This window comes from Diadema antillarum, unplaced genomic scaffold, assembly GCF_040938485.1.
Source record: "Diadema antillarum isolate AM-2024a unplaced genomic scaffold, OU_Dant_1.0 seq00000569_RagTag, whole genome shotgun sequence".
In the NCBI taxonomy this organism is placed as follows: domain Eukaryota; kingdom Metazoa; phylum Echinodermata; class Echinoidea; order Diadematoida; family Diadematidae; genus Diadema; species Diadema antillarum.
In genome coordinates, this window is record NW_027271507.1 from 1,687,550 (window position 1) to 1,759,638 (window position 72,089).

A 72,089-nucleotide genomic window follows, 5' to 3' on the forward strand; every position below is an offset into this window, starting at 1 on the left:
TGTGGCAAAGTGGGCATGAGTCTTGCATGTAGAGCCACTTTCGCAGACAAAGCGCATGAAACAAGTGGCCACACGGAGTAATGCATGCACTGTTCAACTCCTGATAGCAGATGGCACATACATCATTATGCTTCTCAAGCAGTGCTGGGGAGGCCTGCTCCAATAACTTGATCTTCTGGACTGCGAGCCGTCGATTGCGGAACTTTTTCCACCCATCCTTACCCAGCTGGAAGATGTTGAAGTATGCGTGGGTGCAGATCATGACAGCGCGGATCACTCCCCGCGACTCAAAGACGAAGATCCAGGCACCATTGATAAACAGGAAAATCCCGGACACAAACTCCAGGACACTTCCTGTAGCCTTCACGTAGTACACATAATCATCTAACCCTTCCCAGAAAGTCTCTCGATGGGTGTCAATGACAAAGAGGATGTACAAGATGAGACTGACAACAATCTTGATGATAAGCTCAAGGCAAAAGGCAGTCAGGGCAAGCATCCAGGTACCTACAGGGTTGGCGTACCATAGCTGAACAATGAACCAGGTAGAGAAAAGGATGAGAAAGCACGCCATGGTCAGGGCCCTGGCATGCTTCTTCCGGTTGATGACGTGCATGGTGGACAACTGCATCATGACGCCGTGGAGCATGGTGTGGACAAAGTGCAGGATGGCTGTACTCAGCAGACACATGTTCCGTCCGAGTCGCACCACTCTGTTTTCTGGACTCATATCGGGCAGTCCAGTCTGCAAGGCCAGGATGAAGAAGAGCACCGATGCCACTGTGCCAATGTTCTCCCCGCCTTCCCTCTCCACTCCCAGGAACAACCGCGCCAACTGTCCCACCACATTTGCCGCAGGCGATATGGTTGCACTTAACCCCATAACTGCAAGAAATGTGCTGCAACTTTCGACGGCTATCTCATACACAGCCAATGACAAAAACTTTCTGAATGATTGCTCAGTGTCACCATCATGTGCATAGGTGTATGCGAATACCAATCTACTTACCTGTATACCTAATCTTGTCAACCAAAACAACCTGAGAACCGTAGGAATTTTCAGTCGTACCCACTGATTTTCCACCAAAACGTGAAACCCAAATCTCTTATAAATGTTCAGATATGTCCTTGCAATGATTCTTATGTTTATCAAGTAGTGATATAAGAAGGACATAACTCTCCACAATATGTTGAGCATTAAAATAGGTATAATGGGGTAGAGAAAATAGCATGTTTTCACAGCATCACTCATCATTCTTGCAGGTAGCACGGTGACAGCTGAGAGAAACAGACGAAGGAATACAGGTGACACAAGGCACATCCAAACAGAAAAGATGGGGGCATCAGTGTTGCTCCATTGAGAGAGATTGAAGAGGGCTGGTGTCTTGGCAAACACAAAACTGTACATCATCTGAATGCAGATATAGAAGAGGAATTCATCGCTGCACACCACTTCAAGTGCGTTGAGCTGTCCCTCTGCACCAAAGCCTGTTGGCACCGCCGTGGAGTTGGACTGGGTGTCCGTCAGATTGGCCATGCCCAACCTCTGAAGGAAGATTGCGTTCCACCACTGGGATGTTCTGAGTGCTGCCATTGCAACCACAAGCCCGTAGCACAGGCACAAGGTCGAGGATGGAAGGAAGAAGAGTACTGCACATAGCAGCAAGACTGAAAATGCAAAAGAGACATAAAACAGTTTCAAACATTTAACACAATCAATATGTTAATCTTGACTTAATTGTATCTTACTCAGCAATGAAGCAGAATACTGAAGCCACAACTAGCACTTCCTATAAACCGATGCGGTAAAAATTATGGAGTGACCTAATACATAATGAAAATCATGTTGTGCAATCTTGACACATTTTGATGAAGCAAAAGTTGAGAAATATACTTGGATACAAAATTGCACTAGTGCCCAAACTTTCAGACCTAGAGCTGAGGATATTTGTCATAAGGAAAGCTACCATGATATAGCTTTACATCCCCTCTGCGCCGAAGGACAGGGTAATCTCGACTAAAGTGCTTGCCTGAGGGCACAACTGCTACTATTAGTACGACTACTAGCCAGATAAACTTGGAACCAAAATTTAAAGACTGAGACTGTGGTCTTGTCCACTGCACTGAGCCACACTGCACCAGCTCCTCTCCTACTGTATGTCCAAGAGCAGTAATTCATCTGACAGGGTGGATGAAGTTACAAAGAGCATGTATTATAGAATGGGTAGCAAAAATCCTGAAATCTCATTGGTCGAGAGCTATTTGTTGATTTTAAATGGCCGCATGCCGAGTCACTTGGTAAACATGCTATCGTGCACTTGTAGTGAGAGTACACGCACTGAGCATGCATTTGCACACTCGGTGCATCCAGTAGGTCTAATTACTGGATGCGTTATTTTGGGGGGGCTTTTGTCTATGTCAAGCCAAAAGGAATTGCATCCAGTAAATTTGCCAGCAGGTAGCATGATCGAAAAATGTTCCTATTAGATTTGATAACACAGATGACGCATGTCTTTTCGTGTGTCAGTTGGAATAGTGTGCACGCGGTAACTATGGAATTTAGCCTAAACCCGCTCGGCTTCACCTTGTGGGTTAGCATTCCATAGTTGCCTCATGCACACAATTCCAAATGACGCATTCAGACCTGTGCGTCATTTGGATAATACCTGCAAGACGGCCTTGACACAAAGCAATGGGTAAGTTTTAATGGGATTGGAAATATTAAAACTTGAGCAAGGACATTACTATGGTCGTAAAAGAAGTCAATAGTCACTGGACATACAGTATTATAGTCTCAGGCATGATATAGGGTGCAATTAACTTGCCAAAAGCTTTTGACCTCGCTGCCTAATTTGCATAAAGTAAACAGCATGTTAACGCAAAACCGCTGGGGAAGTGCTGCAGGACTATCGCAATATCTCGCCTCAGAAGCCATCAAATGATAAAATCTACACAGCAAATTGAAGGAGAAACTATTCTCTAACTGGCAACGTCAGTTATTTTGGGTTTTATTGAGGATAAACCTGAAAATAATGTTGAAACCTAGCGTCCAAAAAAGAAAATTTGGTCTCTCAGAAAATGTTTCACATGAAAATAATGTTGAAACCTAGCGTCCAAAAAAGAAAATTTGGTCTCTCAGAAAATGTTTCACATTTTTCTTTATTGCCCAAAAATGAAACTTCAGTATGACTTGTGGTAGTATGTCCATACTGTGTTCCAAATATCTTTTCTGTAATATTTGTCGCATGGTTATGTCGGGAAAAAACCAAGACAACTGTCATTAGCGACCCACGAAAAATCTATAGCGCAAGTGTTACACAGTCCAATGTATTGGTTTTCGAGCTGCATGAAACTGATGAAGCACATTGCAGGGTTCGTCTTTCACCCACTCACCACCCTGCGGACCGAAACCAAACCCTGTCGATGTGCGCCGAACCCGACACTGCTGATTGGCTATTAAAGCGTGTGCTGACCAGTAAAAGAATGCATGCGCAGGAGGATGATCTAGTTGTGCTTGTCCAGTATTTTCTCTAAAATTTGGTTGTCTATTTCCTCTGATTTTAACCTAACTACTGGTATTAATTGCGCAAACACAAAACTTCGCAGGTAGGGAGTCTGGGGATACAGACACGCAATTCGTTAATCAAGTAGAAATCTCTATGCATATTCATGCTGCAGCAGAGTTGTGTCGGGAAATAATCGTAACCCGGCCTTTCCCGCAATCGACTCAAACAGAAAAATACAAATATCTCGAAAGATACATCAGGATTTTCGCCCAAAATTCATATGAAGTCTACCCATATTAGATATATTTTTATATGAAGTTTCAAGGGATTTGGTGGTCAAATATTAAAAGGGAGATATAAAAAGGTGAACTTTCGAGATTTTTTGTCCTTCACTTTGCACAGCACTTCGCACAGCACTTCGATGACCGTTACAAATTCAAAAGCTTTCGCCTCTTATCACAGAGAAATTGCACCGAATCGCCTGGCATGAGTCTGTGAAGATCAGAGGGGCAAACAAGAGATAGAAAACCTTTCTTGGCATTGATAATTATCTTTTTTTATTCTACTAACATTAGTCTAACTCTAAGACAAGTCCTCCGGTAAAGAAATGTTTTTTTTCAGACTTTAGATATTCAATAGGGTCTACTACAATAGGCATCACAAATCTTCACATGGACTAGTATCTACATCAAATCAATTTTCTCACTTTAATGTAACAGACCCTTGTCACATGACAGTGATATTCTTACAGAAAAACACAGGGTCACAGCAAACTTGATGATAGCTCTTTTAAGCGTTAGAGGTGTCATCTGCGCTTGACCGAAAGATCGGCCTATGTCTGGTCATCGGGGATACGTTCTACGGAGACTGCGTCTGGCTTCACGGATGGAGGAGAGCAATAACGTCAAAAAAATAAAAGATTCCTCCGGCCAGACGGGTCTTTCTGTCTACATCTCCGTGAGCATGATGGTGAGTGAATGCCGAATGAAGCCAGTTAAGATGTTAGACGTAAGCCTACACTTGTGTTTTTTAACCCCGTACTTATTCTGACCCAGGACTTTCTCTGACCCAGGATCGTTAATACCGTACCAATTTTTTCAGCTTTTCACACTCGCCAATAAATCTCGTACCCAGTACTTAAAGCTCTTGTCCCGGGCTATTAAGAAGAGAAAACTGACCTTTTTACACTCGTATTTCCTAGTCCCGTACTTTCCAAACCACATGAATATTCATGTTTATGCTGTGCACTGTACTTGTACACGCACGCATTGAAAGCACTTGATTATCTCCTTTCTGATTGGTCAGTGGGGTTCGGGCCTCGTCTCCGTCTCTTTGGAATAACCCCGGACTATTTCTTCGTTCTGGTTACACTTGCTTGCTTGGCACCACAATTGCGGTGCTAACCCTGCTTTTGTGCAGGGCCAGATAGTACGGGATTATCGGTGGGGCTAGCCCCCTTTGGCAAAAACAAGTGAAGTGTAAACAGAAAGTGGGCTAAGGAAAATCCAGTACAAGGGGCTAAGCACCCCCCCCCCCCTTAACCCCACCGTTGCCCGTTGGTACGGGACTAGTTGCAAGTGTAAAAAGCACCTAGATTCTAAATGGACTTGGGTCTTTTTTTAAGTGATATTACCAGGGCCCGAGGGGCCAGGGCCAATACCAATACTCATAGGATCTCCCCATTATTAAAAGTACAGATGTAACTGGTTAGCTGTAGACTCAGTCTAGCTAGACGAGGGTCGATAGTTGATGAGTTAATTAATTTACCGTGGTAACGTTAAAATTTACTACTAAATTTACACTTCATCAGAGTGATCGGACCAAGGCAATGTCTTGGTGGATAGCATTGGATTCGCGAATGTGTCATTTTGTAATCATTAGATATTAGATTGATCATGTTGATTGGCATAACTCCTAACTTATTGTCTAACGTTATAGTTCTATATAGAGTCTAGTCTTACCTGCTAAGTACAGTAACGTCGACAAGACTGGAAACGCATCCGTATCGCCTAGTTCGAGTGCAATTCCGCCGGCGATTATGGCGTCCATTAGCAGAAGTGGTGGCACCCGAATAATGGGTCCATACTTTGCCTCAAGACCAACAAGATTTCGAGACATCGTGCTCTATCAAATCCGTCAAGGATCTTGAAAAAGAGAGCACCGACATTGCATCACATTCAAGGCCGGCATTTATGTTCTTTGGCGATACATAGCCCGGCTGTGTGTACTACTAGCTAGCTCATGATCATGAGCTGAACGTACAGTACTGTATACTGTACGTTTACGTACAATTGTACGTGCGGGACACTTCGCTTCAGCAACTGTCTGATCCGTTGAGCGGAGTATGAGGGAAATGATACCACCTCTCGCCAGTCGATCGTTGATTATCAACCTTATCAACGTAAAAAGATATAGCGCCATCTCTTGTCCATCGATGAGAGTTGTGAATACACCATAGAGCTGTATTATGCGATATGTAAATGCAGCTCTGTGGAATACACTCACTACTATACAAGTCTCTCTTTAAAATACCTAGTACTCAGGAAAAAAAAAATCAAGTTCATATATCTTGTAGATATTTGGCTAAAACTTAATGTATCAAATACCATATGAAAGGTAATTTAATTTGCTATCAACGTGATAGGTCAATTATAAGGAACACTTTACGCATAAGTGAACACCTTTACTTCTCTTCCAAGATAGGACTACAAAAGTAAAAATTGAAAAAAAAATGAACAAATTATTGTCATTCATGCGTAAGTGCTCCTCCATGTAACAATGATATAAGAACAAAAGACAATTTCAACACAATAGAAACCGTGAATTAAGTTGCAAAAAATAAACCTGTGATCTCTATAATATTTCTTGAAGCCTAAAAGCTCAATAAAGGCGAAAAATAATGGAGGAACATAAAGAATCTCTTGTCAAATGATGAAAATGATGGGAATTTGAATTGATTTATCAAATTAAAAAAAACTGTAAATAATAATTCGTTCAGTAATTTGATTCTTAAATTATTGAATTAAAATGAAATAAAGATATTCTGTTCATTTAGTTATCATTGTACCCTTACTCCCTTAGTGGCGTAGCCGGGGGGGGGGGGGGGGGGGCGATGGGGGTGGTGATAGGGGTGGTCGCCCCCCCCCCCCCCCCCCCACCCCCACCCCCAAGATTTGGACCGGAGATTTGGGAGGCGGAAAAAAATGCGTGTATACTGTGTGCATGCACATGAAGTGGGTCTCCTTTTCAACCTTCCATCAAATAAGATCATAATTTTTTGAATATTTCATTCAAAGTGTGCACCAGATCGTTGAATTTCAACTCAAAATATGCAAAATCTCTCCCCCTCTGTGCCTCTTTCCCTAGCCTTAGTACACTTTTTAGATTTACAAAAAAAAAATTATGAATAATTCTGAGTGCTTAAGACTTATCACTTATATTCCGAAAACTCAAACTTCCCTCATGTACAAGGGGAATTTCCCCTTTTAATCAACCCTTTCCTCCCTCAGTCCCCCCCCATCACTTTTTTTCAATGATTTCCCAAATATTCCACCAAATATGCGTATACGAGATATCTCAAATTCAACCTTAAAAAGGCAAAAGCTTAATCTGACGGGAAGGGTGGAGATAACACTTGCCCACGTCTTCTCCCTGCTCGCCCGCCCCTCACTGGACTTTGTACATACACACAGATGATGCACATTCGGAATAAGAGCTAAATTCCGTGATTTTAACACTTCAATGAAAAAGTATTGCACCAAAAATTTGCAACAGATCGCTGAATTAAAGGTCTGAAAATGTAAAATCACCTTTGTCTGGGAGGGGAAATGCCCCTACCTACACCCTCGTGTTCTGAAAATGTAAAATCACCTTCGTCTGGGAGGGGAAATGCCCCTACCTACACCCTCGTGTGCATGCTTTTTCTGTTTGATTGCTGAACAGACAGCGTTCATGATATTCAGTGTCAGAATTAATATAAGACGGTTATTTGAATAATACCCTTTTATAGCCACAATGTTCAAGTATGATAATCGACATGAAAATATATTGCTACCTTAAACAAGTGGGACTGTTTCAAGTCGATAAAACACGCAAAAACACGCAAAAACACGCAAAAACATGCATCAATTTGCACCATTTGCAACATCAAAATGCAAAAAGTTCTCTCCGTGGGAGGGGGGACACCCCCTCCCACACTCTCCCCTTCCCCCTCGCTCGCTCCGCTCGCTTGGGCTCAGTCGCGTTCATGATATTCAGAGTAAGAATTTTTTAAATGATACCATTTTATATGTATTATAGGCAAATTGTTGATAATAATCTACACTAGAATATACTGCAACCTTGAACAAGTCGGACTGTTTCAACACGTTAAAACACGCAAAAACATGCATCAAATTGCATTTGCAACATCAAAATGCAAAAAGATCTCAACGTGGGAGGGGGGACACCCCCCTCCCACACCCTCCCCTTCCCCCTCGCTCGCTCCACTTGCTCGGGTTCAGCCGCGTTTATGATGTTCAGTGAAAAGAATTAATACAAGAAGTGTATTTAAATCATACCATTTTATAGGCAAAGTGTTCAATAATAATCTACATCAAAATATACTGCTACCTTAAACAAATGGGACTGTTTCACGTCGATAAAACGCGCAAAAACATGCATCAAATTGCACCATTTACAACATCAAAATGCAAAAAGTTCTCACCGTGCATGGGAGGGGGGACAACCCCCCCCCCCCCCCCCCTCTATAAAAAGGCCCTATCAGAAGTGAGTTTTTTTAGATGATGGTATGGATCCTGACTAACCAAAAGTTTGACTATTTTAAAGAGCTATCGCGTGACCAGTCTTTGATGTAACTACAAAATAATGATTGAATGCACGTTACACCATCACGGCGTTAGTAATCCATCGCACCCAATCAGGTAACTTTGGAACAACCAAAAGCACTCTGAAGCGAAGCCACGAGTGTGCTTTGAACGCCAAATCAATTAATGTACATTATTTGTTTTGTAAAATGGTTATTTCAATTCAGCAATAGAACAAGATTCCCGGGCTGCTACCGAGTCTAAATCATCACCATTGTTTTTCAACCTTTTGATTCAACAACCCCAGAGTCTTGTTTTATCAAGTAGGCCTACGTGGATTAGACCCTATGATAATTATGATAATCATGATATACATATACGTGATACAAGTCTCCTTTAAATGTACCCTATTGCATGTTTCTTTTCTAAGTTGATGAACATGATCACTAACTACCTATAGTTTGTGGGCACCTACATGTAACCAGGGAGGTGTTCCACCTCCCGAGTATGATGTAACAATGTTTTAGACAAAGAGGATTTTTTTTTAGAGACTGAAATGATCAATTTTTGTGGGCTATATTGCCATGAAGATCCGAAGGTCATGATCAAGCAACTAAAACACTTCACTTCTAATACTCAGATTGTACAACCAACTTATAGAGGAAGGTTATAATCATATAATAGCAATTACAGTCAATTACCTGAATGAATATTGGTTGACATCAATAACACCACTGAAAATAAAACTATACCTTGATAAAAGGAGATTTGAAACTAAAACAATTTACATTAATCAGTCATTGCACCGGAACATGCCATATGCACTATATGAAAAACATAATCGTCTGGTTGATAAAATTTGTTACTTTATAAATTTTGTTATATACCTACAAATTGCATAAAATGAAAGACAAATAAGATAAATACGTGCATCATGATTTTCTTTTTATTGTCATGTTAAAAAGAAAATGATAGACTTCCATTGGTTCATTGCATTCTGTACCCTCTGAAGAGAAGAGTCATACACCATCATCATTAATTCCCACGGGTGACATTATAGGATAAGGCTATATTGTGACAAAATGATAAAGTGCGTCCGTTTCAATGAAGATTTTGTTCCAGCACTGTTTGTGCTTTAATAGCACAGATACCCATATCAGAATAAAGTCATGAACTTCTATATGCATCTGCGCATGGTCCATTTTCCATTGGTTCGTTGAAGAATATGTTCATGAGGCATTTGACATAATAGACACATAGGCACGTACAAGGGATCTTTATAGATATGACATATTGTGTATACTGGTACTGGGCCAATGGAGCTGACAGTCTTTGACACAGGGGGAACCATGCACAGATTTCTCCCAATCATTTTATCGATGCAGGACCCGAGCTGGTGATACTCGAGTCAGAAAATAGAATATAAGTCTCTAAATTCTCAATCCTGATTGGCTGATCATACCTGACTTACGTTCGATTTTCTGACTAAAGTTTGATTGCATCTTTTTTATGCCTCAGGTCCCAGTTTATTGATAGCAAATGCTGAAGGTCAGCACAGAGCTTGAGAGATATCGGGACCATGCACTTGCATGCCTCGTCCCGTTCCCTCAAAGAGGCTTGAGACAGGTGCGTCTGAGAGGAATAAAGGGGAAAAAATCGGATATATTGGATAAGATTGTTCGTAGATATCATTATAGTCCCTTTTTCAATTCAATTTAATTCAATTCAAAACCTACTTGCGCTTCAGACTGAGTGCAAGAACTTCACTGCAGATAAGAAAAGGTGCAACCATGTAATGGATGTTGAGCGTTGACTTTATCTCCTTTGTCATTTCCCTATGGAAATTATAACTATATAATTATATAGTAGTGCCATCCAATTGAATTCGAAATGAGTAACCAAAATGATAATGAAAGAATGCTTTGATGTTGATGTCACATTTGCAATCTTAAAGCCTTTAATATCTTTATTGTTATTATCATTATTATCATTATTATTATTGTTATTATTATTACTACTACTATTATATTCATCTATTTATTTATTTATTTGGCCATACAAGCGCCGCAAATGACATTGCAAGATGAACACATCCATTGTATTTTTTTTTTTTTTTTTTTTACAAAGCCATCATGAATAATGAAAGTGAATAGAGAGGTTCCCATGAGCTTTTGATATGCGACGCGAAGGCTATAAAACGAGGTATAGCCTCCCAGGTTGGACAATGGAACCAACAGCTGTCTCGAGCATGACATTGTCCAAAACACCATTTTGCCTCATTTTCGTCAGCTTTAGCGTTTGTATCGCAGATCTAAAGCTTGCTATTATACACCACAGCATCAGCAGAGAAACAGTAACGGATTTCATTTTCGTCATGTGCACTTGAAATATTGTCAGAGACCAGAATAAAACTTCCCTTTATCCAATGTACTATTGATTGTTCCCATACATACGTATACACCCCCCATGCATTTATCAAAACACATGCAGATTTCAGCTTAATTCCTCAAGTGTTTATGACTATAAAACAGACAAGAAAATGATTATAAAAAGAAAGAAAATGCTAACCATACAAATTTTCACGCACTGGAAACTTATACTGGTCCTTTTTGCTCCCTATTTTTGTTTCGAATTATCTTCAGATTTCTTCTTCTCCCCTTCCTTCTCTCCACTCCCGCTGCTACCTCCTCCTCCTCCACTGGCCTTGTTCTTCTCTCTCTGCTCCTGTGCCATCTTCCGGTAGATTACATCACAGGGATGGTCCAAAGTACTCTCCTCAGTGGTTAAGTTGAAGTAGTAGATATCACCCGATGAAATTTCCTGACTGTATCATCAATAATGGAGGAAATTGAGGAATAAGCTTTAAGCGTGCCATCGAGCATACGAGATAACCTCAATCGCTTTCTCGACCCTTTTTTAAATCCGATATACGACAAGAAAGCGAAATCTGAGATCTCGTCATCGAGACTAATTAATAAACGAGTCCATTAAGAAGGTGAAAAGGCAAAATGTTGTATACTATACTCAGTATTTATCTCGACTTTTCTGGAATCAGAGAGTTTAGCTCAGTTATCATCTTAACTTATGCCATCTTGATATCTATCAATAATATAGTTTGTATATATCGCATTATGTTGGAGCTATACAATAAAGGAAAATATAACGTCCAGACTATGAAAGAGTAATGTGTTCGTTGAGAGTTGGCGCTGCATGCGATGAGCTGACTTGCTAAGCGTTTCTTGGTTCATTTCCCTTGTCATGAAGTCATCCTTAAAAACATCAGTTGCCATCCGATCACGATTAGCTTGTGATATTTATCACACAAGATAACGCCTAAGATATTCCCCAAGCCATTTACTCATTTCCATTGTCAATGTCCTTGATACCATAATATATACCCCTTCGTTTCTATTTTCTCAACTGCATATATTTATTATACGACGTCACATAATTATTATAGAGAACGCGAAGAAGGTCAGTCTTACATAATTTATGTTAAAGTTTGTCTGAAAATCTATTCAAAGAAACACAAAAGAAAGTTACTTTTAGCCAATCATCTCTCTGTCTGGACCTGCTGTGTATATCGTTATTTCTTGCTATAGTCTCCTACCCTAAGGGTTAAGACCACTTGACCTTTGAGATGTTTGTCCCTGGACAGAGAATTCATGTTATCGGGATTGATCTCGCTTGATCGAGTTGATCTGATCGGCAGTGGGAACGGGGTATAGCTACTGTGGACTGCCACCTGTTGTGGTCTGGAGATGGGGACTAATATACAGTGCTATACATTTAAATGTGAAATGGACACTACTACGCATGGGGGTATTTCCCACAGAATAATTGAGCTGACATTGTGTGCATGTCACAGACACTATAAAGAATAGTATACTATTGATATGTAAATGCGAATGAATGTACAAATTAATGTGAAACAAACGATGAGTATACTCTGCAAGAATGACATGAAGAAGTACTGTAAATAAAGCGATGGAAAAGATTGATCCACTATAACGCACAGCTTGTGGACATGGATTTCTCGGTAAACAATACTGGTTATAGCATGCATATCCAAAATGCATCAAGGGCCTACACGTTTGATAAAAGTATTTCTTAACTGTTATAATGAAAGTACATTGTCAACAATACTTAAAAAGTACCAAAAATATCTAATATACTTACAAAGTACCAAAAAATACAAATGTACAGATGATATTATCATCTGTACTTTTGCTGAAAACCAATGTCATTGAACGGAACTGAGGCTTATCGGTATATATAGCAACAGTGTCCAGGGAAAAGGGGATATTGTTTCCTTGATTGTCCAAACCATGAACTTCACTCACTCATTCACTCATTCATTTACATGTATTTTCATTCTCATTTTTCTTCCAAATAAACATAACACAGAATAAATCAGGAATTGTATCATAAGCATATAATATTATACATTAGAATGCGATACTCTATGGAATGTGTTCCAAATGAAGTGTTTAGAGCATTGTGCAATGCGCTCATAATGCCCCAATTCGATTATTGTGATCTATGATGGTCAAATTGCTCTTTGGCACTATTGAGAAAATTGGATGCCTGTACAGTGATGGGGCGATCGATAACGGCCCGTTAGCGATCGCCCCTGCTAACCTGGAAATATTGAACTGCACATTACTTCAATATGAGACGATTCTGAAGCAAATAATTTTCACACAGCAATAGATATATAATATACTCTTAAATGAATCCCACAAGGATTGGAACAATCATCCCCTAGCATTCCCATTGATTCCCACTGATAAGTTACTAGTCATCCCCTTTAGATGTTATGAATTGTATTTTTACGTTTTTACCCATCTGCAGGGCCCTCATTAAAAGCAGTTTTATAACTGACGAGGCCACCCTGGTTGAATAAAACTGGAAATAATTAAATAAAATAATAAATAAATAAAATATAATATATAACAACTATAGATAGAAATATACCTTCGAAGGAGAGGAAATTCTATTAATTTATATAGGCCTAATGTGAATATTTAGCATCTTATTTTCACTTTACTGCACTTCCCTATATATATCATGATGGAGAATGTCATAAATTATGACAAAAAATGGTTACCATGGTTTCCAGCCAGCTGGGAGTGGTTTAGTGATCCCTTCCTTAGCAATCCACATCAACTCAGGCTCAGTCTCAGGATCAATGCCAATCATTGTTGTAGCATACTCATATAGTTCTGAAAAGAATAAATTTCTCCATTCGATGACAGTGTCAATTTCTAATCACGTGATTATCAGGTGATTTCGTCAGATAAGCACACTTACAACTCGGCCATTTAGAGTTCAAAATTAGGCCTAATTGTAAAGAATCATACAAAATATTTGATGACGGTGGTAGCTTCGTCCGATCCTCCTATATGCATGTATACCAATACTCGTTTTTTTTTAATTCATTTCACATTTTCAAGAGTCAAAGAAATTAATCATAAATTCAAAGGTTAAACATCAGTCAATTCGAATGCACAATAACGTTGCAATTCATAATCATAGTCGCAGAAAGTCTTTACCAAATCTAAATCCTCTTTGACATGCATTATTCATTTCACATTTTCAAGAGTCAAAGAAATTAATCATAAATTCAAAGGGTAAACATCAGTCAATTCGAATGCACAATAAAGTTGCAATTCATAATCATAGTCGCAGAAAATCTTCACCAAAACTAAATCCTCTTTGACATGCATCAAAGGAAATCTCCGATAGCGAATGATTTTCAGATTTTTACATCATGGGCCCTGTTTTATGAAGAATTATAATATATGGCTGATTTCTATCAAAAGTCTGTAGCAGCCTCTATGGTAAGAGAAGTTACAATCGATTTTATCTTTTGATAAAACGGGGCCCTGAACAACTATAAATCGGTTATGGTACATATACATGTATAAGTACAGAATTTCAGAATTTAAAGTGATCGGGATGAGGAATGAGAATGTTTGCAATATTTATAACAAATCATAATGAACAAGGATGATGACGTGGCAGCCACAACATAAGAACACAGGAGTGTGGGTTAAAGAAAGCAGAACAAAATAGGAAAGAATGTGTACTATTTTATTATATGTAGATTCTACACAGATGTGAACTTATTAAATAGAATTGAATTGAATTAGATATATTTATTCAGCATAAAAACGACAGAGAAAGACATTGATGAACAATCATGACAGACGCAGAGAAAAAAAAAGACATAACTTTGGAATACATAAAGCTGAAGGGAAGCAGTCAACGAGGAATTAAGTTTCCTTAAAATCTGGCCGACCCGGAAAATCAATTTTAAAAAATGCATTGGTGGTACATTTTTCATATTTGTAAAAAAAAATGAGATGAACAAATATACCGTTGCAAGAACAAAACATAAAGCAATACAGCATTATACACAATACACCGCCATTTACATTACGAAGGCAATACGAACAAAGTGAGTTACAATCATTAGATAGAATACATGTATAAATGCCAGCCAAGCATGTCAAAAACTTAGGAATGATAATTTTGTATAAAATTCTCCTTAAGATTACGTTTGAATACATTAAAAGAGGTAACTTTACGAATATCATCTGGTATTGAATTCCATATAAGCGGACCTTGATGAAACACAGATTTCTGAAATAACGATGTTCTTACTTTTGGCATGTGAAAATTAGCGTTTCTGGTATAATATGAATGAATATTGCAATTTAAGGTGAAATAATGCATCAGAGAATCAGGTAAAAGCTTTTCTATGCCATAAAAACATAAGATTACCTAAAATATACTTGTATCTGTCATACAACTTTAAAATCTTTTGGGAATTAAAAGTTGGTGAAGTATGAGCTAAATAAGTTGAATGGTTAATAACCCTTATTGCAAGTTTTTGTAGTTTAAAAAGTCTGTATATGTATATATTTGCAGCACTACCCAAAACAGAAAGACCATATTCAAAAAAGGGCGCAATAATTGCATTATATATCGTTTTAAGAACAGCAGTGGGTAAAAATTTAAGTCGAAAAAGTATCCCAATATTTTGTTTGAAATTTTGTTGCATATAATATTTATGTGATCTTTCCAAGTCAATCTATTATCAAATGTGATTCCTAAAAATTGCAAAGACACTTCATGCTTAATTTCAGATCCTGCTAAATGTATACTAATATCCTTGACATCAACATTTCTATTGGTGAATATCATAAAATGTGTTTTACTTGTATTTACTGATAATTTATTCATATATAACCATTCATAAATTATACTTAGGTCATTATTGACTATCATTTGCAATGTTTGGGGATCATTATGAGATATAAAAGTACTGGTGTCATCAGCAAACAATATATATCTAAAAACCTCAGACGCATTACATAAGTCATTCATGTATAGAAACAAAAGAGGTCCCAAGATTGACCCTTGGGGTACTCCACACTTCAATTCTTTAGATTTAGATTGAAAACCATCCACAACAACATATTGCACTCTAGCGGATAAATAACTGCGGAACAAATCTAAAACAACTCCTCTTATACCATACAAATATATCTTAAGCAAGGGCCCGTATTGTAATGGATTAGTCATTGCACAGACGGATCCAGAATTCCGTATTAAAGGTACAATTTACCATTGGGAGCAGTGATTTTAAAAATGTTCGAGTTATCACATTTGATGCATATGTGTAGGTCAGTTGTATCACAAAACATCTACCATATAAACATTTTGCAATAACACCTAAAATGTAAGGAGATATCATCATTTTACTCATTAAACCGTAACTGTAGACGGTTTAGTCTAGAAACACTTCTATCATAACTATTGTTCACATTTTGCATATTTAACAATACTTAACATTGATTATCCTGATTAAAATTTTTACATTGGTGGTTTCTATCCCTAACTCACATTTTAGAAATATTTTGAAGCACTAAAGCTGGGTTTTTGTTTCATCTGCAAATGATAGATAATGCCTTTAAGGGGAGTCGCCTTTACAAAATCAAAGGGGGGGGGGGTGCGCACGATCAAGCACCCCCATTTTGTCTTTAAATTTCTTTTGTTTTAGGAAAAAATAAAGAGGGGCGCCCGCCCGCCCCGTGCGCCCCCCCCCCCCCTCGTGTTCCGCCACTGCATTGCTATACTAGTACATATCTAGGCCCTACATTTCTCTAATAGTGTGCCTCCTATCTCCTCATCCTCAGTGTAATTAGTTTTGGATATTCAGAGTATATGTACTGGATTATCTGCTCAAGGACCAAACTATATTCCACAAAATATATATACACGGAGTTGACAATGTAATATGTACTAAATGATGCGAAATTATGAAAACCACATGAACTTCCCCTTTGATGCATGTAATATGCATATCCGCACATATTAATTCTCCTCCTTCACCCATGAAAGTGGTCATGCATTTGCGTTTTAATCTGACATACGTAGTCTGTTTTTGTGGCAGGTCACTTGAGTATAAACATTTTGTGTTGATAAAGTATAGACCCGTTATGTATATAATCAGGTTTTATGCATGCCCCCCATACACACACACACACACACACACACACACACACACACACAATGTTACCCTTGTAAAGACCGCAAAATTTGCCGGAGACTTGCCCTATATACCTATAGCAACAACGAAGTGAATTTCTGCCTATGAATGGGAAGTAGAGGAGAGCAGGTGAATGAAAATAACTATGCTTCGTTACTATAGGCTGTATACATGGTATTATAGGAAAAGAAACTTCCATAGATATTCGACATTTTAGAGACGAGCTCTTTATAAGCAACTGTTCGGTCTAATTTTGTCCATCTAACTATCTCACCTGCTTCAATTGGTTGATAATTTTCGTCGATTTCCTCTTCGAGGACAAGCCTCCCGTCATCTCCCATCGTGCTTGTTCTCGATCCTTATACGATCACCTGATCTTGGAAAAAAAAAAGAGCATATATACCATGGATTTCATCATGGGAGTTTACGTATAATAAACTGCAGTGTGCGACGCGTTTTCACAGATATAATGTGCAAGGTCTGTCTAAACATAATAATAATAATAATTATAATAGTAATAATAATAATGACAGTAATAATAATAATAATGATAATGATAATAATAATTATAATAATAATGATAGTAATAATAATAATAATGATAACAATAATAATAATAATAATAATAATAATAGTAATATGACTGCCATATAGCATCATTCCAATGTCAGATTCAGTCACAGAAACCACTAAATGGCTATATCTAATTTGGTACATTTTATTCCTCAGAACAAAAACCGTCGCTTTCATTGGAGTTTTAGCCTCATTCAGTCATCATCTGGACATTCTTTACCGATACAGAATTATTAAAAGCCTCTACAAAACTCACAAATAACAAAATGTACATCTGATGACGCATTTTGCAAGAGTGTCAATAAAGTCAGCGTTTATGTCTCATTGTGGCCTGTTTTTCTGTTTTATTTTCTGATTTTGGGCAGATCTCATGAAATTATAACCAAAGTTTCATTTTGTCTTTCTCTGACGTAATATAGGGTGCGCATTAAAAAAACAACTTCACCTTGATATGCATGCTGATTGAGTGAATGTATAGCAGTATCAGTAGAACGTGCACAACAGTATAAAAGTTTGACTAAAAATCAGACACTTCGTCCAAAAGTTATGAATTTTAAAAGTTTCTGTCACTTTTGGATGAGAATGCTAAACTGCAGTTTCTGAAGTCATGTGCATATTTAAGGAAAATATAAAGAGAATCCCACAAAATTATATATCATGAGTTGTGCCACTTTTCAATGATTAGGGTCGATATCCTCTCACACTATTCATCTTCACACTAAAGTCATTACGCATCGAAATTGATACCCATGCAACAATATACGGCCTAAACAACAAGAAACAAAATGCTGAAACAAACCATCAATCAAACAAAAAATTCCATCACAATTTGGTTTCCCAATGAATAGGGCGTATCACGTTCTGAAACAAGCGACGAACAATAAAATTGACATTCTTATACAAACCCAGAACTTTATGTCAAGCTTCCGCAATGGACTCAAATCCACGGCAAAATGATGGGTGTGATCACTATGGATGGGTCCTATAGGCCTAGGCTACTTTTGAGGCCACTATACCTTGAAGGGGAGACAATAACAGATAAGGATTGAGATAGGGCTATTTGTTTTGTTTTGAGCCCCCGCCCTTTGTGTAACGTGTTTCATGCACAGTGTTATACTACGAAGGTCCGGGACGAAGGTTATTCCCCCGGGTTATCGATGATGTCTTGTCTTGTCTTGTCTTGTCTTGTCTTGTCAGTACTGCACCAACCGCCGCTGCTGGGCTATAAACGTGCAGTCCCTCATGCATACAGTTGCGGCACTTTATGACATTGAAATGAAGAAATTATGTGTGTATTGTGTGTGTGTGTGTGTGTGTGTGTGTGTGTGTGTGTTTGTTTTAAGCGTCTATCCACTCTTCTTTATAATAAAGCAGTCCCTTGTTTATTTACTTTTTTTTGTGGGGATAGTTATTCCAGTGGAAAAATTAGTACGTGTCCGGTGAGAAATGAGTTTGCTATTCAACTAGTAATGCACAATATTAGAGAGTTTTTTTTTGTCATGTACAATGTATTCGTCGAGGTGAGGTGAGTCGTTATTCCGAAGGTTCGTTATTCCAACACACAAGTTCCCCTTTCCTTGGTCTGAAAATGAAATAGAGTCCGTTAATCCGAACATTAATAATTTGTAGCGTTATTCCTGACAAGCTTCATTATTCTGAAGTCCGTAGCGAGAATGAGATAAGGTATATTAATTCACTGAAAATGTTTCGCTGGGCGGAAGGTTCCATAGCGAATATGATTATGAAAACGATAAGGCCTATAGAGTCGGACGAACGAACCTTCGGAATAGGCCTATAACGAGCTGGAACTGAAACCATAATGAATGCGACAATGATCCTGATGAAAGTGATTAGTGTAAATTGTCATCGTCACCATCGCAGTTTTCATAATTGTCGTCGTAGTCTTCACCATCAGAAGATTTTGGTCGACATCATATTGACTGAAACGTTCCTTATCATGTTCACTTCGTTATTTTGGTTGTGTGTGTGTGTGTGTGTGTGTGTGCGTGTGTATGTGTGTGTGTGTATGTGTGTGTGTAGAAGGAATGATAACGGAAATAGAAAGTATTATGGAAACGTGGGAAGATGCATTTAATGATAAATTCGTTTGGGGGGATTTTAAAAAAATGAAGATGAATGAATATGCAAGAAAATATTCGAAAGCAAAAGTAAAAGAAAGGCGAATGAATATTGAAAAGTTAGAAAAGGAATTAAACATTTTAGAGCAAGATTTATTAATCACTGTTACTCCTTTAGAAACAAATACACAATATGTTAAAAAAAATGTTGAGTGAATTTATAATAGATCATTGGAAGGACTCAAAGTTAGATCGCGAGCAGCTTGGTATTAGGAAGGGGAAAAGAATAAAGAATACTTTGAACAATTATTAAAATCAAATAAAGAGAAAACTATAATATATGAATTATATCATAGTGAAGGTTATTCTGTTATAAAAGATAGAAATGAAATTTTGAAGTTAATTAGAAATTTTTATGAAACATTATATTCAAAGAAGAAGGGTGCAGCAAAAGATGTTTCAAATGAAAGTTTCTTTCTTAAAAGTATTCCAAAGTCAAGTGAGGAAAGTCAACAATTTTGTGAAGGAAAGATTATTATAGATGAATGATATGAAGTTTTAAAAGAAATGAAAATAATAAAGCTCCAGGTAATGATGGGCTTTCGGTTGAATTTTATATCACTTTTGGGCCATATTTAGGCAGGCAGTTAGTTGAAGCATTGAATGAAGCGTACGATAAGGGGTAATTTATCATTAATTGGGTGCTCACAGAAGCAAGGGACCATTACATTAATAGAAAAAGATGGCAAAGATCCTCTAAGAATTATAGACCGATTACACTTTTGAATGTGGATTATAAAATTCTTTCAAAGGTTTTGGCGAAGAGAATGAAACAAGTTTTGAGTGAGATAATACACATGGATCAAGTTGGATACATGGAAAACAGAAATATTGGGGAAGCAATTCGACTAATAGACGATATGATTTTTCACTGTCTGTCATATACGTTGTTATTTTAATAGCTGTTGAATTTGAGAAGGCCTTTGACTCGGTGTCTCATTCGTTTTTATTAACCGTTTTGAAAAGTTTTGGATTTGGCCCTTCTTTTTGTTCTTGGATAAAGACATGTTATACTGATATTAGCAGCTGTGTAATGAATGAGGGGTTTTCAACCGGATATTTTAGAATAGAATGGGGTGTGCGGCGTCAGGGTGACCCATTATCACCTTATTTATTTTTAGTAGTCATTGAAATTTTGGCACATGCTTTGAGAAATGAGACTACCTTGAGAGAAATTGATCTTGGTGATTTTGAAGTAAAGCATGAGATACTGTATGCTGATGATATGACAATTTTCATAAGAGATAAAGAGTCAGTTAGATTATTACAAAATTTATTTCATGTTTTTTCGGAAGTCAGTGGTTTAAAGGTTAATATGGATAAAACGCAGGCTTTGGTTATTGATAAGGATGAAGAGAATGCAGCACAATTTCAGTTTGGAAGTATAGTTACAGAAATTAAGATTTTAGGGATTACATTTGCTTCAGAAAGGAAAAGAATGGAGGAAGTTAATAATATAGAAATATTAAGAAAATTAAAAGACTTTTGGGATGGTGGAAGCAAAGAGATCTCACCATTATGGGGAAAAAACTTATGCTTTATCTAAATTGATTTATGTGGCGTCATCCTCTGTTGTTCCAAAATGGCTATTTGATGAAATTCAAAAAAGTTGTTTTTATTTTGTATGGAAGGGCAAGGATCGCATCAAACGAGCCATTATGTATCAGGATTACAATGACGATGGATTGAGAATGATGAATTTTGAATTGTTTGTGAAAACTCAGAGGGTGATGTGGGTAAAAAGACTTTTGTATGGAGAACGAAATATGAGTTGGAAAGTATACTTTGATCACAGTTTCAAAGCAGTAAGAAGTAGAATTTTATTTCTTTGCAATTATGAGACAAAAAAAAAAACTTTCACTTTATAAGGCACCATCGTTTTATTTAGAAATGTTAGCTGCCTGGGAAGATCAATGCAGAAGTTTTGAAGAAGGGAAAATTAATCCAATTATATTTAATAATACAGATTTTTTTATTTAGAGGGAAAATGACATTTAATGCAGATTTATATGTGCGGAATGTTTATCATTTAGAACAATTATTTGATAAACAATCCATAAGACCAATTAGTGATTTTCAAAGTCTAGGTTTATACAAAGTGAAAATATTGCCTATATTGAGTCTTTGTGAGTCCATTTTGAAAAGTGGGAAATATGATGGAATTTTATGCAATTGGTATGAAGTATAGATGTGAATGATTTTAATATACCTGTAAAGTTTTTTGTTTGGACAAATTACAGATTTTAAAATGATATTATCCAGGAAGATTTATTCACATTTCGTGTCTCTTTTAAAGTAGTCTTACTGTTTAGAAAACAGAGATGGATACCAAAAATTTGTTTTCGCTGATAAAAGTATGAGAGATATTTTTATAAGGATCAGAATTTCAACTGTAATTGGAGATCTAAGAGAATTTCAATATAAATTACTATACGGGGCGATTTATACCGAGGAACAGCTTCTAAAATTCGGTTTCGTGGCTGATAATTTGTTCCTTTTGTGGAAAAAGCTCTGAAACTTACTCGCATTTATTTTGGAACTGCAAAAAAGTTAAATCTTTATGGCATGATTTAATTTAGTACTTTCAGTTAGAAGATACGTAATTTAGTTTGGCGGGATGTACATATTGGTTTAGAAGGAATTTCTCACAGAATCAAATTGTACAACACTCTTATTCTTATAGTTTATGTTATATAAAGCGAGGTCACAGTCAGTCAATAACACCGACATTGGCAGAATTAAGAAAAGACATTACTTATTTGTATGTCGAAAGGAAGAGAATGATAATGCCATCAGAAGAAATAAATCGGGTTTGCATTTGCTGAAATGGGAATGTTTGAATAATTTGTAAACGATTAGTTTATCCATGCACTCGTACTCCTCCCCTTTTGTGTGTGTTTGATCACTGACATTTTTTTTTCTTTAAATATTTTTTAGTTCAGAGATAAGTATTGTGTATATAAGAATATATATGCTGGTATGTGGACATGTATATTATGTGTATATGCATGTATGTGTCTGTATGTAGCATAATCATAAGCATAATTAGTATAATTATTTTATGTTCTGAATGCGAGCAGAAATAATTGTGTTTGTGTTAAGTGGATGTGTGTGTAGGGTGGGTGTATGGATGTGTGTTTAAGTGGATGTGTGTGTGTGTTAAGTGGATGTGTGTGCAGGGTGGGTGTGTGAATGGGTGTGTGGATGAGAGGGAGTGTGTCTGTCTCGGGTAAGGATGTGGATGTGGTGTAGAGGGCGGGGAGGTGGTTTTGGAGATGAGAGGGACGGTTTCTTTGTGTGTGTGTGTGTGGGGGGGTGGGAGTTATGAGTGGTTTGAGGGGTTGGGTATATGGTGGAAAGGTGGGAATTAGGGTGTTTTTATGTTGCTATTGTTCTTTTAATATAATAGAAATTCCATTTTCTGTTTTTCTAGTGTTTGGATAAATTGCCTACAACTGCATATGATTTTTTTTTTTTTTTTTTTGTAGTTAAAAAGGAATGACCGGATAATTCATCCTATTTTCTTTCTTTTGTTTGATTTCTGCCTTAAAATGAATTGAATGATTATTCTTGTCTTATGGATTATGTATCATACGTGTAGAAACATTTATGACAGATGTTATGTCGAAGGTATGTATTTTTTTTAAACTGTTATATTTTCAAAGGAAATGGAATTCAAAAAGATCACTGAAAAAAAAAAGTGTTCGTTTCCCCCGTGCTTCCGATTTAAAGATACCATAGGATACACGAGCAAGCGTAGTCTGCTGCATGCACATGCTGCGCGTGCACGGTGAGGTGTTGGATGACATGTGTGTAAATCTAGCTAGCATCGTGGGCCGTTCATAGTAAAGCGCCGGTTCTCCAGGGGGGACATAATCGCCTACTACACCGGTAGCAAATAAGACGTGTATATAACGAACTGAATGCATATCATAGCAAGAACTTCCACCACCTGATAGTCCTGGACCTTGTTGACCACTACCAGGACCAGAGCTGAGTCAGGGGATTGGCACTGGTGGTAATGGCAGTTCATCGATTGACATGGTGAAATCCGTACAACAAGCAGACGAGACGTACTACTGTAACTGTAAAAGTGTATCTGTTTAGTTTCTAACGTTAGGGCCTACATTGTGTCTGAAAGAAACGTACTGACGAGTAACGGTGGCTAGCTCTATAACTAGTCTAACCGTTATGCATGGCGTTAGCGTTAGTATTTACGTACAAATGGCCATGCCCATGGCATGCTAGGTCTAGTTAAATTAGTGTCTGTTAGATAGATTAGTTAAATTAGTGTCTGTTAGATAGACGTTCTATACTTTAAAAAAAAATGATTACATGTGTGATTACAAATTTATGTTTAATTCTCCTTTGACACAAATATTTCACATTTTCTCATTTCTGGCGAGGGTTCGAAATACCGTCAAGATAATTTACGTCGAGTTGAATAAAGTGTGTTCTCAGAGGGACTGTATAGTACTGGTTGAGGTGATGAAAATTAAAATTGGCCTTGAGATGGCTGAGATATCCAAAAAAAACAATCCTAATAAAATGCGACAGGCCACAACTTTCATGAGGATCTCTTTGTTTTACCTTGTTTTTAGATGTCTCGGTCATTTCAAAACCTCTTTTCATCAAATAAACTTTAAATTCCCCTTAGAATTGTAAGCTCTTTAACATTTCATAGAGTGGTTTCTAAATATCTTGCAAAATGTTACAAGCTGATCAATCCTCACCTCAACCAGTAGCGCACTAAAGTATACAGTCCCTTTAATTTAAGGTTCCAAATCCATGCTTTCCATATGTTGATTAAGTTAATGACTATCACGTATCTGAATAGAATAAAACATCTGCAGATCACTGAAGACATGCATGGGCAAAGCATGTATAGCTTAGGTGAAAAGAAAGATAAGGGCATTTCCAAGAAAACTGAAACTTAAATCTGCAATAATTTGAGAAATATATGATCTACAGGGATTCATGGGAGCATACCTAGTCGTCCTTTTGTTTCCCCCTCTTTTCAGAGTTGGCCAATTGTGTTGCTGAGATCTGTCAATGGCAAAGAGTAAATTTGAATATGTTCGTCAGTTTGAGACCCAGGACCGGTGTCTACCAAACTGTTGGATTGTTGTCAGGATTGATGGGAAGAATTTTCACAAGTAAGTTCTAATTAAACTGATAATCAGGTTGTTTTTCAATACTCCCATTTGCAGACAGTTTCCAGCAGCCAGGTTGACCAATCAGCATTTTAGCTCAAGGAGGCAGATTTACCAAGTTTCTAATTCTTGTGAAATCTTGTGATATGTATTGCATGTACAAGATGATAAAATTTTCAGTAAGTTTCTCTGATGGACAGTTATTGTGCAGATATCTGCATGTTACAGTGTTTCCCCATATCCCAATAGAAACATATATTCACAATCTTCCACACTCATTTTACTGCATATGTTTAATCTGCAAGTTTGAAAGTTAATAACTCTACTGGATCAATTACATGGCACATATTCTGTACATATGTGTCAGCACAAAACCAGCAGAAGGGATGACATGTTTATCGTTGAATTGTTGTGGGTACATATATTTCTTATATTTTTTATAGGGATGCTATTTGGTTTGTGTTTGTAACCAGAAACCTCTACCCACACTGATCTTTTGCAGTCTCTTGTATCTTCAATATTCCTCTTTATCTCTGCATGAATAAATGATTATTTCTCTCAGTTTGAAGCAAAAACTCAATTGGGTCCATTTGCACTCCCCAAAATGAGGATTTTATGGAACACCTTTTCCCTTACCCTTGGAGGATGCTGTGTGAGATTATCTAGTGATGTTCACAAGGGAATAATCCTTAAAACCTGTCTAAATTTGCATCTACTAGTTGTGCCAAGTTTTATTCTTTGATATGGTAATTTTCTTTGAAAATAAGTTCGATTAATGTAAAGACTCTTGTAAGAAGAGCGAAAAGGCTGTTGCAAGAGATTTGATCCATATTGATGGCCCTGCTTGAATTACCACTTGCAGTTATTCATTCTTGGCAGCAGTTGGACTATGCTGTGATTTCTCCTGCTTTGAGACAGCTCAGTTTGAAATTGTCTTATCAGTTATTCTGTCATTCTCTCTAGAGCTCTCTCTACTTCTTGTATTCCATTTGATCACATTTATGTATTGTTTAATTATGATTTGTTCTGCTCATGTTTTTGTTTTTGTTTTAATGTTTTCTGCATATTTGTTGTGTACTCTTGATCCTTGCCATATCTAAGCACATGTGGCTCTTTGTATGTGTTCTTTTTACAGATTCTCTGATGTCCATGGCTTCAAGAAGCCAAATGACCTTACAGGACTCCAGCTGATGTCTAAGGCAGCGTCCAGTGTGATGACCGAATTCAAGGACATTATTCTGGCCTATGGGCAGAGTGATGAGTACAGCTTTGTCCTCAAGAAGGACACAACTCAATACGGAAGGAGAGCAAGGTAAATCTACAGTTGTACAAAATTAATCAAATTTTGATAATACAATACATTACAATAATTACATTTGTATAGCACTCTTACGAACTATAAGTTGTTTCACAGAGTATTTTACATCACCTCATCTTCTACAGCACATTCACGGTATTGATCCATTTATCAAGTTTTTTGTGAATGCAAATAGTTTGAAATTGCAAGATGTTTTCATAGATCAAGTGAAACTTTGTTATGTAAGTTGATATGTTTTCAGGAAAAAAAAAATCATATTATTATCATACTAGCACCATACTGGCACCTTTCTCCAGTTTTCCTGCATTTATTAGTAATTATTTTCCTTGGTTTAACTCTGTGCATAAGAATTCATCAAAAAACGAAATGTGGTGCTTTTTCATCTGAAATTTACTTATTCTTCAATACACAATAATTTCATCAAAATTTATGACATCTTCAATCAGAATCAATCATACTTTATGGAGATGATAGAATTGATGTCACTTCATGCTGGATGCCCAATGATTACTTGATCATTGAAGATTTTGCTGATGTTTTCTTATGTCAATATATTAAAATGTCAAAATTTATGACAACTTCGATCAGCATTAATTCTACTTCATGGAGATGGTAAAATTGATGTTACTGCATGCTGGATGCCTAATGATTACTTGATCATTGAAGATTTTGCTTTGATATTCTTACCTCCTCTGCATTCTTCAGCAAATTGGCCACCACCATTTCATCCCTCTTTGCTGCCTCCTTTGTCTTCTCCTGGCCAATGGTCTTCCCCGACAAGACTCTCCACTACCCACCGGCCTTTGATGGCAGGTGTGTCCTCTATCCCTCGGACAAGAACCTCAGAGATTACCTGAGCTGGAGACAAGCAGACTGTAAGTGTTATCGATGGAATGCCAAGGGTCAAATTTGACACAGCAGGATCAGAAGCAAGTTGATAAAGCAAGCTATTTTCTAGACGTTATTTTTTTTTTTTAATTCCAAATTCTTACATGGATGATTATTTTTCAAGTGAAATTTAGACGTAAACACTTGTATGGTGGAGCCAAAGAAGTGAAAAACCTCTCAATGGTAAAACAGTGCACTCCGATTATGATGAATGTGGTTTAATGATAAAATTCTCATTACAATGAAGTAACAATTCAGGTCCTAAGATTATCATCTTCTATAAATCTATACATACTTTACTGTTCAGCTGTTACAAAATTTTGATATTAGAAAAAAAAAAAAAAAAAACAGACTGTCCCAAGGACTTTGCTATAATTGTAAATGGGAATCACCTGTACAGAGCTGCCAACTAGTACTGATTTTCAGTAATTTCTACTGAAATTGGAGAAGAATACTGAAGGTTGCAAGCAAATTACTGATTTTAGAAATCATTGTCTGTGATATATTCTATTACACTGTTAAGGATTACTGATTTTCACTCAAAAAGGGTGCAAATTACTGATTTTCAGCCATCAAAGTACTGAAAGGCTTTTACAAAAGTTGGCAGCTCTGCCTGTACAGTGAAGTTGTTAATCATAGATCATGTTAAAATGCTTGTGTATTCATTGCTGGGGTAGGTTGGTTTTTTTCCCCATTATCTCAACCTACAAATGATTAGTAACACAAATATTTGGGGCCTGTGGCTCTCATTGTTCTCGTATCTTTACAGTTCATATACAACTGATCCAATCATCAGCATATTCATCTTGAATTAATACAAAACGATCTGGTCACAAGAACGTATCCATGTGTCTGCAACAATACATGCCATGCTTTACAGTGGATGAAAGTAACCAGATAAACTGTTAATGGCAGTGTTGTTGTCTTTTTCCAATCCATGCTCAGGTCACATCAATAATTTGTACAACACTTGCTTCTGGACTCTAGTTCAGGAAGGGAGCTGCTCACCAAAGGAGGCTGAGGAAAAACTGAGGGTAATATTCTATTTATGTTAGACTTATGTGGGCATCTATATGTCTATTTGTCACCACATACTGTATACGCCATATATTTAATGAATCTGAATTTTCGCGAATCGGGACTTCCAACGATTTCGCGAGTGGTTAAATTCGCGATCGTGAAGTACTGTATTGAACATGTGCGTCACATTCATATCAGGATCAGAGTCCTTATTTTTGCGTGTCTTTAATTTCGCGAATAACACCTGACTCGCGAAATTCGCAAAAATAAAAGCCTCGCGCATGCAGTAGTTGTCCAACTGTCAATGTAGATATGATAAATCCAAATGTCTTCATATTCATTTCTATTCCTGTTTGCATATGTCAGTGCAGCCTCAAACCCAAAAAGGGCCAGCATTGTAATTGCAGCAGATGTGTATCTAGAAAATTACCTAAATGTTAAGATGATGAATTAAGAGTTGATCAATACTCCATTACTAAGAATTTTTGTTTGGTTTTACTGGTAAACCCACTAGCTATACAGTGCACTCCCGAAATAACAAACACGGTTATAATGAAGTTCCGGTTACAACAAAGTAACAATTCAGGTCGCAACAATATCCGCTCTATGCTTTTCTATTGTTTATTTGTTTGGTTATGACAAAATTTCGATATAAGGAAAGAAAACTGCCGGTCCTGAGGACCTCATTATAAGGGGAGTCCACTGTATTAGGCAAAGTTTTAAATGTTCTATGTTGTAAAAGCAATGTTGGTATCAAGAGACCATTGTACTTTGCACAAGAGAATAATGGACCCACAACTGCATCAACTGTGCTCCCATGTTGACAGGGTACTGTGGCTGGGGAGAAGAATGAACTGCTCTTCTCTCAATTTGGCATCAACTACAACAACATTCCAGAACTATTCCGCAAAGGAACCACTCTTATTTGGACCACGGTGAGTACAGAACTCTCTCTAGATCGATGATTTGCTGTGAGGATGTGTCGAAAGGTGGGAAATACCCGTTTTCTGTGTGAGGTTGATAAGAATGAAGGATCATTCTGTTGACTGCAGAATAGCAAACACATGAGGGTGTTGAGTACAATGCTAATGATTCCCAAGCTGTACTGTTTCATCTCTTGTAGGGTCTCAGATATTCGTTGTTTGCATGGCAAGTTGGTACAATGATGTAGTTATTGTTCTTCCATGTTTACACGGAATAGTGACATCTGTGTCCGTCAGGCGCGCCGGAAGCAGTTTTGGATTGGGGGGGGGCAAACATTGGAGGGGGCTCAAGATTAGACCATGCATATGTTACACAATATACACATACACACACACACACACACACACACACGCACACACATCTATTATATATAGATATATATATATATATATATATATATATATATATATATATATATATATATATATATGTAAAGTGGCGTACGGTGGGTCGAAACATGGGGGGGGGGGACCATTAAGTAATTTTGACGGTCTGTATGCTTGTGCGTGAGCAATAATGGGACTACAATACATTACGGAATGTGATAGATTCAACAACGCAGTCATTGAGGAACATTGTAAGTTTTCCTTACATGGATTATGGAATGACGGTGTGAAACGATCGACAAATTATATACTGTCAGCAACATAAGGTGAATGGCATAACAATAAAATGCGAGCGAGCGAAGCGAGCGAGCTTGAAAATTTTGATATTCTACAGTTCCAAAACTGGAGTTTTAATTGTAGCTATATATTTCGCTTTGGAAATAAATGGGGGCGCAACGGGCGCAACTGCTGGCAATTATTGGCAGCAACATTAGGAGAATGGCATAACGATTCAATGCGAGCTAGCGAAGCGAGCAAGCTTGAAAATTTTGACATTCTACAGTCCCCAAACTGGGGTTTGTAGCTATATCTTTCACTTTGGAAATTAATGGGGCGGTGCATCGAGCGCAACTGCTGGCAATTACTGGAAGCAACATTAGGAGAATGGCATAAGGATTCAATGCGAGCGAGCAAAGCGAGCGAGCTTGAAAATTTTGACATTTTACAGTCCCAAAACTCCCGTTTGTAGCTATATTTATCTTTCGCTTTGGAAATTAAGGGGTGGGGGCATCGGGCGCAACTACTGGCAATTACTGTCAGCAACATTAGCAGAATGGCATAACGATTCAATGCGAGCGAGCGAAGCGAGCGAGCTTGAAAATTTTGACATTCTACAGTCCAACAACTGCCGTCGTAGCTATGTTTTTCGCTTTAGAAATTAAGGGGGAGGCGCACCGGGCTCAACTGCTGGATGCGAGCGAGCGAAGCGAGCGAGCTTGAAAATTTTGACATTTTACAGTCCAAAAGCTGCCGTTTTTAGCCATATTTTTTTCCTTTTATTCATTTATATACATATTTATTTTATTTTCTTTGTTTATTCATTTATTTTTATTATTATTATTATTTTTTTTTTGGGGGGGGGGGGCTTTGTGGGGGGGCAAAAATGCGTTTTGCCCCCCCACTTTTTGGATTGGGGGGGCGGCCGCCCCCCCTGCCCCCCCACTTCCGGCGCCTATGGTGTCCGTACAGTATTGTACTCTTCCTTTTACATTTCCTTTTAGACTTGCTTAGTACTCTGTGGTTGACAGCAAACTTGACTGTAGTGAAATGTTATCTCTTGGGTATAATTGGCATTGATTGTAGTGTAGAAAAACGGAAATGGAAGATTATGTCTCGTTATTATCAAGGACGGATGGATGAAGCACATGAATGTTTTGTTCAGTTACTTTGAATGTTTTCACTTCTTTGAATGCCTGAGTGTGGTGGTAATGTCTGTCTTATCAATGTTATTTGTAAACAAATTGTTAAAAACTAGTCTTGATGGTGTTTTTTGTATAATGTATAACACAATTATTTGATAACTAAGTGATATAATTTTACAAGATAAATCCTCCTCAGCTTGTTTTTGTCTCCCTCTCTATTCAAGATTTGATGAAATCTTCTGAACTCTTTCTTTTAGGTGGAAGAAGAAGAGACATGTGGTCGGGATACAGAACATGAGAGGACGGTAACGAGGAAAAGAAGGAAAATTGAGAAGCACAATGGTGACATCATCGGAGACGACTTTTGGAGCATCCATCCGGAACTGCTTGGTGAGAACAGATAGCGCTTGAGTCTGAACTCCACTGCGGAAATAGAACGTAGATTTTGTGACTATGGACACTGGAAGAGTGTTGAAAAAAGTGATTAGCAAAGAAAATGAGAAACATGAAGCATCATATAAAGGCATCAGAGCTGCACTGGAAGTTTAGTCCTGTTGTCATCAGCGACCAATCTTCATGATCAGGAGCATTCCATGGAAGACAGAATGCTGTGGAGGAATCAAGAGCATTGAAGAGCTTGAAGCAGACAGGAATTTACATAGAGAGGGCCGATAGAGGGCAGTGTTTAGGAAAATGTGTTGTTGACAACAGACTTTTGAGAGAGTGATGCATTTGTTCATGTTCTAATAAAACCTTATAAAAAATAAGTATCATGTTGTGAACAGCACACATTCTGTCCCTTTGATGTTGCTGATACAATGTATTACTGAAAGAACATGATTCTCTCTAAAAATTTACCTCACTGGCTTCAAAGGGGAGTAAATCATGTAATGTTCAATGATGTCAGTCACAGTTGCAATATATGCATCGGTGGATTATTATTGGATGTGAATAGGAGGTTGCATTACACATGGTATATGGTTATAGAATTACAGGGTAATGTACCTGCTATCAGAATCAAGGATTAAAGACTGAAGCCAATCATGAAATTTGTCTTCTTGTTGTTTTTTTTTTGTAGTAACTCACAATGTGTGCTCATCTAACTGCTTTTTGGCACTTCAGTGATTACAATTTGTCAATCTTAAATTAAGTTTGGTAGTCACGGTCAAATTCTGAAATGTTTGCGCTATGAGTGATGACCTTGATATTTTTTTTTTCCTCCAGAATTTTTCTTATTTAGTACACAGATAGAGTGTGATAGGAATATCATGGAGTATCTACAGGCTAATAATCACATAAACAGTTACGCAAATAATAAACTTGAGGATTACAAGACTACGTATGAAAAGCTTTAAACTGATTTGCAATAGCTGTCATGGAACTACTTGGTTCCATACACATCACCCATTGTTTGTTTGACAATAATGGTGAACATGTGCATTTCCAAAATTCTGGCTCTGGTAAGAAATGCATGTGTAGAGATGTGCAACTCAGACTTTGGCAAATATGTTAATGTCCCTTGTAATTCAGTTGCTAATTTAATGTGGCTGCTCTAGAGCATGTATGCCATAATTGGTTTAAAAATCAGAATGCCATGTCACAGAACTATCAAGAAGATTGCAATCATTTCTATAGTTTAAAGGTCCTGTTTAACTTCGGGAGCAGTGATTTAAATTTTTTTTCAAGGTATCACTTTTGGTGCATATGTGTTGGTCAGTTGTATCACAAAACATCCTACCATATTAAATTTTTGCAGTAAAGTCTAAAATATAAGTATATATCACTATTTTTCTCATTAAACCATAACTGTAGACGTTTTAATCTGAAAACATTTTTATTATAACTATTGTTCACAGTTTGTATATTTAACAATACTTGACATCGACTATACTGGTTCAAATTTTTACATTGGTTGTTTCTATCCCTAACTCGCATTTGAGAACTATTTTGAAGCACTAATGCTGGGTTTTTGTTTCATCTGCAAATGGTAAATTATGCCTTTAATTGACAGATCATAGATGTAATTTGTCGTAAGTCTTTATAACGGGTTACACGTAAACGTGGATGGCATGGGGTTGCATTTAAACAGCCATGGGTAAACTGTCAGCTGAAGTACTAGTATTAAAATGAAGGTCATTTTTTTTTTCTTTAGCAAATTACAATTGAGTTTTAATAAGGCTAATGAAGCATGCTTTGAATTGATTTATTATTTCATATGATAGGAAATTTTCCTTGATCATAGTTCATTAGGGATTGAACAATACTTTATTTTCTAGGATTATGTTCCCAGTGATCTGAGCTCTCCGCAGTACTCATGAAATTATAATCATGGTGATTTTTCCATGCTTCCATTAAAAAGCAGTTAGTTTTTTAAAGTTATTTAGATTTCATTGCAAGTTTATGACATAACATTAAATTGATGTGGACCTAATAAATACATTCATATGGAATTTTGAAGACTTCTTCAATGTTGATTTGCTACTGAGAGTATACATGTGTATACATTCACTTTCTCTGGACCAATTTTGCCCATTTTCTTAATACTTTTTTGTGGTTCTCGCGTATGATTACTATTGATCATATTTGTGAGAACATTTGAATGAATTAAAAATGCAGGATTTAATGCTCAAAGTGACCAAGTTGTTGCCTCAGCTCATCCTTGAAGTGGTTGTTACTTTCTGTATTAAGATGTAACTTGCTGTAAATTCATGCAGTGGATGTTTACTGCAGTTATTTATAGATGAGATGTCTTGAAATAGTGATACCAGGAGGAGGAGGAGGAGAAAAGGAAGAAGAAGGAGGAGGAGAAGAGAGAGAAGAAGAAGAAAAAGAAAAGAAAGACAGAAAGAAGAAGAAGGTGATGATGATGCAAATGAAGATAAAAATGATGGTGATGATGGTGATGATGGTGATGATGATGATGATGCAGGTGAAGATAAAGATGAAGATGATGATGAAGATGAAGAAGATGAAGAATGTAATAACAGTGACAGCATAAAGCACTCAGAATAAGAATAGGCGTGAACTTAGACACTTTCTGTAATGTATTTATCTACCTTCTTGGGACATGATTATGTGTAAGTTTTACTGTGTGTGTCTTTGTGTGATGCGCGTTGTGTATGCAAAAACTAGCAAGAGATATTTGGAATATGATGGCAGGGTGTGAAATGCAAAGGTTGATGCAGATTTTAGCAACTCAGTTCTAGTCAAGAATCATCTTGATTTTTTCATAGACCTACTTTTGTCACACCAGGGGCGGATGTAGCTTTTTATAAAGGGGTGGGGGGGGGGGAGGGGGTGGGAGGGGGGTGTCCCCCCTCCCACAGTAGGGAAAATTTTTGAAAATCTGTGTGTGACAATGGCGTTTTCTTGCATCTAAAACACCACTATTTTTGGTATAGAGGTCATTGCCGTGTGCAATACATAAATAGAAAAAAAATAAAATTACAAGTTAAAAAAAAATAAGATTAAAAAAAAAATGGTCCCCTGATTTTTTTTTTTTTGGGGGGGGGGGGTTGCAACCCCCCAACCCCCCCCCCCCCCGATCCGCTTCTGCACACTGATACGTTGTACTAACCAGTCTCCATTAGAATGTACTCTCCTTTATTTCATATCATATACATACCTTTACACTGATAGGTTGTACTAACCAATCTACGCTGTACCAGTCATGCAGGTACCCAGTTTTTACCGGATTACTGTAGTGATGTTATTTTTGACACACCCAACTTTAATGTACAAATCAAAGTTTCTGTGAGTAGACCAGAACCATCAACATTTTCTGTAAGGGATCCTATGTCAAAGGGATGGTACAGTTTTGGTTGAGATGGGTCTTCATGGTTCCAATGTTTCTTGTTGGTGATTTTTTTTTTCCTATTTTGAGATAGTGAGAAACCTCATGCAAAATATGGAAGAGCATATAATTCTAAGAGAAATGATGATTGTTTTGAAATGGCTGAGATATCCAAAACAAAGCAATCCTAATGAAAAATGAGTCACAGAGACACACTTTTTATTAGGGTCTCTTTGTTTTACATTGTTTTTGTGGTATTGTATTATTATATTCATTTATTATGTTCATTTGCTCATGATTACCTGTTATCAGTGTCAAGTTATCGCTGGTAAAACAGTGCTTACTGAGATATGAAGGGTTTGTTTGCAAAAACCGATAAGTCCATTTTTGAAGAGTTTGAAGTACGATATCTGTCTTAAAGTACTAAATAATACCTTTTAAATGATACATTGGTCACTACATAAAAAGGTGTATTTTTAAAGTTATGGTCAGAAGAAACACAAATTTTCTTATTATTCTCACAATTTTTCTTGACCTTTAATCGCAAATATCTCCATTTGGCAAATATGGACTTATCGGTATTGCAAACAAACTCTTCATATATATATATATATATATATATATATATATATCACAACAAGTGATGATGTAATGATTGCTTATGCTATTCCCATTTAATTTTATAAGAATGGTACAGATAATATCTATTAAATTTATTACACAGGCCTAAGTGTGTGTATATTTAGGGAATGCAGCAATGCGTTTAATATCGGAACATAAAAGCAAAGTTTGAGGAAAATTAGACAATACGTTCAAAAGTTATGAGTAAATGTTTTGGTACAGCCATCACTGGATGAGAAGACCACAACACTGTACATGGATATCATGTATGGAAAACATTATAATGAGAACATTTTTTTAAATTCAATATACATGTATTTTTGTTTTGCTAACATGATGAAAGAGTGATTGACGATATAACATCTTGCAGACAGCAGGGGAATAGGCCTAGAAATTAGAATATTACCCTTGACATATCGGGCATTAGTTGTGTTTCACATCTTGTTTTGAGTATGCTCTAAGAATCGTTCTGTTGATGTTCTTTCTTTTGCTAGGTGTCAGAGTACTTGGACCAGAGTCTTAAGGGATGCCGTGAATATTTTCTAAAAAGTACCCAAAGTTTTGTGCTAGTTTCATACATCTTGCACATAGTAAATGACATCCAACTTTCAGACTTTGTAGACGTGTGTAACAGCAGTATTTAGATCGTGATTTAGCCACTACTAGTATGTGCGTTACTCATACACATTGTGAACTAACACGTCACTGAAAACGACTGGGTCCTCCGCGCGTCACTTTATATTTTTTGTACGTGCTACTATACTTATACTAGACTGTTATGTTGTTTGACGATCGACGAGCGATCCGAACACACCAAAAACTGTCGATCGACTGCGACTGAGGAGCCGAAATCAAGTGCGGTATCTAACGACCTGTACTACGACACGACAGGAATCTGTAACTTGAAGGTTGTTATCTTTCTAGGGCACATCAAAGAATCTTGATTTGATAGTGTTGTTCCTGGGGATCTGCTTCGCCTCCATATAATTATTCAGTTTGGCTGCAGTCTAGTCTCTCGCGCTGCTACGGACGCGGTACCCACATCACACGAGAAGCTAGCCCTATCAACCCGCTGGATCACTCGCTGGTTCCGCTCCTCGCCCGCGCCCCGCCGCCCGTACCCCTCCGTAGCCGTATTGACCTGTTTGCTCAACATCCGGTATCGCTGCTGTATCTGGGACTTTAGAGATCCTGCGAGCTAGCTAGTCAGTACAACGCTAGACTACTGAGCAGAGGGTCGATCCTAACTTTTCGAAGACAAGACACACTGCTAGAGAATGAACTAAATATCGTGAATTTGCTACGTGCAGATTTCTCCCCATTGGACTTTGAGTGTAAACACTTCCACCAACTCTGCAAAACCATGTCAGGTAGGCATTGTGCCTTGTGCTAATTTGTGGTAAATTTTACCCTGTAATGACTAACACTGTTAGAGTAATGCAAATGTGGACATCAGGAGGGTGTTTCACGAAAAATTAAAGTTGAAGATCGACTTATATTCTTTGTGAAACACCCCCAGAGATCTTTCTTGTGACGACAGTCTGTACAATAAGGTGAAATTTGTTGAGAAATTTCCATTAAATCCTAGTAATAACCAACAATCTCAGTCCGGGAAACCCGCTCATGAGGACCGCCCCGCGTACGAGGACTGCCCTGCCTCATGAGGACCGCCCCCACGCCTCATGAGGCCCCCTATTTACTTCTTAATCTTATTCATCTCACATCTGACGTATAAATTGTCGCAACTTTGCACGGTGATTTTTTGTTACACACACATGTCCACTATCCATGATGAAAAGAAGAAAAAATCCTGTCTGTTTTTTTTTTTCAAAAATCGAGTTTTGAAAAAAAAAAAACAGTCAGGATTATTTTCTTCTTTTCATCATGGATAGTGGACATGTGTGTGTAACAAAAAATCACCGTGCAAAGTTGCGACAATTTATACGTCAGATGTGAGATGAATAAGAAATGAATAGGGGACCTCATGAGGCGTTCCCCCCGGGCCTCATGAGGCGTGGGGGCGGTCCTCATGAGGCGGGGCAGTCCTTGTACGCGGGAGTGGTCCTCATGAGCGGGTTTCCCGGACTGATCTATAGTATTTCATAAGGCAATTCCTTAATTTTATTTTCTGATGCTCTGAGATGCTCGGTGACAGAGCTTTTTCTTGTGATGACAGTCTGTACGGTAAGGTTAAATTTGTTGAGAAATTTTCATTAGGCCTAATAAATGCTAATAACCAACAATAAAGTATGGAAACCGAACGAGTACGAACGAAGACGATTCGACATAGACATTTGTTTCATTTTTCGTACAGAAATGATTCCTCTGCTCATGAGAATAACAACAAGGATAGAAAACACATACAATTGTACCTATATGAAATACTATATTTAATTGTTGGTTATTAGCATTTAATGGAAATTTCTCAACAAATTTCACCTTACCGTACAGCCTGTCGTCACAAGAAAAAGCTCCGTCACCAAGAGTCTCAGAGCAGGGAAGATGCCGTTAAATATTGCTTTGCAGCATCAGAAAATAAAATGGAATTGCCTTAAAAATGAATAAAACCTTTTTCCATACATTTTTATGACAAAAATGTCTTTCATTCTTTACAAATCTGGCACAAATAAAGTTGGGTCGAATTGTCCAATCGCAAACCCGACCCTGGACAACTCGACCCGTCCAGGGGTAGGGACGAGTTGTCCAGGGTCGGGTTATCCCGCGGTCGAGTTGTCCAACCCCCTCAAATTTTGGATTGCATGATTATGGTCGAATCATGGGCAGCTTGCTTTAAAACATCCCATGTAGAGCTGCGTAGTCTAGATAGAAAAAAAAAAGTCTGTCTGGAGGAGTCTTTTAACCAGTTGAAGACGAGTCCCGAGTATACTCGAAAAGAAGAAATAAGTTTTCTGACAAAAATGTGTCATATGAAAATCAGCTCTGAGAGAGGCACAAATAAGTGAAAATAATGGGTGAATTTATCTAATGATCTTTCAAATATCAGTTTTGCTACATGGTATGCATTTTGAGGTGATTGGAAAACTGTTCTTAATGAAATTCACATTGTAATGTTATGTTACTGCAAAGAATACATGTATGAAATATTCATTTGGTACATTGTTTATCACATACAAGTACATTGTATGTTCAATCTGACTGGAGATTCAGATGTTAGTTGGTAGTGATTGTACAGAATGTCAGCAGCACAGGGTATATGAGAGAGAGTGCGAGCGCGCTTGAATGCAGACTCACCCATCACTGTGAAAAGGCCATTAGAGAAATATTAATGGCTGACACTGGGTAATTGCAACTATTAATCTTGCTAATTGCGCATTGCCAGCTTTTTTTGACAAAGTGCTCCACATGTTTTGGTGATGTCAATGGCTTCAACCATTACATGTCATGACCAAAGTGCTTGATAGAGATCATTCATGCGGTACAGGCTGTCAGCAGTTTTATTTTTGTTTTTCAGTAATCATCGTCAAATTAAGTGCCCCATTTATTCTGCTTACTCATGTTGTTCAAGCAGTCTTATTGGTTGAATTTGTCATTTTCCATATGCCACCCAATCCAGTGTTGGCAATGAAATACTGCATAATTCAATTTAATGCTTGATTTTGTTCCTTGGCACAAAGTGCAATAGCTTTGTACTTTGATAGATTAACCCTAACACTTCCCACTCCAATCATGGTAGAGAGTGATTTAAAGTATGATCCTATGATTTATTTCTGCAGTGCCCAGAAAGCCAGACCCCCCTGTCGTGGGAAAGGTGACACATCATAGCATCGAGCTGTACTGGGAAAAGGCATCCAAGCAGGATACGGTTGCCAAGGGAGATGGGAGGCTACGCTACATCATCCAGGAGTCAGACCTCACCCAGGGATGGGGCAATGTCTACACGTAAGAGAAGCTGCTGAAAGAAAAGTTTCATTTTCCATTTTTCACAGGACAGCAATGCGTCTTGTCTGTGTTTTGAATTATTGTTGTTCTTTGTCATCATTTGTTGTCATTAATTCTGTTTTGAACAGACCTCTGTTTCCAATTTAGTAAAGGCCAATTTACCAAAGAATGCAAAAGACACTTCCTCTTATCCCATTTGTATGCCTCCGCCATGAAGTGTCACCGGAGCCATTATTTTTTTTTTTTCTTTTTGGTACAAGTATGCAAGTCAGTCTAAGATCAAGGCTGCTCTTCGAAACCTTTACGTAATTATACATTGAATAAGATATCTTGTCTCAAAAAGGTGTCAGATCGAACAGTCAAAGCAGAGCATTGTGCTTGGAAAACTTGTGGGGTACTTTGATGGGCTGGCTAGAAGATCTATGTGTTGTATAAGGTCTTTACTAATCTCTTGTGGATTGGTAATGAGAGCCAAAGACAGAAAAGGAGAGAGAAGAGAGAACTTGGTGAATGGGAGAGGTGAAAGAAGAGACAAAATGCCATGACGACATTAAAAATGAACATAAGAGAGAGAGAGAGATGGTGAGATTTGGCATTAATGTTTTATTTTAGTAATGTTGTATGTTTTTTGTATGCCTCAGACCTAATCAACAATAAGTATACCCTTCTCACAGTCTAATTTTCCTCTTTTAATTTGAGTGATAGATAGTCAGTAACATGTATTCTCTGAGCATCAATCATATTAAACCACTTCATATGTGTATGTGTGTGTTTGTGTGTGGATCCGTTAATTTTGAACAGGAAGAGAGTTGATAATCTTCAAAAGGATTATCAAGGAGTATGTGTGTATTTACCTGACCGATGTAACATAAAATTTAGTCAATATGCAAAAATTTGCTGATTTAATGTGCAATGTGTATCTCCGGATCTTTCAGATTTTCTAGAAGAAACGAAATGAAACATTACAGGAAAGACAGATGAAATCTTCAGATGACATGAGGGACAGATCAATAGATATAGCTTGGCTTTCGTTATGTACGGATTGTCTGTGGCCTCAGATTGACAAAAGACCTGTACACAATAATGAATTCATTGGATTTTTCACAAACTTTGAAATCTTTCACTTGCTTATTGTGGAGCATTTTCCCAGTTCATAAAACCTTCAAGGATTCTTGGTGCCCCTTCTGGGCAATGTCTGGGATATTCTGTTTTGGCTCTGCTTGGAAGCAGTTCAAATGTGTACCATCAGCTCTGAGGATAATGGCAGCCAGCACCATTTATTGCTGTTGTGGGGGGAAATTGTGGTCGTTATGGATCATTGGCCTCGGTTTCAGCTGCTCTCAGTGGAATTCTCATAGCGTTGTTGTTCGCCCGAGGTTGTCTGAAGTCGTTTGGGGACCTGTTTCATAAAGATGTTTGCAATATTTGTAAGTGGCAACATGCGTCATTGCTTTGGCAGTAGCCAGGAAAGGACCAGTTGGGTGTGATTGCTGCTGTAATGCAATTATTGCGTTTTTCAAGAAATACAATATGTTTTTCGTGAGACATGCCCCCAATAGGCCTTATCTCATTTTTTTTTTTTTAATTCCAAGAAGGCTGTACAGTACTGGTTGAGGTGGGGATTCATGCTTTTAACATTCCTAAGTGAGATAATGAGATACCTCTTATGAAATTTGAAAGAGCATGTAATTTTATGAAGGATTCAACGTTTATTTGATGAAAATTGGTTTTCAAATGGCTGAGATATCAAAAAAAAGTGATAATAATAAAAGGCGACACCCACGCATTTTATTAAGATCTCTTTGTTTTACCTCGTTTTTGGATATCCCAGCCATTTCAAAACTGATTTTCATCAAATAAACTTTTGATACGCCTTAGAATCGCATGCTCTTTGACATCTCATAGAGTGGTTTCTGAACTCAAATCAGATGTTTCCACTTTTACAGTATCTCGCAAAACGTTAAAAGCTAAATTCTCACCTCAACCAGAACTGTACACATCCTTTAAAAGGGTGAATTTTCGCAACTCCATGATTATGATAAGACTGTACAGATGTGTAGCTTGGATACAGCTAATGAATTATGTAACCACATTTGTTACCAAGGAAACTTCTACCTGAAGCATGACACAGCATGCCGTGCACATCCATTCACAACTCAGATTACAATTCCACAACTTTCCCCACCCCCTTAAAAAAGCACAGTGTAAGTCAACCGAGCATGTATTAAGATTATTTATAACATTGATTTCATAAAGTATAAACTGCAATTTAACCACATTAACCTTCAGATGAACTTTTCACATGATTTCTATTTACCAATGTACAGTGTTTTTTTTTCCCCCGAGTGAAGAATGAACTGCTCAGTTGTTTTGCCGAGGTGTTTAAGGCAAGACAGGTGGCAGCATTTGTTATTTTTAGTTTTAATTATGGCGAATCCTTTAATTAATAATGCGAACGTCACATTTCGTATGTTTCCTTAGTGACCACAATGCTTCACTTGTAGAAGCGTGAAGTGGTTGCATATGAGACACTGTGATACGAGGTGTAAACGTTCTTGAGCGATCCAAAGGCGCTCATCTGTCATTGGTCAGCTATGAGGGGGGAAATGATTTCTACGTCACATATTTTTTACACCATCCTGTTTGGCAGCTAAAACGGCTGGGATGGGTGAGAGAGGGGAATGGGTGAGAGAGGGGAATAGGGAAGAAATTTTTCTCGATATCTGCTGTACGATATTAGATGCCATTGTTACTAGGCAGCTTCCAAGATTCACATACTTACTGTAAGTGTGGCCGACATAAAGGGTTTGATGTGGACAAAAGTCACTCAGCTCCAATAACTCGTGGGAATAACTTCTTCTCTAAGGTAAGTTGCATGGTCTGCATTTCTAATTTGATGAGGCAATGGACCTAGCAATGTGATATGGGATTAGTGTTTTTTGTGGGGTTGATAGCAGAAAGTCATTCTAGATTTTGATTTCCCTGGAATGGATAATTGTTCCATGGTTGCAAATGCAATGTTTGACAGTTCTAATGGCTTGCTTGATTGATACAAGTTTGTGGACCTGTCTTAAAATACAGTATGAGTTATGTCCAAAAGCCTTTTAATTGAAAAAGCATGTGGAGCCTAATGACATTTATTTACATTTGTGCAAAATTTGTCTGACATTGCACTGATGTAGCAACTCGTAGTAGCAGCAGCCAAGTTCACACAATGTACCACATGTGTGACATATAGGCCTACATGTACTGTCTGCCATCTGTGTACTTGTTCATCATCATTATTTTAGAGATCATGGTTTTGTAGATATTACTGTAAAACGAGGAATGTTTGCAAGCATTTCAATTTTGCAAATTTTGCGAGCGCCAACATTCACGAAATTAAAATGCACGCAAAAGTTCTTGCCTACACAATATGCATTGGATGCCAGTGGCACTTTGTGAAAATTTCATACTGCGAGAAAGGCCGTCAGCTCCAATCTGTGAAATTTTCATGCTACGCACATATTTATGCCAATGTTAACCACAGAACCACAGAACCATAGAATGTCAACCACAGAAATGTCCCTAAGTACTATACAATGTACATGTGGCCAGTGGTATTCACCTATGCTGTCTTAAAATGTTATTTTCAAAAGTTCTTTGCTGAGATGTAGGAATCTCGTATTGGTGCTGTGGTTAGACATATGCTGTTTCAGTAGCCTCGAGGTTTTGATTGTAAGTGCACTTAAGTGGTACAGAGATGACGTAGTTATGATACAATCGAACAGTTAACAAACAAGCTTCATTGACAAGAGATCAACCCCCCCAAAAAAAAAACAACAACAACAACAACGACAAACAAACAGACAAGAAACAAAAAATTACACCCCAAAATGCAACAACAAACAAAAGCAAACTAAGACCTATCAAACAAATGACTTCAAGCAAAAGTGATAATTTTCCCTGCAGAAAGAGATACTGTAATGTTTATTATCATTTTATAGCCATAAGCATGCTTTAGATTGAAAACAGTTTGTAGCAGTTTGAGAAACATGCTTTAGTCAGTCAGTACCGATAGTCTTTTTCTTTCATGTGGCTTGAACATTGAAGACCTCACTTCGTCTGATAATCTGCCCCCATATCCTCAGCAGGTTTTGCAAATGGCCTGCTGGTTTTGTATACCAGTGGCTATTTCTGTTTCCAACCCCACTGGTACATCTTTGCTGAGCTAGGGTTCACACTGTGCTGGGCTCTTGCCAGCTTTTGTGTGCATTTCTGGCACAATTGTAGATAGTTGGCTATCAAAAGCCAGTGCAAAGCTTGAATGAAGACCCTCTTGGAAACTCAGTGAAACAGAAACCCTAGTGTATAAAGGCACATCTTGAAAAAGGAACAACCCAAAACAGAATCTGTCACAAAACAGCCACATGTTAAATGCATGCTTGAGTTGACCCCTTCCTTTTGAAGCTTACATAGTAGATCTTTTCGTAGATGCTGGCTGTATTTAGACATAGTATTTTTTTTTCCTTTTTTTTTTTACATGGATCATGAATATACTTCACTTTACAATATGCAAAGGTTGCAGTCTGAGTAAATTGTGATTTGCTGCAGATGAATAGGTTGGCAAATAGAAATGGCTGCCATTTAATTAGCATAATCCTTGAGTGTACGTGGACTTTACAGAGATAAGTGGTTGTAGGTACAAGGTATCTATGGTGATCCAGGGCAGCTATTACCTAGTCTGACTTTCAGACTTTTAATGCTCCAACTTTTACTCATGTTAACTCAGTAGGTGCATCACAATTAGAAGAGGCCATCTCATCTTTAATATACACTGTAACTGTAAGTGGTAGTAATTGCAGGTCCTTAATACCAGTAATAGGAAAATATTTTTGGCTTTATATATCCTTGCATATGCTGTATACTGTATAAAGTTTGAAAACATAATTTATAAAATATACGTAAATGCATAAAGAAGATGATGGCATGGGATTTAGACTAGCCATGGAGGTACAGGTACAACAACCTCCATGGACTAATTGTTTTTAAGTTATATTCCATCTCTGAAGCCACAGATTCTAAAGTGTATTTTAAGTGTTGATTCAGTGGTTGCAAGGTGCACTTTTTGTGTGTCAAACAGTCACGAAGAGCATCCATTAGAGGCTGTCAATTCCAACTGATACACTCACAACTGCTTTCCCCTGGCATATCCTGGAAAAAGTGTATTGTGTTGGGTCGATGAAGCCGACAGTGCATGCTGTATTGTTCTTGTCGAGTAGAAATCTTGCTCTAATTGTGCTCTGTTCTGCTTCAGTGCAGTGACGCACAGCAAAGAGCCGTTGGGTTCTGTCTCAGCCTCACTGCAAATGTCAGGAGGGAGGAAAAAGGAGAGGAAGGTTTTATTCTCAGAGAGTTGTAATATGTTTATTGATTTTTCACATCGTAGACGGATGCGTTCGCTACAACAATGACTTTGGAAGGTTCTCAGTGAACCAAAGAAATGCTTGTTATACATCTAGTCTGTTTTCCTGTGAGGTCTGACCTTCCTGACATTGACTCCCAATCAATATCATGGCACAGATATTTTCTTTGTGGAGCCTTACAGGTTACATTGAGCCTATGGCATATTGTCATGTGCAATATCGTGTACCCTTTTTAATTTCGGTTGAGTAAAGAGATAACTTTCATAGGAAAAAGATTTGATTCAGGCTCATTGTTTCATGACCTACAAAATAGTGTATACTGTTGGAGTTGTCTTTAGGAAAAATCAAAAGAAAAGGAAAATTTTTAGAAAAGAGCAGAAATTGTGTTTTATACATGTAGTACCCTGTATACTAAAGAACTATCGCCAAATACTGTGGTATTTGGGGTGATAATTAAAACTTTTGAGTGAAATATGCATGCAAGATTTATGTTTGAATCATGTCACGATGACCACAGATCATACAGCTGTGTGTTTTAGATGTGACCTTACACTGCGTAACACACATCCAGTTTTTTCCTGTAGGAGAATAAATGTATGCACAGTACTGGCTGGTGAAATACCACAGTAATTCACATTAGGGCCATTCTCACTGCAAAAAATCACGATATGAGAACTCGCGATGTTTTACCTTTGTGTCCACATTGGCAGGTAAACATTGCGAAGTTAGCTCCGATGCCAACAATCGCGATCTTTCATGACGTACTGAGCATGCCCAGTTTACTCCAATCGCGTGCTCGGCCTTTGTTAGGGGTCAAGCAGATACGGAAGTCACGTGAGTAATATCGCGATATTTCTGCTGCGTGCGTTCTCATTGCAAAACTCCTTGCAAAGTTTAGCTCGAAGTTAGAAAAATCGCACTCTGTCTTGCGATTTTTCAGGCAATGGTTTAGTGAGAGTTGCTAGGCAACTTTCACAGTAACTTCGCGATTTTTCTAATATCGCGAGTTTTCACCTGCAATGGGAATGGCCCTAATGTGAATGCAAATGCACCAAGAAATACGTACATGTACATATGTGTACATTGTGAAATACAGTAGTAGGGTACATAGGGTGGTACATCTGTAATTCAAGCTTGCCGTGAAATCCGCATTCAAGATTTGAATGTGAATCATGTCACGATGACCACAGATCATACAGCGGCCGTATTTCTCACGTGACCTGACATGCTTCCTGTGTTCTCCAGTAGGAGCTACTAGTATGTGCATTCACAGTGCTTGTTTTAACCATACAGAGGTGTACCTCTTGACCAGAAATCCTACATTATTATGTGAATGAGTTAAGTCACAATGGTATCTATTGCCATGGTAGTTTGCTAATGAGAATGGTGCTGGCAAATTACTGTAAACATTATGGTAATGCAAATGTTACCATACACAGGTAGTACGTTGCACATGGTAGTTGTACACTTTCGTCCATTACATGAATTCACCTTCTTGGGCAGGTCTCAAGTGTCCATCAACACTTCCTGTCTTATGAGTTAAAATCAATAAAACCGGCATAATGCTCTTTTGGGTCTGCTACCTTCAAAACCACAGGGTGCATTACTCTCTCTCTTCTGTTTTTTTCTCCCCTTCCCCCCCCCCCCCAGTTCCCAATATATCAGTTTATTATCTTATCTTTTTATGGAGCACACATGTACCGGTACTCAACTGATAATTTACAGGTGCGTGGCTGGATGTTCATTGCCGAGTGATCGATGAAGAGCGAAGTCGGTTCAGGCCATGGGCAGGTGCGAAGGATAATATCTCACTTTATTGACTCCACCGTGCAGGGTTGCAGAGTGTATGAATTACAGGATTGAAGACTGCACAATACAATGCTGCTGTGGTATCCAATATCATGTAAAGCGAAAGAAAGAAGGGGGATGGATGGAGAATTGCTTATCTTGCCCAGATGGCATGACTGTCTCTTTATAATATATGAAGCATGAACCCTGTCTCAGAAATAAATATATCTCTCTACATATTCTTTTTTCTTTTTTTTTATGATGTTTACAAACTTCCACATTTGTATGATTTTTCTTGAATTCTTGCGCAGGGGTTACGGAACAAATCACGTGTTTGATGGTCTTGAGCCTTCCTCGCAGTACAAGTATCATCTCAAAGTCATGAACAACAACGGGAACAGCTCTTTATAATATATGAAGCATGAACCCTGTCTCAGAAATAAATATATCTCTCTACATATTCTTTTTTTTTTTATGATGTTTACAAACTTCCACATTTGTATGATTTTTCTTGAATTCTTGCGCAGGGGTTACGGAACAAATCACGTGTTTGATGGTCTTGAGCCTTCCTCGCAGTACAAGTATCGTCTCAAAGTCATGAACAACAACGGGAACAGCGAATTCAGTCCAGCTGTCACTGTCACAACAACCAGTGAGTATTTTCTGTCACAGCTAAATTTACTCGAATGTCACTGAGTTTTAATGAAAGGAGTGCCAGTACAAAGTCTGCTCAATAATACATTTCTTTGCAGTCTTTTATTGCTCACAGCTCTGGTAAATGTGAACCAAGCTGGGACTAGGCCATACAAGTTGAAAATACACATGACATTTGCTCTGCAAGGGAGGGCAAGATTTTGTTCCCCCCCCCCCCCAAAAAAAAAAAAAAAAAAAAAAAAAGATGGCACCTACAGTTTCATAGTTCAAATCGCATCGGCTGAGAAGGCCATAAGAAATCGCCAAATTTGTGCATGTACCAACTTTCGACAAACTCAAAACCACCAAAATATCTGAAATGAGACCCCCCCCCCCAAAAAAAAAGAAAAAAAAAAAAAAAAGAAGTGATATACTTTGACAGTATGATACAGTACCACTTGTACAGAAAGCAAGGTGTAACCCTATTTCAGTGACCTGAAATGCATTGTTTAGACAGGCATGCTGTCTTTCCCCATATCACATATTAGCATGATAGAGATCACCTGTAATCCAGTCGATTCTCTGACAGTAATAATTGATCAGGGTTTTCTATTTCATCAAACTCTTTCCCTATCGTTCGATGCTAGCTGCCTTAATTACATTTCAGTCCCATCTTTGTAGTTGATTGGTGATGGGTATGTGAAATGTCTCTTTCGAGCTGCCGCAGCACAAAACAAATGTTGGCCCTGCCCTTTTTGGAAGAGGAGTCTTCAAGAGCTGGTGCCCTTTACCCACTTGGGTTGCCCTGAAATTCACAATTCTTTTTTCTCTTTTCTGAGCTGGATGTAGAATACTTAGGTGAAGGGAGGGATGGTATAGCATTGAGTTGATTAGGGAGTGCACCATCCAATGTGCTGCAAATTCTATTCCTCATACTCTTTTTGATATACCTGGATGAAATGATCCCTTTGTAATTAATTATACATCATTCTCATGTGGTCTGTTAATAAGAAATGAGGCAGCTGTTCAAAATCACATCAGTTGCAACTGTAAAGAGGCAAACGTACAAACAAGATCAATCAATTACAGTTAACATAGGTTGAATCATACATCAGCATAGAAATCCAATTCGAGTCATACATAAACAAGTGAAGCAGATTTATTCTTTAATGTTTCAAATGATTTGTTACTTATTGGTCATGGTAATACTAATAGAGATGAGGACATCACAAAGTTATCTATTATGTTTAAACTGATCAGAGTTACAGAGATTGGGACACATACAGTACACACAAATGCATTGATACGCAAGAATGAGAACGTGTGTTAGTCATGCACAAATACAACTCTGCGAAACCACTTTTTCATCACTTCTAGTTTTTTCTGTCCTGCTTTCCAAGATAGATAGATAGATAGATAGATAGATAGATAGATAGATAGATAGATAGATAGATAGATAGATAAATAGATAAATAGATAGAGAGAGAGGGAGAGCGATAGAGAGGGAGAGAGATGTTATGCCAAAGAGAGGGATGAAAAATAGATGTGGGATGGGATAGGATAGGAGAGGCCAAACAATAGGTAGGAATGCAGACAGGTGCAAGATGGAATGCATTATTTGAATGCTGCCTGTAAACATAGTTTAAACAAAGAGAACAAGAGAGAATTGTAACAGAAAAAATGCAAGAGTAGGGCGGGGGGGGGGGGGGGGGGGATGGAATAAACAAAACCACCACAATAAAATGAAAAAAGCGGAAATGCACACAAATGTGACATTTAAGTGATGAGGCCCATTAATGCACAAGAGTTTAATCGGTTTTTAATCAAGATGCAAAACTCGATTTGATTTGCAGTTGATCACACATGACCAAAAAAACTAATCCAGTTGCAAGCCAAGCAATCTATATTCCCTGAACTCCAGCTATGATTGTGATTTGAGCACCCTCACCACAGAAGCAGTATGGTGAATGGCATCATGGAGTAGATACAACAATAATCATATTTTTTTGTTTCATGTGCAGTTGCTCACACTGTGCGAGGTAAATTATGACCTGCAGGGGTAAAAAAAAAGCAAGATGGACCAATTTTCACATCATGATGTGGATCGTGATATGTGGGGATTTATTTGTGTGTGTTCATGCTGCAGAAATCAATTTTTATAAAATGTGTGCAAGCCCGCCTTTCATTTGGCTACAGCCATAAAATGTGATTTGAACACAGCAGCTAGACTGCAACAGGGCAGGGCTGAAGCTTTAAAGGTTGATGAAGAGAAGCATTTGACGAGCGTCCCATTGTGGCTGTCAATCAGAGAAGGAACACTTGACATTAATTATCACAGCTGCATGCTGTGTGCTGAGTTGCCATGGTAACAGATGTTTAGCATTGTCTACTGCTGAAATTGTTGACTCATGAAGAAATTGTTCAGCATGGGCATACTTTACCAGTTGGTACATATTCAACGTTAGCCTTTACTGAGGAGCCAAGGGTTCCAGTGAACTTTGCAATCACTCTTCTTTTGTTGTTGTTGTGGGCCATCTTTCATGCATTGTATGTGAACTGTTTACATTCAATTCCCTTCTTTAAAGCCCATGTCATTTGTGAAGTCAGGTTATAATTTGAAGAAATCATTCATATTGGCAAGAGATACATAAAACAGTGTAGGTTGCTCCATGAAACTCAGGAGCAGGGTCACTAACAAATATTGATCCAAACTCTCTGAATCTAAAATGTCTCTGCCCCCTCCCCCCCCCCCCCCCCCAGTCCAAACGTAAAGAAGTCAAGTGAGGTTGTATTTATACTTTTAGAGATGAAGGATGCATCAAACACAAGCCTCCAGAATCTGACTTTTCTATGTATCTCACCCTTTGTGAAGTGTGTGCACAAGATGTTTCTGAAATATTTATTGATGCAAATCTCAGCGACATTCACAGGGCATGCAGACCAGATTATGATGCAGTTGTTTGTCTTTTGTAAACTTTTGGTTTTTTTTTTTCAACCACTTGTACATTGTAGGCCTACAATTCATATAGTCTTAAGGGTTGCAAATGACCAATAATGTATAAGCATGCAGGCACATACTTTGTAAGGTGTATATCTGTGGTTCACTAAACAAAGATTCAGAAAAGGAGGACGGGTCAGGAAAACAGGGTCAGTGAGCAACCTATTTTAAACTCTCAGCTCAGCATTCGGTGGAGGAGAACACACAGGAATCACTGAGTACAGGTTCCATTTTATCCTACAGCTCAAATTGCACTAGAGAAAAATACCCCAAAACAAAACAAAGCAGAGGAATCAAATTTTTGAGAAGCCTTTACACTCTGTTTTAAAAGAAAAAGGACAAAAGAAAAGAAAAGAAAACAAGATGTTCTACTCCTTGAGAAAGTGTAAACTCAGTTGGCACCACTTAACAGCCGTAACCCTATCATCTCTTTCTCTTGAAATGAACCAGAACGGTGTTGGGTGAAGGAGACAAGAATAGTTTCAGACTCTGTAACAGGACAGGATAGTCTTCAGAAAGGACTTTTTTTTTTAAAATCTTGAAAATGTAGGTATTCATCATTTTCTCAGAGGAAGGGGAATGTTCTCTCGTTAGAGGGAAAGTGATTGTGTTTCATAGTAGCCACTATATAAAAAAAAAAATCAATGTTACCTGTACATCAATGTCATACTGCTCAATAATGTGAATGATGCTTGATTACATGATGAGCAGTCACCAAAAAAAAAAATTGCATCTAAATATTTACTGGTTTTTGCATCATGTATTTGAAAAAATGTAAGAAAGAGAGTTGGTTTACTTTCACTGGGAATGAAAAAGTGTTGAGAAATTTGTCTTCTTGAGCAAGAAAAGGGTTATTTGCAGTGGTTATTGGAGATATTTAGTTTTATTCTTTTCAAGACTAGTGATCCTGTAAATTGAGGTTATAGGGAAAGTTGTCGCAAGACATTTCACTGTGTCGCTGAAATCCAGTATCTAATCCAGTTAGAATGCCTTTAACAAATACATGTTGCATACAATGAGAGATTGATTTTTTTCCTCAATATTCCCAAGTCAATAAAGAAAGACTACTGATGCTGGAAACCAAGACAAGAATTTACAGTGTTTCCTTTGGCATTTCTGTACTTGTGACAAGTGTTGAGGAGTGTGGAGAGAGTGTTGATATCCCTTTGGGAAGGGGTCTGATTTCTGACATGTGAGAGTGAAGGATTTTGATTGATTGCCATTCCTTTTGTCTGAAGACCATGGGACCTCCAAAATGGTCCCCTTTGCACATTATGCAGTCTGTGAGATGTTTCAGACTTACAGTGAACTTGTTACAAAACGTGTTTACTGAGATATTTGTAAAGGCATCACCTTGTTTCAAAACATGTTTCTTGTATCCAGTTCAGGCAGGGAGGTGAGACAAAAAAGTTTTGTCTTACAATTTTGTACTTCCCTGGTTCAGGCAATCCTTCCAGGTGTTTCCTACTCAGGTTTAGCTTGCTTGTGGGTGCACTCTTTCATTCAAGGTGAACAGTTTGACCTACAGTAGTAAACTAGATTGAGGAGATGCAGCTGTCAATCACTTGACCATGCATACACTTTTCCATGGTGTGTGCATTATATTTGTCCATACTCGTGCATGAAAGCATAGAGAGAAGTGTGTTTGATTGACAGACCACTGAGGTTGGGACACACAGCTTGGGGACACAGTACAATAGCATTGAGCAAGGAGACTCATTCCAGTGTCTTTCCCCCTATTCAGACGCATGCCATTTTATACCAAAACTTGATAACGAAATGATGTATAAAGAATCATCGTATAGCTGACAGACCATTCAGACTCTAATTTTGACCGTTCTGGGAAACGTCGTATAGATGTGCAGTTTCCCACTGTGCATGTTTTTATAGTCATGAGTGACAGCTGTGGGGTCACCTTTCGTGCGTGCTCCCATTAAGCCCCGCCCAGTTATACCGTTCTATGGTCGCCATACGTTCAGATGCACAGGGAATGCTGATTCGTTATCGAGTTCTAGTTTGAAACGATGCTCTTACCGTCGTTTCGCTATACGTCGTTTCGTTATATGTCGTTTCGTTATACGTCGTTTCGTTAGTCAGCATTCAGACGTATAAATTCATCGTATAGCTATACCGTTTTGGTATAGCTATACCATTCTAGTATAAATATTTTTGCGTCTGAGTGCCCTGTTTATTACACTCACTGAATGACTCTAAAAATGAAAGTTAGAAATACATTTAAAGGAGAACAAAACCCGATTACGTACAATGTGTGGGTTGAGAGAATGCAGCAATATTAGTTAAACGCAACAAAATTTGAGGAAAATCCATTGAAAAGTTGTGAATTCTTAAAGTTTTAGTGCTGCCATTGCAGGATGAAAATAATGCTGCAGTTCATGATGTCTTGCATGTACAACAATATAGAGAAGATATAAAGAAAATTCAACATTTTCATTTTTCTAGTGTAATGAAAGAGCGTTTGACTTGCAACCTCTTTCAGAAAGCAGGGGGGAATGATATTACCCTTAACATATGTCAGTAACAAGTCAAGGGAATGTGTGTTTTTCATTAAGAATTAAATTTCATCTTTATTTTTTACAGAGGAGCCCCAAACTGGTGAGCAGCTACACAAGGCAATAACCCTGACCCAGGACATCCAAAAGGTGCGGGAGATTCTCGACTCTGGGGAAGTCCTCATCGACGTACCAGACAAATTCGGCTACACCCCGCTCATGGCCGCTGCCCAGAGGGGGCTCACGGAGTGAGTGGGAGTGTGTTGTGTTTATGGCTTTTGCTTTGTGAAATATCATTGTGCACCATGCCGTGTGCAAGAGGTATTTGGGCATTTACTTATAAAATATAAGTAGAGTGAACCAGTTCGCTAACTAGATTAAAAAATGTCAAGATGCACGGATCTCTTACATTAATTGTCCCTTAGTTAGACTAAGGGCTTGTAATATTGACTGTTCATTGGAACTTTTATGGTCAAGCATTCATATACAGTTGACATGTTACTGTTAAAAGTGGAAATTTTCGCGCAGCAACCAGATGCTAGCGCGAAAATAAAAGCACGCAAATATTTTTGCATGTCATATGTTCCAGTAGTTAATGTCCTGATTCCGCGGAATCAAAAATACATGAAATCCATCTTACCCAGCCGAGCACGAAAAATTACTCGCACGAAAATATCCACTTTTACAGTATAGTAGTGTTATTGTCTTCTTTAATAATCTTGTAAGGTATCAAAGCTATCTCTTTGACTGACATCAAGTTCACTGAGAACATTAGCCCCATCAGTTGTCATGAACTTCATGCACTGAAAGTGAGTTTGAGCTTAGATTTATACCACAGCTACTCCAAGCCACTTGTGGTTTCTACAAGTACCAAATTTAGGAGTTTTTGCACATATAAAGCACCTGTGATTCGGGTGTGAGAGGATTGCACACAGATGCTTGCTCTTGGTTGAGAATGTGCGCATATCATTTTTTATATGATGTGTTATTTCATAAGTGCATGTACTTATATGGGAATATAATGTTCAGGGATTTTATCCTAAGGTCTACTTATTTCTTCTTTAAATAGCAACTTTTTTCCACTCTAATCCAAGACCTCTGACTACGTTTTTCTCTACTTTGATATACACGACATGTATATGCAACTTGTCTTTGCACTGCAACTGATATAGGAAGTTATAACCAGTATGGAGCTAGTTTGTACTGTCAGCATAACAAAATCAGTTGCAGTATACCTTTCACCAGGAATCCCTATGGAAAACATGAAGTGTCAAGATAAAAATTAATTGTTTGAATGTACATTAAGTGTTGCTGCATGCGTATACTTTATCTGTGTTCCTGTTAAATTCTAATCTTTACAAATATGTGTATAAGATGGATGGTCAGCCAGTGCTTGTTGGACAGTGCAATGTAGAGAACACTTTGTGACCATTGTATACTATGATTATTTCTCGTACAGCATGGTCGAGCTTCTTATATCACACGGTGCTGATGTCATCATGCAGAATGGCAGTGGGAAGGATGCCCTTATGCTAGCTTGTTTTGCTGGGCACCTCAAGGTGGTCCGGCAGCTGCGGGCCCAGGGGGCTTCATGGGACACCAAGGACCTGGGTGGGTCCACAGCTCTGCACTGGGCAGTGGACGGGGGTAACAAGGACGTTGTGCAATGGGCCATCATGGATGGGTCAAAAGTGAGAAACTTGCAAAAGTTTTAAAGTTTCACATTTTTTTCACACACACACAAAAGAAGTGTTAATCACCATTATTTTGCAGATGACACAAATAAATCTTTGCTTACTTTTCTCTTTGAAATGAATTGAAAGGAGAAAGATTGTATCCTGCAGGTAGTATTATTATTTCACAGATAAATTTTAAGCTCCTTCACAGACCAATGGAGCATAAGGAGAATATAATTTAGTGCTTGAGTGATTAACGAACCCCTGTGAAGCTTTTTGTATCGTCCTAGCCTTCTACTTCACTGATCAAGATTTTTTTTTTTCTTAACAACAAATTCTTGTCTGTTTCAAAGCTCCATTTATCATCAGAACACTTAATTAAGTCATTAACCTGACAAATTAAGAGCAAAGCAAATACCAAAATCATCCATCTGACACAGAGCACAAAGACCACAACATGTGCTTCTTTGTGACTTTCTTAGGGGTTTGCACATGTGAATCCTGTTGTTCCAATTCACCTGCTGAAGGCAAGGGAAGGAAAAGGGAAACTCCCTCTTTTGCCATTCGTCTCTTCTTTTTTTTAACATCCTTCACCAGGGAGAACAAAAGAATGTGCCATTGCTTCTTTGTATTCAAAGCGGAAGACAAAAATAAAATGAAAATAAAAGAAAGGGATAAACTTTAAGAGTCTCACGCAAGCAGATCTTGAAAACTCATAAAACTGTCTGGATGACTGGAGTGCTTTCATCTTTTCTTGTCACGCCTTCACCCCAGTGGGTGCCTGGGAATTGTTTTGAGGGTATCTCTCTGTCTGTCTCATATCTCAGTATTGTGATCCAACACAAACTGTTCAGTGGATTATCTTGGTACCAAGCCAAAGTATGCTACATGAGTTGCAGGTGTGATGTGTATTACTTTGTCAATCAGTTGCAAGTTCAGTATTCTTTTTCAAGCATATTATACAATCAGCACACCTTTGCTTTCCCTTGTTTGTTGTCATCATCTCAGATTGATGTCAGGGATTCGAGTTCAGGTTGGACTCCATTGATGCGCTGTGCTGCAATTGGAGGCAACCATGAGATTGGAGAGGTCCTCCTAAACGCTGGTGCAAATGTCAACATCAAGGACAGGGACCACAAGACGCCACTGATGGTTCGTGAAGATTAGTAGTATAGACCTCCCCAATCATACTGAATTTTGAGGAAAGAATCTGAATTGTGACCATTTCCAGTTCTTATTTCAACAGGAGTTTCATATTTTTCTGGATGATTTTACTACACACACCTATAGGAACTGCTCTTTCTTTCCTACTTTTGAGCCATATCATCCCAATTTTTCAGTCAGAAAGGTTGAGATGTCTGGTAGTAATAATAGTGAACATTTCTACAGCGCAACAGTCCATTCAACAAAATGTTCATGGTGCTTTAAAGGACAAGTTCACCTTCATAGACATGTGGGTTGAGTGAATGCAGCAATATTAGTAGAACACATCAGTGACAGTTTGAGCAAAATCGGACAATCGTTAAAAAGTTATGAATTTTTGAAGTTTCTGCTCAGTCACGGCTGGATGAGAAGACTACTATAGCTTGTGATGTCACATGAGTACAACGATATAAAGAAAGAATAAAGAAAATTAAACATATTTTCATTTTTCTCGCATAACAAAACAACACTCGACTTCTCTCTTTCAGAAGGCAGGGCGAATAATATTACCCTTAACATACGTCAGTAGCAAGTCGAAGAAATATGCACTTTATTCAAAAAGTAAGTTTTGTGAAATTCTCTTTTTATTTTCCTTATATAGTTGTATGCATGTGACATCATACACTGTAGTAGTCTTTTCTTCCAGCAGTGACTGCGTAGATACTTAAAATATTCGTAACTTTTGAATGGATTGTCCAATTTTCCTCAAACTTTCACTGATGTGCTCTACTAATTGCTGCATTCTCTCAATCCTTATGTATATGAAGGTGGACTTGTCCTTTAAGGCTATAAGGTTTTAAGGAGTTTAAAAAAAAAAGGAAAGGAAAGTGTGTGAAATGATATTGTGAAATTATTATTTATCTATTTTTTTGCGTGGCTTGTTAAAAAAGAGATGTTTTGGGGGGACATTTTAAATGACTCCACTGAGGATAACTGATGTACGATGACAGGGAGTGGGGAGCAAGGTTGGATCCCCACCCCATTTTACATTCCCCTCTAAAATTCATGTGATTGTAATTAGAAAATAGGACACATTTTGTACAATCACTATGTATGTCAATTTAAGATCATACACGATATATGTCAACAGGTACCCATTTTTAGCCACAGATTTTCATGGGTCCACACATTTTCAAATTGATAAAAGTATAGATGATTGTTTTCAGGAAATTATTGTGATATAAACTTCACCAAACCTCAGAAATCATTCAGTTCTTTTTTTTTTTTTTTAAAGAGCAAGGCTTACTTCATACCATCCTCTTTGATTCGCTGTAACCAGCACAACAAACTACCTTCACTCTTGATTCCTGCAGATTGCAGCGCTAAATGGGCACCAGAAACTGGTTCAGGTGATGGTGGAGAAAGGGGCCGACCCGATGGTACGGACGGAACATGGCATGTCAGCATATGAGATGGCCAAGTCGTTTGACAGAAAAGTGAGTCAAAGTTTGAATGCCCACAAGCATCCAAACTTTGTAGCATTAAAATGTGTGGGTGTGTCATGGCTTTGTGTGTATGATGCCAAGAAGTGCAGATATTAATTTTGATAAATTGATCACTTTAAAATCAAAGGTGACCGGGGGCCTGTTTTGCTAAGCCTTGAAATCAGACCCAAGTTCAATTCAATTGATCTTCTATGGAACAATTTTAGGATCAATCAGTCCTCAGAAGTTAGGGACCATTTCACTATTGAAGCTATTTGGGAACAGTGTTTTGCGCCCACATTGCCACATTCTAGAATACACCTTGAATGTTAGTATATCTTTCCCTCCCAACTAGATTCTGCTCTGAATCTGTGATAACTGTGGTTTCATTGTTTGGCTCGATATAGTTCCACTTTGAATGAAATTAATTCAAAGTTTTTGTTTCGACAGCTCTGTAACTGACAAAGATTTATGAACAGATTCACGATTGTTTCTCATAATTCTCACAGCTACCTCTTTTATTGGAGATCAGCAATGTGTAATTAGTGCCATAGTTTAATAGTTCATTCTGAAAATAGTGGATTTCCGACTTGTTTCCTACAAGATATGTTCTTTCTCCATAGAGTCATCGCATGGCAAACCCAGTTTCCTTCAGTGAGGAGTTACTGTAAAAAGAAGAATGTTCACGTGCATTTAAATTTCGTGAAGTTCGCGAGCACCAACATTCGCAAAATTAAAATGCACTTGAAAGTTCTTGCCTACACAATATGCATTGGATGCCAGTGGCAACTTGCGAAAATTTCATGCTGCAAGAAAGGCCGTCGGCTCCAATTCGCGAAATTTTAATGCCGCGAATATATCCTGTTTTACAGTAAGCTCTTTCTCAAGTGTGTCATCAACTGAAGAGAAAAATTCTAGTATAAACCTTGAAAATGGCTATAATGGTGTGAGACGGTAACATTGCTGATAAGCAGAGATTGCACATGCTTCTGATACAAAAAGACTGATGAAAAATTCATTTGTTTGCCTTTGGATCTATTCCTCTTGATCAGTACGAAATGTTTTATGGCACACTGGCAGTAAACCTTTGCATAGATTGCTTGAATGTTTAATGTAAAATGTCACTCTCCTCCAATTCTCACCATGATGTTTCCTTTTTTTTTTCTGTACAGAGTGTGATGAAATACTTCGAGAAGGTTTTGCAGAAGAGCCCCAACAAACGTCCTTGAAGGAAGCTAGTGTTGACATCCACCATCCTTCCACTCAATGCATACTCCATTAGCGCTTGACAGGCAGCACAACGTTTCATCTCCGACGATAAAGTAGTTTCACATCACATAATCACAGCGGTCTGGGATAAACATATATCGTCGCTGGGGCGACAAGACCTCGTATCTACAAAACGTCAAATGTTCAGGAGAGCCAAAAAATGTGGCGGCCAAAGCACTGTGGTGAATGGGATAGCCTTTCCTTTGACATGCCGTGGTGACTTCATTTTTGGAGAAGGACAGTTGGGATTTGGACAGGACATCACTTAACCCATTATTTGACCATTAATCCAAAAAAGTCATTTTCACCAAACTTGCAGATACAAGGTCTTGTCGCCCCAGCGACGATATGTACCTTTATGACCTACATTGTAATGTGCACTATGCAAGTTAAGAAAAATTTATCACCCAAGGGCAGGGCATTCATGGTTCTTTCATTTACACTTTTGATAAAGAATTCAGTAGTGTAGCGCATCATGCTTTCCTTTTGCCATCCTTACTTTGTTAATAGTGTTTGAGTACAGAATATCACATGGTGAACATACCACACCACTTACAGTGCAATCCTTCCCCCCCCCCCCCCCCACATCTGAAGAAAAATAGTAGAAAATTGTTATGAAGTATATTGCACATATTTAGATTTTATTTTGTCCAGATAGGGGAGGGTTCGGGTATCATAAATCAGGGCAAGTCAACCTACATTTACATTGCATACAATTAGGTCTGTTAAAGGGGAAATCCAGTCCAAATGTAAGTTAGTCTGATAAGAAAGAGTAAAATATTTCGAGTTCAACAGTATAAATTTGATCGAAATCGGATGAAAAATAAGGAAGTTATGACATTTTGAAATTTTGCTATTTTGGGGGGAAACAGTTCTTGAACAGTCAATATGAATATGCAAATGGCAAAGTGAGCATGTCATTCCCTCACAACTTACCATATAGTTTGTACATAAAATTTTGAAATTTCCAATTTTTCATTCAAAGGCAATTATGCCCGAGGCTCAAATCCTCATACATCTAACTGATCACTATTCTGAAGTTATTCAACCAGGAATAACATCATGTTTCAGACTTCAATGACAGAAACATCAAATTTTCGTCACTTTTTTGTACACGATCAATGGAAAATTGTGAGGGTATGACATGGTTAGCTCACTCATTTGCATATTCATACCCACTGTACAAGAAGTGTTTTGGAGAAATTATCAAAACTTCAAAATTTCATAACTTCCTTATTTTTCATCTGATTTCAGTCAAATTTTTACTCTTTTTGTGTCAGACTAACATATTTGGACTGGTTTTCCTCTTTAAGTATCGAAATGTGGCACACGAAAGAGCATCCAGCCTAGTTTGCACTTCCCAATAAAGCTTCTAACTCTTGACCATTCTAGAAACATTAATGTGCTAGAAGCCCCGTTAATGGCAATAGATTGAATTACTGTAAAACCAGACGCACCCATGGTATGAAACTTTTGTGAATTGGATCAATTGGCCTCTTTTCCAGCATGAAGCTTTTGCAAATTGCCAACCATGATGCCGTACAGCATTGTGCTGGCATTCAGTGCGTTGTGTTGACAAACACTTTCATGTTATTTTGCTTATTGTGAATCGTGGCCCTTGTAAACTTCACTAAAGTTTTGTGCCCATGAAAATTTCTGATTTTTCGGTAGTCATTTGGGGCATCGTTTGAGGCAACAAAGTGAAATTTTACTTTGGGTGTACCACACCATACTTTGATAATTTAATGCCATGGATGTGAATTATTGGTGTAAAGGAGATGACATATATGCCTTTGATAGTTCTGGCAGCTAGTACTGAGTTGAATTTGCATGTATGATAATCTTTCACAGGGCAATAGAAATAGTGATTATTAAATGTTTATTCTGCCATTTGCACACCACAGTGTGAATTGATTGAAATATGTAATTGTAAAATGTGTTTGACTTTTTTTGGGGGATTGCTGCCTTTCCAAATATTCCTCAGCTTGTTACATTTTCATTTATACTTTTATAACATTTATGAAAAAGTTCTGTGTATTTGCTATGTACTCCGTCCATATTTGGATTGAACCAAAAAGATACATATTACTTTGTTTTCATGATATAATATTCACATGTTCACTCATTTTCTTCAAGTTGATACATACCATAGTCATCAGACACTGTTCATATTGTGAAGAATATCATAAAAAATGGAATTACATTACCAAAATTATGCTAACATCATTTTACCATGTTCCATGTAAGTTATGCTTATTCTCTTGATGTTCATCCTAGTCATATTAACAAGTACTGTATTCACAAGACTTTGGACAGTCTTCTACAAATTTAGATAAATTCTTCAAAATTAGATCATATAGTGGAGTTGCCGAATCAAAATGTTCATGTTATGGAACTCTCTAACTTGAAGCAGTATTTCTGCAAACCTCAATGGGAAGGAAAGTCCAAAGATGACTTCAGGAAACCACATCTGTGTAGAGAGTCATTGTCTTTGTTTTTGTTTTGTTTTGTTTTGTTCTTTAGTATTTAAACATCATCATCAGGTGTAGACTTAAACATGTGTTGGACTTGAACGAAAGTTACTCCATGTGTGGGATCTTGTAACATTTCTGCCCAAATTTGGTTTTCCAATTCAGTCCCTTAAAGTGAAAAACTTATCAGCTTTGTGCGCTTTGTTGCTTGTCCCTCCCCCTTTTAGCTCTTTTCTTGAATTGAACAGACTTGTTGCTATTAAAGAAGCAGGAAAGGAGGATTGTAAGATGATAACAGAGGTGAAAATTGTGCCGGTGACATTATGAAAAGCCATCATTTTCAGATATAAATTTTGCCCTTCTAGCTCAAGCAGTAATGCTAGATAATGTACTTTTTGTCTAAAAATGAAAAAGAAAGAAGTCAGATTTTTGTTATGTTATGATATGTTCTATTTGGTCATAACGATTTGACTCTGCAAGTAGAAGGCTGTGTATTGAATACAGAATATTCATAAACAGGGTGTGCTGAAAGCACTGGCTAAGTTGCAATACCTGACCTTGTGAAGGACTACAAATTATAGTAGCACAATTTCATTTTTTGGGTTGTTGCAAAGGGGTGAAATCAAATTTTATAGAAAGGGAGCTTTTCAGTTAAAGTTGTAATACATGCACCTTGACAAACTGTTGTCATAAATGGAACTTGCTTCATTAGCTTTTAAAGGATAGCATTGGCTACTACTTTAAAAGACTTTTAAACTGGGGGTGATACCATGCACTTGATGCAGAAGAAATAAGAAATTGAGTACAGTCAAATCTGGCTTAGTGGCCGCCTGCCATATAAGGCCACTGGTAAAACAATTCCCCCTAAGAGAAAAAAGCCATGTTCATGACCTTGTCTAAAGTGACCACCTGTCTTTAACAGCTACTTTTTTCATCCGTTTTGTGGGCAGCTATAGACCTGTTTGACTGTATGCAGTTCTTTCATATTACAATGATTAATTGCAGGGTTACAAGGTTGTACTGTATGTTGTTTCATGGCTCACAAGTACATTTAGGATTTCATTAGCGACAGCACACTAGTCAAATCAATCCCTTTGTGAAATTTGCACCATTATGGTTTAACAGGTATTCAGTGTGTACATGTGGGCTGCCATTTCAGAGCTACCGTATGTGGCAATGTCCATGTTTGATTTTCCACAGGTATTTCTCTGAATCCTCTTGCATAAGTCGCTGGTCGACAGATATAAGCTTTAGACATGAAGAAAAATATAAATGTAATACATGTGTGTAAATGAAGTAAGATTCTGTGCAGAAAGACATAAATATGTTTATAGCCCCACTCAAGGGTCTGTGTTCAAAACCTCTTTTTGATACATGGTGCAAATCACCTGTATGCTGCTCTGTGAGATGATGTGATTACTTTCTAAAACATTTTCCTTCAAGTTTTATTGAAAAATCCGTTTTGCTGTGAGGTGAAGTTGAATTCCTTGTCGAGTGCTAGTTTAATTTTGGTGGAAGAACACTGAGGAATTGACTTTTGCTCTGAGTAGTTGAATATGTGAATTCTTTTCTTATTCCTTGAATGCATGGAACAGCAAAATTGAACTTAATCTTAAAATTTTGAAATACCATGTATGTCATAGTGTGCTAACACATATATGGGTGAGTGATATGATTGCTTGGCCATTTATTAAAAAAACCCCCAACAACAACAGTTGGCAGCAATGGTATAGCCAAACTGCTGTTGTATTCTTACAGCCTTGTCAGATCCCAGTGCCCCCATTAGTATCACAAAGAAGTTATGTTCAGAGGTTGAAGCATGATCGAGATATGAAAATCACAAGGTATTTTTTGCTAAAATCCACAAATAAGTCCTGTGTACATGGAAATGATCCAAGACCATCAAACAAGGGTTTGTGACAATTATAAACCTTTGCAACACACAAACAACTTTCCCCCGAGAGTATAATGATGCCTATATGGAAATGCACCTTTGTCCACTTATGATGTAGAAGTGGTTACATTGAACCTTAATGCTGCAATTCGTGCTTTCATTTCTTTTGAGTCTTATAATTCCATCACAATACAGTTGTACCTTCATGGCATTTCTGTGCAGTAGCCATTACTGCCTCAAGCGATGTACACATAGTTGTATTGGGATATAACCAGAAAACGTGTGAATATATAACGTGTTTCCACATGTTGATTGTGGCATTCAGACATACATTGTGTTTCTCAAGAAAAGCAGAAGTTCCGATGTAGAAAGTATTTTCTATTGCTCAATGAACACTATGCATCAAGCCACTAATACATGTATGTATCTCCAGATGGTGTTATATCAGGTCAATTGGTGATCAATACCATTTCATACAATTTTTCATCCGTCCTAACTCATCTATGCATTTGCTGGCATACCTCTCTTCGTAGTGATATTCAGACACGGCTTATCAAGGAAGAACACACACCTTACTGTATCATTAATGTTGTATGATGTCATCTGTCTATGCCTTTTTCCTGTTTTCATTCCATTCATTCACCTTGATTATTCATGTATTCATCTTGGAAAAAAAAAGAAATTAAATTATTCTACAAATCAGCTTAATATGTGGACATGTTTCATGTTGTTTCCCAATTGAATGACTGCAATTGTCTTATCAGTGAAAGTGTTTGCCATTATTTCCACCATATTCAAGTTGATTGTAAATGAATGAGTCAAGATAAACAGACTAGTGAGAGTACCAAGAAGGTTGGGGGAAAAAATAAGACAGCCGTGGAATTCTGTAGTTTCTCATGTTTTACAAAACCATGATACATGTACAGCTGTTTCACTCTCAATTACATGTGCACTTGAAAACAGGTGGAAGTGATGGGGGAGGGGGAGGGGGAGGGGTTGCTGTAGCCCAGTGCACTAAATCCATGGCCCCCCATGGGCCTTGGAAAAGATATGATAACACAAACTCAAGCCCTTAAAGGACAAGTTCACCCTCATAAACATAAGGATTGAGAGAATGTAGCAATATTAGTAGAACACGTCATTGAAAGTTTGAGGAAAATCGGACAATCCGTTCAAAAGTTATGAATTTTTGAAGTTTTTGTGCAGTAACCGCTGGATGAGAAGACTACTGCAGTGTATGAATAACTTAGATGTCACATGCGTACAACAATATAAGGAAAATATCAAGAGAATTTCACAAAATTCCATGTTTTGAAAAAAGTACATATTCCCTTGACTCGTTACCGACATATGTTAGGGGTAATATTATTCCCCCTGCCTTTACAAAGAGGCAAGTCAAGTGCTCTTTTATTATGCGAAAAAAGTGAAAATGTGTTGAATTTTCTTTACATTTTCTTTATACTGTTGTACGCATATGACTCACAAGCTGTAGTAGTCTCCTCATCCATTGGTTCCAACACAAAAATGTTAAAAATTCATAACTTTTGCATCGATTGTCCAATTTTCCTCAAACTTTCACTGATGTGTTCTACTAATATTGCTGCATTCTCTCAATCCTTATGTTTATGAAGGTGAACTTGTCCTTTAAATGGGCTTATACGTATTTAGTATCGTATACAGAAATACGAGTATGTAAATTTAAATGTTTAAGCTTCTACCAACCTTTAATTGTAGTGGGCTAGCTCTCACCCATCTATGGTCCAGTGATCAACAAAGACAGGCAACAGCAGCAAGACAACACCTCACTGCATAAGGCTTGAGAAAGTCCTCAGGATTAGGACAAAAGCTACATACTTGGCTCACTACAATTAAAGGTTGGTAGAAGCTTAAACATTTAAATTTATTGTCATCCCCAACCAATGAAAGTTTTTAGTATTACAAGTATGTGTACAAGTGTGTGTGTTTATATATTATGCATATACATGTATATATATACAATGTACATGTGTGTATATATACATATATATGTTCACATATCTTATGTACTTATACATACACATGCAATACACCCACACATACATACATACATACATACAACACACAGGGTATAGAAACATACTAACGTGTCTTGCAGTTTTTAACTTAAGGTAACAAAAGTGATTTTGCGGGTCGCAACTCTTTATTTCATTGTTTTTGTACCCTGACATAACGAGAAACCTGATACAGAATGGTAATCGTCATGGTTACGAGGTCCTCATTATAATGAGGCTCCCCTGTAAGACACATTCGTAAGTGGAAAACACTGACACATTCAACAATAACCTGGCCTTGGCAGACTGTATGTCATCAGAAGAACTCGGGAGCCAATATTGAAATGGCCCATTTGCACATGATACATGTAATTCAATACAATTTTCTTTTCACATGCTAAACCTTGTACAACCTGTACTAAATTGGCAGATTTCTTCATATGTGGTCATGATCAGGATGTTTGCCATATAAAGATGGAGATCATAAAAGGAAGAAAAATGCGTGTAAAGCCGACTGGCAATAGAACCTTGACAGTTTTCTAACATTTCTTTCTTTACAAAAAATAAATAAATAGAACTAGGCCAATTACATATATATGTTTTGATTAAAAGCTTTGCATTTGGCTAATCTATTTCTGCAGAAAACCAAAAAATGTATTTTCCCTAACATTACATGGCTATTGTGATGACACATCAAATATGCCAGTCCGAACATGTCATCTGAGAAAGACCTTTAAAGCTGAGCCACATTTGTAATGTAAACATACCATTTGTCACTCAACTGGCATGTGCAAGTGCCTCCATCAACCCCTGCTCAAGCAGCGGCTCTGTTTATAAACACATCTCGCACCCCAGTACCATTTTTGTTCAGCACCAAGTTTATGCAACCCGCATTAAATTTCTCAAAGAGGACTGGGTTCATCTGAAAAAAAAAAAAAAAAATTCTGGTGTATAAGAGAAGGCTGTCAGCTGGAGCCTTATATGTGTGGGAATTTGATCATCTTGTTATTGAAACCTAAAATCAGTTTCCGTCCTGTGAATAAATTGGTTCCATGACATTTGTTTCTGCGACAATTGCTCCCACGAAACATCTGCACGCTAAGCCAAACATAAATTCTACCCACACACATAACCCTAACCCTAATCCTAATCGCATGCATGTGAAAGTCATGTACATCTGTGTACACACAGTACTACCTTCCCTCCCCCCTTTTGTTTGTAAAAAAAACATAAGGCAAGTTAAAAAAACGTTTGAACAAAAATCTTAAACCAATTTTCCACTTTTTCTTTGTGGGGGGGGGGGGGGGGGCGGTGGGGGTAGACTAATAGCATTTTCCTGTAACCTTGAGAAAAGTTAAGTTGTCGTGAGAAATGTCCAAGTTGGATAATCACTCATTAAATACTAATTTTCATGGACTGCGGAACATGGAAAGGAAGGGCTGTTGTTCCCATCCCTCACCACCAACATTTGGCTTTTACAAAAAAAAAAGGAAAAAAAAAACCTGATAACGATAATTTCCACTGGTACTCCCCAAAGATTCATTTGAGAAAAAAAACACACACGCAAAAAAAGGACCCCACCAGGTGATGGTCAGACGCCCCCCCCCCCCCCCTTATACACTGGTATTTACCATTTTAGTACAACAGCGCCACCTCTAGGGCAACTTATAACAATGTGTCAAAAGCTGGGGAAACCCCACTTTATTGTAAATGATAATGTCTATCTATAGGCACTAAATACATGGCATAGACTGGAAATTGCACATGGCCAAACATGCATAGTGCTTTTCACAAAGATACATACATCACATGCAGCTAAACTGAAGGTAGAATCAGGGTTGTCTACTAAATTCAATCTTCATGGAACATGCATTGAAACAATGGGCTCCGTATGCACACACAAACAAAGTAAATTAATGAAATAATAAATTAGGTACAGACCAAACGAGCCTTAATGTCTACAGACCCATTCAATTATCAAGTGTAACAATGCATGTTTCACCATTACTTGGCCAATAGACATGTCAATGTCCTGATACATCCTGTCAATCATTAGATATTATAACGTTTTAACAATGTCCTGACACTACCTGTCAATCATTACATTAGATATTCTAAAGTTTTAACAATAATAACTGCATGACAATAGCCTTCTAATGGGATGGTGACATGTTTACTGTGAGAAGGCATTCAACATCAAGTTGTAGCTTACTTTGAGAGCTCATAAGAGATCCAGATACATTTCAGTTCTTTGACTCTTGGCAATGTTTTGGGTCTCTTTGGCACAAAAATGTTGTTCATGTCATTCATCCTTCTCACTCGTTGCATTAGTAATTGCTGATAGTACCCTGGTAATTTCCACCTCTTGCGGAGCTTTGATGAAGAGCCCCAGCTCTGAGTCTGGGATATCCTTTTCACTGAGCTCAGGATTGTTCATGCTTTCTGCTGTCATATGTCCAGACTTGGCCATTTTACGTGCTTCATCATTGTCGTCATCTTCAAGCTGTCTCTTCCTCACGTTTTCTTTAAAACATGGCGGCGCTACGAGAAAAGTTTCCTTCTGCTCCTTGATGAGGATCACATCAGCATCTTCCTCTGGTGTAGGATCATCCTCTGGCATCTCCAGGCTATGTAGGAGACTCTTCCTGTATCTCAAGATGTCATCCAGGTAGTACATCCAACTGTTTTGCTTGGCCAGCACTGACTTGGATATCCATGGAACTCGTGTGGCCATCACTTTCAGGATCTCACAGAGTTCACTGCAGCGTTGTGTCATAAAGTACGGAAGCTTTTGGTTGAGTACTGCTCTGCGAAATTCTGCTTTGGACTTCTTATGGTTTGAAGGTGTCGAGGTCAGCCAGGCTATGCAGCAGGCAGCAATCACGACAGGTGCGGCACGGCGGCCGCAGGTTAGCCATGCATCCGTGGCTAGAGATGCAATGTTTGTTGTCTTGTCAATCAGCTGCTTGTCCTTCACGCCGAATGTTGCAAGACAGGTGGGTACGTATTCCTCTATGCTGGGTGTGTCAATCTGGATGCCAAGATCCTTCATTAGCTTGCGGCTAAGCCCCGCCAGGGAGGCGCATGGTTGGTCCGTGAAGCTGGTGAGGTCGCTGATGAGCACGGGCAAATTGTGACGCCGGCACATAACGTAGACGCAAGACACGCAGACTGCTGTCTTCTTTGCTGTGCGCATCTTGCGAAAGTGGTCATGCTTCATTGCATCCTTAAAGACACTGGCAGCCTCCTTATGCATCTCCTTGTTCCTAATCTGCAGCTGCTCACATATAACATGAATGCATTGTATATACTTTTGCATCCATGTGTTTGTGGAGGGATTGGCACTGCGCATTCGATAGTTGTCTGATGCAAATGTAGGCCTGAAAGCACTTCCTGAATGGCACGCTTGACTGTATTCTTCCAAACCCTGCAGAGAAGTGAAATTTAGAAGCATTAATCTCTTTTTCCCTCATTCATACTACCAAATCAGCATTGAAAGTGTAAAGCGTCACATGCCTTCAAAAAACCCCCAGAAATTACGCAAAAATATATGCTGTATGTGCATGAAATGAGGCGACACTGTACTCATCTCACATATCACAAAAGACACTCTGGTAAAGAATCAGGCAGCTTTCTCTTGTATAATCCTCTGTCCATTAAGGTTGTCATTGGAAGGTCACTGCCATAATTTGACATGGAAAACAGATTTTTTTTCCCTCTCATCTAAGAGCAGAAAATCTTTATGGTGCTGATAAATTAGAGATGTATGAGAATGAAATTAGTATCTCATCTTGTGTGTACTGCAACTGACATTACTACATACAATTTGCCAAACACACAATAACTTGGACAACTGCATAATTTTTGGTGACATTTTTGTCTTAACTGTTTTGTATGTTAATTAGGCTGCAATATATCAAAAAGTTCTACCAAGTAACTTATCTGGCTGATGTGATTGGTCAGGATAATGAGTTGTGTTTTGCTTTTTTTTAATCATTTACTAATCAAAAAGGTACAAAAATATTGATCACAGGACACAGCTTTTATTCCTGAAGCTCCCTCCCAGTAGTGGGTAAGTAGAGCATAATCAGTACATGATGATCAAATCATGCCCTAGCAGTACTATTGAATTGCATGCAGCTATTAAACAAGCTGCATGGCTTTTCACTCTTTCCCTAAGGATATTGCTATGGCCTGATATACCGTAATCAATGTACTCAATTACAGTGCATCATGTACCAAACATGGTCTGAGATTGCAAAACTTCATTACCAGACCATTACCTTACATTACATTACGATACCAAACTAAAATTGTGTTACCAGTGTTATTTCACACATTCAATATTATGCATTTAGAGTTCAAAATAATATATAAAAAATAAAATAAAAATAAAAAATGATAAAAAAAGAGTAAAATTTTGTGAGTTCCACAGTAAAAATTTGACTGAAATCGGATGAAAAATAAGGTAGTTATCAAATTTTGAAGTTCTGATAATTTTTCCAAAACAGTTCTTGTACAGTGGGTATGGATGCAAATGAGTTCCACGAGCTATGTCATATCCTCACAATTTTGCATCGTTCGTGTACAAAAAAAAAGACGAAATTAAATGTTTCTGTCATTGAAGTCTGAAACATGACGTTATTCCTGGTTGAATAACTTCAGAATAGTGATCAGTTAGATGAGGATTTGAGCCTTGGGCATAATTGCGCTTGAATGAAAAACAGGAAATTTCACAATTTTATGTACAAACTATATGGCAAGTTGTGAGGGAATGGCATGCTCACTTTGCGCCATTTGCATATTCACATTGACAGTTCAAGAACTGCTTCTCCCAAACTAGCGAAACTTCTAAAGGTCATAACTTCCTTATTTTTCATCTGATTTCGATCAAATTTATACTGTTGAACTCATAATATTTTACTCTTTTTTATCAGACTAACTTATATTTGGACTGGATTTCCCCTTTAAATGGTATTCAAGTCAACATCGCAATTCAGGTGTTTCACTAAGTATAAAGACAAAAAAAGAAGAAGAAGAAGAAACAAACAAACCCTGTCCAGTTGGTAGGAAGTGGCATCTTCTTGCACATGACCACAGGCTGTGCACACAATCTGACCATCATCTTCCTCTACACTTGCTTCGCCGCAGCTGCGGCACTTGCCGTCCCCCATCTCTCCAGCTGAAAGCAACACACCTTTGGCAGGTGAAGAGAAAAAGCAAGATTTTTATTTGTATGCTTCTCAGACATTGTAGCACATGCATTTTCTCTCGTACACACTTTTTGCTCCGTTTCTGTATGAACATTCTGTGAAAGAGTGCCATGAGGCTTGAAATTTAAAGATTGCATCATAAAAAAATATCCATTCCCCAAAATACAAATATCTGAATTTTGCTCCCACACTCAGATTTATATAGCCATGTCTGCGTTACTTTAAAAGTGGATATTTTCACGCGACTAATTTTTCGCACTTTGCCGGGTGAGAAGAGTTTCACATGTTTTTAATTCCGCGGAATCAGACATCACGCACAGGAACGCTTGGCAAGAAAAAATATTCGCGTGCTTTTATTTTCGCGCTAATGCCTGGTTGAGCGAAATGCGCGAAAATTTCAACACCGCAAAAATTTCCATTTTCTCGGTTCACGCTTTTCCAGAGTGTGTGCTTTTCTTAAAATATTTAGATAGGGGCAAGTCCAAGATAAGGTCCCCTCAGAAGGCAAAATTTCATCTTTGCTCAATATTGACATGTTTGGTATCATTTTGAAGCTTATGAGTTGAAGTTTTGATTTCCATGGAGGAAAAAATGATATTATGTAAATTTATGCAAATTTCAAGGGCTTCATTTGCATAAATGTGAAACACAGCGTTACGTATGGGACATTTATAAAAATTCATATTAATTCAAAGGAAAGCAAATAATATTTGATTAATATGTGGACATAAAAAGTTCATCACATAGTTTAACTTGGTATGAAAATTTAGGGATTATGCAAATGATTATGCAAATTAGCTCGTGTCCTATCACGAGATGTCCCATACGTAACAAAATGAGGTCATTTTTTTAGGTTTTTTCTGAAATTGCTAAGGTTATTTTAATGCCCTTTTGGAAAGTTCTAATTTATTGTTTAGAGAAATTAAATACCAGAGAAAAAAGAAAAAAAAGTTAAAGAAACATTTTTTATTAGGCATTGAAATAATGTTACGTATGGGACAAATGTGTTACGTATGGGACATTCTCATACATATTGCATGTGAATGCATGTAGCTAGCTGGGAAGGTCTCTCAGTACACAAATGGTCAATCATCCTGAAGAAAGCATCCCAACATTGCAGCTACTTTTTGAGTTATAGACACTTGAAACAATACATGAACTTGACTGAACAATTTTCAGAAAGGGGGAGGGGAAAATGGCAAAATACACAATGAAAAATCAGCATATAAGGGATGGTATAGTTTTTTGTAGAAATGAGGATTCAGTTTTCAACATTTAATGAGATGATTGGAAACCAATTATATGAATTACTTAAGAGCATACAATCTTAAGACTAGAGGAATTCAAAGTTTATGTGATGGAGTTCCAATTTGAAATGGTTGTGATATATATATATAAAAATAAAGTAAAATGATTTTTTATTTATTGCAAGTGATACACAAATTGTCCTTATTCAGTTTTCAATAGTAGCCACGACAAAATTCATGGGTATACATACTGAGGTGTGACTCGAATCAATGACCTGACTGCTAGACAGACATCACATATCTACTCGATCACTGGGGTTCCACGCAGCAGGTATTGCTTATTTATTAAACTTGATATTTCTTGTGTCAAGTTGTTTTTTATTGAAACTGAATGGCAAACTGCCCTTCATCAATGGAAGTAAACACTTAACTATTCAATTTTTCAGTAGTAACTATCCCGATGAAAATAGGGCATACAGTACATACTAAGGTTGGTCATAAAAAATATAGAATATGATTAAATGTGATTATGATGGTAAATATCTGGGGAATATTGTTTCCTTGTGAATCTAGATCAGTATTTGAGTAATTTCAACTGATTCCACCTCAATAATTATGCAAAAATTTGTTTATGGGTATTTTGCAAAATTATTTTGCAAAATACCCATAAACATGGTTCTCCACACACTAAACGAATGGGGGACAAAGGGCATGCATACCCAAGTTGGTCATAAATATATAAAGATATGATTGAATATGATTATGATGGTAAATATTTGGGGAATATTGTTTCCTTGACAATCTGGATCAGTATTTGAGTAGTTTCAACTGATTTTACTTCAATAATTATGCAAAATACCCATAAACATGGTTCTTTACACACTAAATGAATGGGGGACAAACTGTCCCATACGTAACTGTCCCATACGTAACGCGTCATGTCTGTCTTTAATTAGAACCTGTAATTAGAGCTTTTTGCCTAATTACATGAAACTTACCTGTGATAATCTTGAGTGTTGTGACTTTCATCACAGTGAGTTACAAGTTGTAGAATGATATACTTTCAGAGAGTTTTGAGGTTGAAAAAAATGTTCAAAAAAACAAAATTTTTCTGGTCCCATACGTAACGGCACATATTTTCTCTTCTAGAATATAATTGTCAAGGTCATTTTTCTCAATTTTTTACATGATTATACTTCTCCTAGATATCAATCACCTTGATGAAGTTCAATATGATCAAAGGCCATTAACACTATTTTTCAGGTCATAAAAGTCTCTGAATGTCCCATACGTAACGTGCGCGTTATCTTGGACTTGCCCAT

The 72,089-nt window shown here is 37.7% G+C and overlaps 4 protein-coding genes across 4 annotated transcripts in view; 2 read left to right on the forward strand and 2 right to left on the reverse strand.

Annotated features, from left to right (window-relative positions):
- The window catches only part of LOC139735292 (E3 ubiquitin-protein ligase RNF139-like), a 7,243-nt gene extending 1,506 nt beyond the window's left edge, over positions 1–5,737 (reverse strand). The window contains exons 1-2 of the mRNA XM_071646048.1: positions 5,468–5,737; positions 1–1,668 (exon numbers count right to left, since the gene is read on the reverse strand). The exon at positions 1–1,668 is cut by the window's left edge and continues 1,506 nt beyond it. Of these exons, the coding sequence (XP_071502149.1) occupies positions 1–1,668; positions 5,468–5,624 (1,825 nt within the window). The 5' untranslated portion in view covers positions 5,625–5,737. The remainder of the gene's footprint in view (positions 1,669–5,467) is intronic.
- An 18,897-nt stretch (positions 5,738–24,634) lies between these two features.
- On the forward strand, positions 24,635–31,336 carry LOC139735273 (probable tRNA(His) guanylyltransferase). Its single transcript, XM_071646028.1, has 6 exons — positions 24,635–24,738; positions 25,871–26,047; positions 26,759–26,928; positions 27,887–27,975; positions 28,789–28,900; positions 30,957–31,336. The coding sequence occupies exons 1-6, from the start codon at positions 24,635–24,637 to the stop codon at positions 31,094–31,096; spliced, it is 792 nt and encodes a 263-aa protein (XP_071502129.1). The 3' UTR covers positions 31,097–31,336.
- Positions 31,337–36,242: 4,906 nt separating this feature from the next.
- Positions 36,243–58,233, forward strand: LOC139735274 (fibronectin type 3 and ankyrin repeat domains 1 protein-like). Its single transcript, XM_071646029.1, has 8 exons — positions 36,243–36,476; positions 38,841–39,006; positions 46,727–46,851; positions 52,429–52,588; positions 53,800–54,031; positions 55,025–55,168; positions 56,533–56,655; positions 57,816–58,233. The coding sequence occupies exons 1-8, from the start codon at positions 36,470–36,472 to the stop codon at positions 57,870–57,872; spliced, it is 1,014 nt and encodes a 337-aa protein (XP_071502130.1). The 5' UTR covers positions 36,243–36,469; the 3' UTR covers positions 57,873–58,233.
- Positions 58,234–66,609: 8,376 nt separating this feature from the next.
- Positions 66,610–67,563, reverse strand: LOC139735318 (transcription factor IIIB 50 kDa subunit-like). Its single transcript, XM_071646071.1, has one exon. The coding sequence runs from the start codon at positions 67,561–67,563 to the stop codon at positions 66,610–66,612; it is 954 nt and encodes a 317-aa protein (XP_071502172.1).
- Between the last annotated feature and the right edge of the window lie 4,526 nt (positions 67,564–72,089).

What these genes read in the sequence shown, in the direction of transcription:
- LOC139735273 (XM_071646028.1), top strand. Translation starts at nt 24,635, where the DNA reads ATGGCAAAGAGTAAATTTGAATATGTTCGTCAGTTTGAGACCCAGGAC. An exon ending in GATGGGAAGAATTTTCACAA is followed by an intron (nt 24,739 to 25,870) that starts GTAAGTTCTAAT and finishes TTCTTTTTACAG; the next exon opens with ATTCTCTGATGTCCATGGCT. An exon ending in GAGCTGGAGACAAGCAGACT is followed by an intron (nt 26,929 to 27,886) that starts GTAAGTGTTATC and finishes ATCCATGCTCAG; the next exon opens with GTCACATCAATAATTTGTAC.
- LOC139735274 (XM_071646029.1), top strand. An exon ending in GGATGGGGCAATGTCTACAC is followed by an intron (nt 39,007 to 46,726) that starts GTAAGAGAAGCT and finishes ATTCTTGCGCAG; the next exon opens with GGGTTACGGAACAAATCACG. An exon ending in TGTCACTGTCACAACAACCA is followed by an intron (nt 46,852 to 52,428) that starts GTGAGTATTTTC and finishes TATTTTTTACAG; the next exon opens with AGGAGCCCCAAACTGGTGAG.
- LOC139735318 (XM_071646071.1), bottom strand. Translation starts at nt 67,563, where the DNA reads ATGCATAAGGAGGCTGCCAGTGTCTTTAAGGATGCAATGAAGCATGAC.